Consider the following 72,089-nt stretch of genomic DNA (forward strand, 5'->3'; position numbering starts at 1 on the left):
AAAGACCTCAAAATTAATATGAATCAATAAGGTGATGCTGTTACAAAAATGAATACGTCACTCTGAGACAAATTAATAGGAGTGTCACATGTAGTGTAAGTCATAGGAGAAAATTATTCTGCTCTATTCAGCATTACTCTAGGTGAGGCTTCAGCACCATGTCCAGTTTTGGACACCACACTAAGAAAGACGCAGACAAACTAAACAGAAAGTCCAATGGAGAGCTACAAGAATGACCCGAGGTTTATAAAATAGGTTCTAGGAGGAAAAATTGAAAAAACTTTCTTTGTTCAGAAAAGAGAAGACTCGAGGGGGACATGGCAACAGTATTCCAATGTGTAAAATGTTGATGACAAGCATCTATTTCATAGATTTCATAGACATTAGGGCTGGAAGGGACCTTGGAAGATCATCGAGTCCAGCCCCCTGCCCAAAGGGCAGGAAGTCAGCTGGGGTCATAGGATCCCAGCAAGATAGGCATCCAGTTTGCTCTTGAAGGTGTTCAATATAGGTGCTTGAACCACCTCCGGTGGCAGGCTGTTCCAGACCTTGGGCACTCAGACAGTAAAGAAATTCTTCCTTATGTCCAGCCTGAAATGGTCTTGTAGTAGTTTATGACCGTTCGACTTAGTCGTCATCCCTTGGGGCGCTCTGGTGAACAAACTTTCCCCCAGATACTGGTGGTCACCCCTGATAAACTTATAGGTGGCCATCAGATCACCCCTGAGCCTGCGCTTTTCCAAGCTAAAGAGCCCCAGGGCTCTCAGCCTGTCATTGTAGGGTCTGCTTCCCTGACCTCTGATCATGCACGTGGCTCTTCTCTGGACTCTATCAAGCTGCTCCACATCCTTTTTGAATTGTGGAGCCCAAAACTGGACACAGTACTCCAGCTATGGCCTCACCAAGGCCAAGTACAAGGGGAGAATGACGTCCCGGGATTTGCTTGAGAAGCATCTATGGATGCAAGCGAGCGTTTTGGTCGCTTTACTAGCCGCAGCATCGCATTGCAGGCTCATGTTCATCTTGTGGTCAATGATGACCCCCAAGTCTCTTTCTTCCTTAGTGCTAGCCAACATAGCACTGCCGAGCCTATAAGGATGCTGCGGGTTTTTCTTCCCAAGGTGGAGAACCTTGCATTTATTGGTGTTGAACACCATCAGATTCTCATCCGCCCACTTGCTGAGCCTGTCCAGGTCAGCCTGGATCACCCGCCTGTCTTCCGGTGTGGATGCTTTGCCCCAAAGGTTGGTGTCATCGGCGAACTTGGCCAGTCCGCTTCTGACTCCAGTGTCCACATCATTCATGAAGATGTTGAACAGTATGGGTCCAAGGACAGAGCCTTGGGGGACCCCACTGGTCACAGGACACCATGATGAGTGATTTCCATCAATTACTACCCTCTGGGTCCGACCACGGAGCCAATTTTCCAGCCAGTGGATCGTGGTGGACCCAAGGCGACAATTGGCCAGTTTCTCCAAGAGGTGATCATGGGAAACCAGGTCAAAGGCTTTTTTGAAGTCAAAATATATGACATCAATCTCTTCTCCCTTGTCCAGGTGATAGGTCACCTGGTCGTAGAAGGAAATGAGATTGGTCAAGCAAGACCTACCTGCAACAAACCCGTGCTGGCTATCCCTTAAGATGTTGGCGTCGGCCAGTCCATTAAGGATGGCCTCTTTAATAAACTTTTCTAAGATCTTCCCCGGGATAGAAGTCAGGCTAATGGGCCTATAGTTTGCCGGATCCACTTTCCTCCCTTTCTTGATGATAGGCACCACATTGGCCTTCTTCCAGTCTTCGGGCACTACACCAGAGCACCAAGAGTTTTCAAAGATCCGTGCTAGAGGCTGGGCTATGATGCTCGCCAGTTCCTTGAGTACCCTGGGGTGAAGATTGTCAGGGCCGGCTGACTTGAAGGTATCCAGCTTCTCAAGATGTTCCTTCACGAGGTCAGCATTAATGGAGGGCAGGGGATCACCCTCACCTGGACTTCCCTGTCCCATAGTGGGCATGTGCGTCCCATGGGACTGATGAAAGACCGACGCAAAGTACCTATTTAATAGGTTGGCTTTTTCCTGGGCGTCAGTTGTCAGTTGCCCCATCTGGTTCAGCAGGGGTCCAATATTGCCCCTGCTTTTCCTCCGGCTCCCCACATATCTGAAAAAGGACTTTTTATTGTCCTTGATGCTCAAAACTAGTTGGAGTTCAGTTGCAGCCTTGGCTTTCCTGGTCTGCTCCCTACAGGACCGGACCAGTGCAGAATAATCCTCCTTGGAGGTGACTCCCATCCTCCATCCTTTGTAGGCCTTTCTTTTTAGCCTCAGGAGGTCTGCCAGGTCCCTGGAGAGCCAGGGGGGCTGCTGTGCCCTCTTGCTGTTTTTCCTCCAAGATGGAATAGACTTAGTTTGTGCATTGAGGATCGCTCCCTTGAGGAGCAACCACTCTTCTTGAACTCCCCTCTCCCCGTGGTCATGGTCCCTTAGGGCCTCACTGACAAGCCTCCTGAGCTTGTCAAAGTCGGCTTTCCTGAAGTCAAGGACTTCTGTGTTGCTGACTGACTTGCCAGCTTTTTGGCAGATGGTGAAGGTGATCAGCTCGCAGTCGCTGTCACCCAGCTTCCCATCGATCACTAGGTCGCCGACTAGGTCATCCCCAGTAGCCAGTACCAGGTCGAGCAGCGCTTTGCCTCTCGTTGGCCCATAGACTTCTTGAGTCAGGTAGAGGTCATCCACGCATGAGAAGAAGCTTTGCGACCGCTCAGATTTTGCTGAGCGATCCTCCCACAAGATGTCCGGGTAATTGAAGTCACCCATGACAACCATGGTCCTGGAGCATGCTGCCTCAGCCAGTTCCCGGGCAAACTCCTGGTCAAGCTCAGGACTTTGGGTGGGAGGTCTGTAGTAGACTCCCACCATTGTGTCCCCTGTGCCGTGTTCCCCAAGAATTTTAACCCAGAGGGTCTCCAGTTGTCCACCCTGGTCGCCAATATCGGCTTGCAGGGACATGTAGCTTTCCTTAACATAGAAAGCTACACCCCTGCCCCTTTTATCTACATGATCCCTCCTGTACAGGGTATAGCCATCTATACCTGTGGTCCAGTCATGGGTGAAGTCTGACCAGGTCTCCGTTATCCCTATGACATCATAATTATTTGCATTGAGCAGGAGGATGAGCTCCTCCTGCTTATTCCCCAAGCTCCTGGCATTTGTTTACAGGCAGGCAAGTGTCCCCTGGGCGGCTCCTTCCTTGCCCACAGATTTTACCAGGGCTGGGGCAGGGGTGGGCTCCCTTAAGTGCCTTGACCCGCTGGCTTTGCAAGGATTGCTCAGCAGGCCAGCAGTGGCAATAGTCCCCCCGACCCCCAGCGGGCTTAGTTTAAAGCCCGGTGGAGCAGGTCAGCCAGTCTGGCTGAGAAGAGCCTCCTCCCTAGGGGAAAGAGGTGGAGGCCATCTCTTCCCAGCAGCTCGCTGCCTCTCTCACCAAAGAGGGGACTGTGGTCATGAAAGCCAAAGCCTTCCCGATGACACCAGCGCTGCAGTCTTTGGTTGAACATGTGGATCCTCCTCTCCCTCCTCAGCCCATAGCCTGAGACTGGGAGGATCGATGAGAACACCACCTGTGCCCCCAGACCCTTTAGACCCGCTCCCAAATCCCTGTAGCACCTCATGACCCAGCTGGGAGCGCTCCGAGCCGTGTCATTGGTGCCCACATGAATAAGGAGCATGGGATAGTGGTCTGTGGGTTTGAGGAGCTTTGGGATCCTCTCTGCAATGTCCCGGATGCGGGCCCCCGTGAAGCAGCAGACTTCCCAGGCTAAGGGGTCGGGGTGGCAGATTGCCCCCTCAGTCCCCCTCAGGAGGGAGTCTCCCACAACAAACACCTTACGTTTTGTCTTGGGGAGAACAGGGGCGGTAGCTGCAGTTAATTTAATTTAATCCTTATTTAATGCTTAATCCTTCTGTTAAAGCAGGGAAATATACTAAAATGATTTCTTAATGTCTCTTCTAGCCCCACACTCCTAGATTCCTCTAACATGTTTAGTTGGCACTTTCTAGATTTTCCTGTTTTCTGCATGGGCTCAACGTGTTTTGGGACTTGCAACAACACCATTTTTAATCCCAGCCAGACGTTCATTGTCACTTCCTACTCTAACAGATTCCTGTCTTGAACATATAGGAAATTATTTTTTTCAAAAAGGCTATTACAAGCCTACATTTCCACCTTGGCATATCTTTGTTCTGTTGACAATAGTGACCTTGACATAATAGCTGTAAGCTGACACTTTCACAGATGTCTCAAGCCCCATCTCACTGGCATTGTATTGTATGGCTGATTCTTTGTTTCACGTCAGTTTTTAAGGATGTGATACTACCTTACTAGTTCCTCTTGATATAGGAAAGAATTGAAAGAATTGAGTCCATATTGATTCTCTGTTCTGAGTAGCTTGCAAGAACTTTGGTCAGTTAAATTTGACTGGTCTCTGTATTGATTTACTATGTTTAATGATGGGTCTTTGATATATTACTTTTACTGTTTGAAGATCAGATCATAGCACTTGGCAGGTCAACAGATGTCCACTGTATTGCACTTCAATCAATCACAATTTTGTCTTGTTTATATTCAATTCCAGCAGACAGAGAAGGTCATGGTCATGATCTGTTATGACATCCTGCACAATGTCTCCTTGTTCAACTACCAGATGTGTATCAGCTATGGTGGAAGGTCCTGTGAGCCCCACTGGTAAGTTTTGCTGGTGGCCTTAATTTCTATCTACTGCAGGTTTGATCCTAAATTGAATTCTCAGCCATGTGCATCTTTCTGCTTTTGTCCAAAATGTGGTGAGATAGCTGCTATCCTTACCCAATTGCACTTCCAAAATTCCCTCTTTGACCTAACATACAGTAGGTATTTTTGCTTTTGCCAGGAAATGTCTTTACTGTAGGCATTTGGTCATGAGTTCTTGTTAGCACTTGTTTTCAACTGTGTGGGTTCTGGTAAATAAGCAGCTTGTTCTCACCTGCCCCTGCCTCCCTCTCTTTCCCCTATTTGCTTTAGGGCTCCCACTATATTTTCTTTTTAAATGCAGTGGATTATCTATGAAACAGCTGCTGTACTTGATGATCCCCATCTAAGCCCACCCCCTTTCAGGTCCTACCACTGAGAAAGCCTAGTCATTCAAAATGCACCTTGCAGCATTACCAGAGTTTATCATCTGCTTGAGATAAGTTTGTGTCTCTCATGAAGCATTTGTCCCAAGCATAATGTTAAAGGAGCTGTGTATTTAATTTGTTTCATTAAAAACGATCTTTGTTATTTGTATAACATGTTGTTTCAGCCTGAATACTTTTCTGTAGTATTCTGCTCCTAACTCCCTAGAGAAACTGTGAGCTCTTCATCACTGGAGGTGTTCAAGAGGTTGGACCTCCACTGGTCAGGGATGATTGAGGCATAGCTATATCTATATTCTACTGTGGGAATTTCCCAAGCTTCTGGGCCTTGCTAGTTGCTGCACAGGGTTGTGAGTGATTCCCACTCCCATCCCACTGCTACATGTGTCTGGGGCTTTTTTTTAAACCTTCCTCAGACATACCAAATATTGACTGAAGCCAAGCCTGCAGATTTTAACTGGGGTGTACCAGTGCTCCTGCTGGGACTTGAAGACAGAGGTCTTGCCCCTCCACTTAAGGTCAGACCAATTGTCACATGTGGAGTCAGACAAAAATTTTTAGCCCATGGTCAGATTAGTATGCCTTCTTCCATGGGCAGGTTAGGGTGTTGTCCTGTGTTGCATCAGGGTTGACTGTGTAATTTTGCTAAGACGTTAGACAAGCAATATGTATAGGATGGTTTAGATACAGATGATCCTGCCTCAGGCAGGGGGGTTGGATGAGATAAGCTATGAAGCTACCTTCAACCCATACTTCTCTAATTCAGTGGTTTTTATTTCTTTCTCTTCCTTTCTGTGCCTGGAAGATGTGGCATACTGATTTCTCTTGTGACAATTATAGTATTATTGATCCCATAGGCAGCACATTTTCCATGATTGTGTTCTCTCCATAGCATCCACAGATCTTCCTTTGCCTTTTTTCTTACCAGTCTTCTTGACTTTCTATTTGTGCCTTTGTTTTTGCTTACATTTTGGAGTGTTTTTCCTTGTATTTACATGCTTTTCTTGAACAATTTGGTCTGCTCCAATTACTCCCTGCATTGAGATGTTAATTTGTTCGCTAGTGGTTACAGAGTTTGTGTTGGTTCTCTGAGCATTCACCTTAGGGTTTCTAAATTTTATCCCTATTACTGATCTCTCACAAAATGTTTATCTTTTAAGACTAGATAATCACAAGCCTGCCATTTTGTGGCATTTGGCCATTATGTTGATCAGTGGTCTCTTCAGGTTCTTGATCACAGTTGTTGAAAAAATTCCTTTCATATTTGATATTTCCAGAGGTCCTGGTTGTTGATATATCTCAGTGATGTCAGATCATGTAGCAGTCTCTGCCCATTACAGCTAATAGCCTGTTAGCTCTAATTTTGTTTTCCTTTCTTATCCAATCCTGTTGTGATTCCTCAGCTCTCCCATTACAACCAAAGGAATGTTCAGTTGTTGAACACACTCATCTCTTCTCACATCTATCCACTTGGGGAGAGTAGGCCACCTATTCACGGGAAAGAAAAAGGTCTGTGCAGTGTTCATTCTACAATATTCATATTTTCTGATATTAGATACTGACAGAAGCCAACTCACTTTTGAGACCAGATTCAGGGCCTTGTTACACATTGATTTTAGGTGGCTCCTGGAGCTCTTAACCCCTGGATTGTCCACATATTAACACCTGAAACTAGCTTTAAGTACGCTTTAGATGACTTAAAGTTATGCCACTCCAGGGCAGGTTTATCTCTGATCCATGTTACCCAGCTCATGTTCCATTAATGTACGGCCACTCCACACAGATGAACCTCCCAAGTTGCAGTCCTCCAGCATCCCAGAACACAACGTTTCCTCCCATCCCTCTCCCCCACCTTGTTCTGTGTGGACAGACTTTCTACCCTCTGAACTCTACTGCCCAGGGGGGAGGTTCTGGCACCAAGCCAACTCCCCTCCCACTTCTGGGGATGTGACATTCCCTATGTGCAATCCTATGCAAACAGCCTGAAGAGCACATGCCAACTAGCCAGGTTCCAAGGCACAGACAGGTCTGGAAGTGGGATCTGGGGACACACACACACACACACACACACACACACACACACATGGTAGAGGCCATGAGTTGGGGGTTCCTTCCCAGGGCAGGGGCAGTAGCCCCCAAAAGCACCTTCCCTCACTGCTCCAAGTCACCCCAGGAAGTACAATCAGCACCCTGACATCCCAGTCCCAATCCATCAAGACATAAGAACTTCTTGAATTTAATACCTCTATTTCTTTTTAATTTTTTTTTACTTTTTATTTTATCCTTCAGTGGCTGGCTGGCTTCATTTCACAACCCCTCCCCCAACCCCAGTTCCTTTCCCCCCATCCCATTACCTACCTCATCCCATTAATTCTCTGCCTCCCAGCTTCATGTTCCTGCCCCAACAAACCATCTGTGCAACATACCTCGCACCTCAAGTAGGGGCAGAAGCTTGTCCTGGCTCACCAGCCCTGTAGTAGCAATTCACAGCTGTAGGCCCTGCTCACCAGCCCTCTAGTGGCAAGGCACAGCTGTGTAGGTGGGGAACAGTCAGAGAAGGTTTTTAGCTTTAAGGTGTGACTGCTCCAAGCTAGCAGTAACACCAAACTCTAAGGACCTGGTTACACATTGCACTCTGAACTGCTCAAATGTTGCTTGGTGTTAGTGCTAGTTCGAGTTTGAAGCAGTCACACCTTAATGCTAAAAATCCTCGCTGACTGTCCCCTACTTGCACAGTAGGGCTATGCGAAAAGGCACCACTCCATTTCGCCTTGAGGTTCGACAGAACAGTGTTTCATCTTGAATTTCATTTTGAGTCGAAACAGCTGTTCCGTTCCATTGAAACAGAAAGGCTGTTTCAACACTGTTTCAAGTTTTGCTGAGGATGGGGAGTCAGACCAGTTGGGCTGGATGCCACAATCCTATATGCTACATCAAACCCCAGATTACATCAGTTTGTACTATTCTAAAGCAGAGCCTTCAGTCAAGTCAAAGTCACTCAGAGAAGATGTTGCAGTACAGAGTACCTGGAAATCAGTAATCCCTCCCTGTTTGCTGGTATGGTAGCTAGACAACCATAACAAGCCTGGAAGGGGGAAGTGCTGGCTGGAGACTGGGCATAGTGTGAGCATCTGAGAGGCTGGACCAGTTAAGAGAATTCACAGAACAGTCTCCAAGGAAGATCCAATGATACTAGCACTGCTTCCCTCACTTGGGAATGGATCTATTGCTATTACTGGGAAAAAAAAAACAGTTTTCCCCACCTGTAACTGCTTAGGCTGAAAGGCATGAATCAGTCTGTCAGAAGGAGCCCTCCCCATGAACCCTGCCTTAGCACATGCTCTTGCATGTCAGTCTCTTTGCCCACTTCCTGTTCCTCCCCAAATCATAGAAGGCTGCAATATAAACTAATAGCTAGGGACCTACTCAATTCATGATTTTGTGGAAATTACAAAATCAGGCATTGTCCACAAAATCCATGAGGAAGAAAACCAAAAATCTTACTAAAAATAAAATGCTGACTCCCCAGTGGGAGCCAGCAGTCCTCATGGCTACTGTAGCCTTAGCCACAATGCGAAGGAAGACTGATGAGAAGGGCAAGCAGTGGGGCCGCACAACAGATAGCCCTCTCAGTCAACCAGTGTCAAGGGGCAGGCTGCATGATGGTCAGCCCCTCAACCAATCAGTGTCAATGAATGGGGCCACTGGGGCCCCTTGTAGAGAGTCATGATGGGGCCCAACCATGATAAACCTACAAAAATGGCAGCCAGCCCCGCGATCTGCCTGTGAAATCAGGCACCTGCCTCCTCAATGTGGGTGGGTCCCTACTAATAGGATCCAATAGTGATAAAACATTATGGTACTAATTCAACAGCATAGTGATTCTCAGCCAGGGTGCCACGCTACCCTGAAGTGCCTTAAGATCCTTTAAAGGATTCCATGGGATGCCACACAATGTTAGCACTATTAGGTGTGTAAACACAATTCACAAGCTAAAACCAGAGATTCAAATAGGAATATATACTATTAAAAAAAAATCTGACCTGCTGTAGTGTTTGAGTTTGTTTTACAACAGAAAAATTGCTCTAGTATTTTTCTGCAATCAAAAAAAAAAATTACCAAGAGAAAACTAAGGGCAGGCATTTTCTGAGAGGCTGCTCAAGTCTATCCAGGGGTGCCTTGAGTCTAAAAGGACTGAGAACCACTGCTCTAACACCTCTCAAGCTAAACCTTGTCTTCCCAATGAAAGTCTACTATGTTTGCAATATGCTCCAAACATATACTGATAAGCCTCCACCTACCTGAAATGAATGTGGTAAATATCTGAAAGGACTAGACCAGCAAATGACCTCTCTGTAGGAAGGCAGAAAGCTGCATTGCAGGACAGGCTGTAGAACCATCTAGCTAGAAGGGAAAAACTAAGGAAGCAGGGGTGCTGCTGGCGGAGCTGCCTAGTAAAAAAGGAACTGGGGAAGCAGGCTGCTGGGAAGCTGAGTAGTAGTAGCTACATATGTACCAGGAAGCCAACAAGTCATGTGCAAAGTAGGCTGTGACTGGCAGAAAACATGCAGGTGACCTAACTGCTTTTCAGCAGTGGAATGAATTGAAGTCATTCCAAATTCTAGGCCCAATAAGCCCTAACCTTCCCTTGAACAGCTCCTAAATGGCTATTTGCTTTGAACCATAACTGCTTAAGTCATTGTACCTAGAACACTCCTTTTTTCCTGCTAGCCTAACAAAATATCTCTTTCCTTAGTCACGTGTCTGAATGCTTACTCAATGATACTAGGGCTAATGCTTACAGGGCCCACCAGCTGTTGCATCTTCAGCACTTGCCTCAGATGCTGCAGTCCAGGTACACTTGCTAACTTTGATTTATTTGTATTGGCCTGGTTTCCAGGGGCCATCACTGAACACTGGAATCCCACTAAACTACATGCTGTAGAAATACATAACTACATTATGGTCCTTAACCCAAAAGAGTTTCACAATCTAAGTATTTGACATGAGAATTCAGAAAAATGAAAAACAGACAGACTGAGGGAAGCATAAAGGAACAATGTATAATACAGAAGATTACCATACCCATAACTGAACTTCGTGTGTACAAAAAGCTTTAAGATGATTAGCAAGATGGAAGAAGCACTCCACTGACTGGCTTTCTGGCATACATACCAGCCTCTGGCTTCTTTACTATTCCTTCCATCCAGGAAGAGCACACACCAACTGCAGATGCATCCTCAGCTTGACAAAGGGTGTTTGTGCCCAAAAGCATGCAAAGAAGAATTTTTTTGAACTATTTGAGTTGGTCTAATGAAAAGATATCAGATTTACCCAAAAAATTTCATCCTCTTACGTCTCACACATATTGTAGAGACATGAAGTAATCGTTTTGTATTAATATAAAACAGAGTGAAGCCCTGATTTCAACAGGGGTGCTGATGACACTTTATTACCAAAAAACACAAATACTTTTTAAAAATATATATTTTAGAACCCTGCTCCCACAGAATAAACAATTTTATAAAAATACCTCCTTAATTTATTCATTGTTACATTTGATAGCATGCAAATTACGAGGTATCTTAAAAACTCTCATTCTTCAGGGATAAAGCAATCATTAAGGGACAGGAATTAGATAAACTATCCCCTGTGGATATAATTTCCTGTTATGGCAGGGGAATTTTTGCTCCTTCTTTTAAAGCATCTGGTTCTTATCACTGGCAGACACATCATCATGTATTAAATACACGACTGGTCTGATCCAGTACAGCAATTCTTGTGTTTCTAGTATGTAAATATAAAGTACTAACATTCTTATCACACCTATGTTACTGGCATCTACTTTTGATAGATGTAGCAAGACACAAGCTTTTAAGAAAACTATAATTACTCTTATGGAAGATTTACATCATCTGCAGAAGGTCATTAGCAAGTTCCTAATATGCCTGCAGTATTTTTGAAAGATTGAATAGGCCTTAAGCAAAGGTATTTCAAGATGAATAATCATTCATGGATGTTGAAAATTCCTGCCCATTAATATTGGCTATGCAACTGAAGCACCAGATACTGAGTAATTAATAACTGGTATACCTGCTGTAGTGACCTATTACACCATGAAATCAAGACCATATCAGTGTAAGATTAGATAGCTAGCACATAAAATAGAAGACCCAGTTCTAAACCTAATAGTGAAATGGATGAATGTACTCTTTATGTGGTGTCTTCAGCCACAGATGCCTGCAATAGCAAAGGGCAATAGTCCTCGAGGACTTTCAGGGCATAGCAGTTTTCTTTTATTAGATACAGGAGCAGTATTTTCAGGGGGATGAATGTTTCAATACAAAAGCTTCTTATATAGTTAGGAAGAGAGAAGGGTCAGATAGTTGTGAAGTGGGTAAAAAGCTGAATGGTAACAGATCCTAGAGGATGTAATTAATGTTGGACTTTTCCTTTAAAGGTAGCTTCTTCCTGAAAAACTATTGTGAAAAGTAAGGAATAGATGTTCTGCTGAAAAGCTCCAAGAACTAATACAATCAGGAAGGTCCAGATTTGATTTGATCACAGCCAAGTGTCTAAGGTGACAGAAAATATTATAGTGCCACAGTCAAGTTCAATACACCTTCAAAGGATGGCAGGACAATGTATTTTCACCTGGGCAAAGGAATGATAAGTAGGAAATTCATGTAGCAGTCTGCAAATGCCTTTCTTTTGGATAACTGAGCTGAGAAAGGGCAGAGGAAGAAGAAATTAATATGACTGGCTGAGGATTTGAAAGGGGAACTTAATACCTTAGCTGTAAGGTCCGATATAAATTCAGAACAAGAATTCCTCCCCTAGATAATGCATCTCAGAGAAAGTTAAAAAAAATGCATCTCCTACAGTCCTGCAGTCTTATGATTCTACCTCTCTTGGAAGGTACCGCCATCCCCACTGAAAAGCAATGAGTTGCTGTTAAAACCAATACACACACACAGTCCTGCAGGATTGGGGACATTTTTAGGCTCCAAAATTGTGTGTGTAAATATTCAGGAAGTTACCACTGAAACCAGGGATAGTCTGTCCTGTTTACCTACCAACTGAAGTGCTGGTCCAAATTCTAGACTGGAGCATAAGGCAGAACAAGTAGTTATGGTGTTCTAGGGGTAATTGTTCTCGCCTGTCCCTCCTGCTTCCTGTGACTGAGAGAAGGAAGTAGACTAAAGGACAGCTGAGGAGGAGGACAAAGAAAGATAAGGCCAGCTGCATATAGTCTTCCAAGGAGGAGAAGAGATAAAGAACATTTGTAATGTGGTCCACTGGAAGGGGGAAGGGGTAGAAAGCAGTGAGAGAAGGTGCTTGTATAGAGCAGCCAACAAAAGAAGGGGCAGGGCTGGAGCTGAGAAAATAAAAATCAGACAACTGACCACATTAGAAGGCCCCAGTGAAAGTGAAAAGCTGAGATTCATGCCTTACCTGTACTTCCAGCTAGATACCAGTGGTGTAACTGAGCCCAGACCAGTGCAGAAAAAACGCACACATCACAAGCCTATACCCAGGTGACCAACATTTAAACTGAGACTAAAACTAGCTGCAAAGTGCTGACCTCACAGCCAAGAATCTAAGGACATCACAATGGGCTGCAAATACCAGTATTGGAGATCAGTGGGCTGAAATGTCACAGCCACACAAAATGTTAAGGTTGAGCAACAGACATATGGTAAACAGGAGGAAGATATGAAAAAAGCTGTAAATGTAAAACAAAAGCAGCCTCAGAAGTCAATAAACTACCAGTTCTATATGACCAGGAACCAAGACAAAATACTGCTCACAGAGAGGGGCATTATCATCAAGTGAGGGAATGCTATTACATTCTTGCATGTCAAGGTACTGGAGCTGGAGAACTCTGAGTTCTTAGTCCTGACAGTATCACTCGTCAGAACTTTATTTTTGTTGTTTTGCTCAGATCCAAAAGACCATGTCTACCTTGTCTCCAGACTCTACTCATTGGTGCAGGCCTAGCAGTGCTCAGGGTCAGCTCCATGACATCTATTTCAAGGTTTAGTGTGCACAGAGTGGGCATGTGACCTTTGCTGCAGCACTCCCTTGTGGCTAAAACAGACATTACACAAACTGGTTTAAGTAATCAGAAACTGGTATCAGACTTAACTGATGTGGGTCAAACCAGTTTCTGAATGTCTGTTCCAGACCCCTTGCTCATTTAAGATAAAAGACCCTCCTCCCTCCCACCCCCCAGCATCCTGGCATGCTCTCTGGGTTGGGCTGGGCAGGGCTCTCTGCTCCACAGCAGAGCTGCCCTTTCCCTCTGCTCCCTGGCTGCAGCTCCAGCACAGACCCCCCTCACCACTCCCTGCTAAGCAGGAATTCCCCTCTACTCTCTGCCTTGCTAAGGAGGTGTCTGTGTATTAGCTAGAAGACCACATGCTGGCTACAGTCCTTGCTGAATCAACAGGCAGAATCAACAGGTAACTAGTAATGTCCCTCTGTTTTCTTAATGGGGTGAAAAACACTAAGTTAGGGGGTAATAAACATGGTTATCAATTTCCTGGTGGGATAACCAAAGTGTCCTGCTGGGGACTGGCCACACTTCCTCCCCCCTCCCCCCCTTAGCTCAGTGCTGTGGAAGGGATGGGAGGACTGCTCTAGCGCTCCCCAGCTTCTAGGATGTCTGTGGAGTTACAAACCAGTTCAGCCTAGCCAGGTTAAACTAACCTGCAAAGATTGAATCAATTCAAGCTCAGGCTTTTTGAATGTCTGTCCCTAGCCTAAGGCCACAGGTGCCGTAAACCTCTTTAACCACTAATTGTATATATCAAAAGACTTTAAAAGATGGTTTGTTAATGAGAAACTGAAAAAAAGAACATAAAACCTGCTTTATAACAAATACATAATCCAGCAAGTTTTGATAAAGTTTCTGATCACAAATCTTGCATTATGTGGTATGCAATCAGTCATGTTTTATTTTCCACCTTCCTTATTGTGTAATTAAGGCTTTTTGAAACAGAAGACCAACAATCATCACATCACAAAAAGCAAAGATTTGTGAACTCTTCTCCCACCCCGACTCTCCATTGCATGATTTTTCAGGCTAAGTATAGACAGTTAAAAAGCCTGAAGCTGAATCACAGATTCACGGAAGTTTAGGGCTCAAAGGGACCTTATGAGGTCATTGGGAATCAATTCGATCTAGGCAGCCTCTTCCAAGCTGCATAGGTTGAACTGATAACCAGCTGAACTGATGCTCAGTTTCCAATTGGGAAAGGCAGGGGGAGGCCTGCACTGACCCAGGCCACTAGGTGGGGGGCACTAGAGCATATCTCCCAGCCTGCTGGCCATTGCCCCCCCAGCCAGGTGTCCCTAAACCCCTGCTGTCTCCCACAGGGGGTTAAGGAGCCCCCTGTCCAGGTGCTGGCCCACCTTAGGGAAGCTCCCCCTCAGGGAGTTTTCCCCAGCCTGGGTTCCGCAGCCCACGCAGCCCTTTGGAGCTAAGGGGAATCCCTGTCCCCCTCCCCACCCCCTCCTTTTCCAGATGCTGACTACTTCAGCAGCTGCCCCAGGAAGGAAGGAAAAGGAGTTCTTCAGGCTGGGTGCCTGCCCATGCAGCCCAGCATGGGGGCACTGGGGAACCCCCATCCTGGGGTGCTTCCCCCCAGCCCAGCCCAGGGTCCTAGAGCCCCAGGGAGCTGAAGGGAATTCTTCACCTCCCCAACTCCTTGCCTTAGTTGCTGTGAGTTTTGGGGATAGCCCAGGCAGTGGAGGGAAATTCCTCTGCTCCCCTGTATTAGTTTTGCCTCAGACTCACACCAGCTAAAGCAAAATCAGCTGCAGAGGAACAAGAGAATTTTCCTCAGCTCCCTGAAGCTGCCTGAGACTCACAGGGGCTGAGGCAAGAAGCTCTGCAGTTTGGGAAGGGAAGAATTCCCCTCAGCTCCCTGGGGCTGCAGGACTCTGGGCTGGGGTGGGGGGAAGTCCCACAAGGCAGGGGCTCCCCAGTGCACCCATGCTGGGCTGCATGGGCAGTCACCCGACCCAAAGAACTTCTTCTCCCTCTTTCCTGCGGCAGCTGCTGAAGCAATCAGCAGCTGGGAAGGGGAAGGGGAAGGGGAAGGGGAGAGAGCTGCCAGGGCTGAAACCCCTCCACTACTGGGGCTTTCCCTCCCCCCCACCTGCTATGTAGGCCCTGACTAGGGGGGCTTGGGATCTGTTCCCCTGCCCCCCCTGTCCCTATGAGCTGATGGACACAGGCAAGAAGCAGGCTAAGGAGCAAATGAGCAACACAGTCCCTGGTCCACTAAAGCAGGCAGCATAGCCCAGGGCTGCAAAGCATCCTGGGATGCTTGGGGACTGTGAGCTAACTTGAACCAGGAAGGGGTCTGAGACAGAAGTTCCATAAACCAGTCTGGCCTAAATCAAATAAGTCTAATATTACACCCAACCAAATGCATCTTAAACCAGTTTTGGTCATTGTGAAAGCAGTTTATATTCACTGAACTTCTCTTACAGGTTTAGACCAGTTTCTGATCATTTAGACCAGTGTATGTGTAACTTCTGTCCTTAGCCTCAGGGTCCAACAGCAGACTATCTGCAGCAGCAAACTACATTTGAGTTAATTTGTGAATTTAGTCATATCTGTATGTTTATTATTTGATGATCTCCAGCTATCATTTCATTACATTACTAAGAGTCCTATCCATGTGAGGTAAGAAAATGGTTAAGGTTGAAGTTACAAGCCTTATAGATAATTTCCTCTATTGTATATCCCTCAGAATTAATCTATAACACAGGGTTACTTGTTGTATAATCAAAATCCTCAAAACTGCAGTATACAGAGAGAACAGAACCTTACATTGCTACTGAAATAAAGTTATATATTTTATAGTTTGGTATTCCTAAACTAACAATATGGGGTAAATTCAACTAAAAAAAAAAATTTAAAAAAACCCAGTTGAATTACTTTTAGATTATAACATCTTTCATAGCAAAGTAACATGAAAAAAATCAACATAGTCCATTACCCTCCTGAATTAATCACCTACAGAGATAGAATAAGTAATTAATCTTTCCAATAAATAGAACTATTGCAGTAAGTAGAACTAGATGGACCTTTTTTTAGGGAGGGGGGTGGAGGAAGAGAGAGAAGGAGAGAATATATGACAACTTATATTTATTTTCTGCTGACAAGAGCTTCCTTTGTTTTTACTGTGCTGCTTCAGTCCCCAGGGCCTGCCCTCTCCTTCTAGTCCCCTGCAATGCATGTTGTCGAAATTAGTCTGTTTAAAAGATAGGTTGAGCCATTCTCATACTGACTTATATAAAGCCATTTTTCTGTTTTATTAGTCACATTAGCATTCTATTGCCCTTTAAATGTCACAAGTTCAAGAGCACAGCTGTACATATCTTGGAAATATTTCTGTTTGGTACAATAAAACACGAGGATACAATTTCCTGGGATGCAGACAAGATGAGACAGAAGGGGAAAACACATGGGGGCATGGCAGGATTGGGTAATACTTAGAGGACTGTTTTCAGAAGAAGGGACAGGAGTCATTCACAAAACAGAGTTCTCCAAAAGCTTGTTTGGGTTGTCTCTATCTATAGATGTGAAGCAGCTTATGGACCTGCCATTGACTCCAGCTCAAGGAGAGGAAGAAAAATGACACTATCTACTTCAAGTGGCTTTTCTGACCCGATAGTTGCCTTTTCAAACTACATTTTACATTTTGACTACTCATTTATTAGCAATCATTTTTTTCTCAGCAGAAGCTAGCAAAAACTTTCCTGGCTATATTAGCCAGCTAAAATGGTCCAGGGTTATCGGAATGACATGGAAATTTTAGATTGGTGGAAACGTTCCGGATGTACTAATGAATTCTGAACTTCTAAGAACCTGATATATCACTCTTATCTAATGTAGAAGCTGTTTAGATGACAAGAAATGTGCCAAGGAGAAAAGACAGTGCAGGAAGAAGGAGGGCCAGGACAGAGGAGGGTAAAACAAGAACAAACTACTCTCCATTCTTTATATTGGGCATATATACACAAGACATTGACTGCACAGACTAGTTCGCTACCCAGTAAACATCTCGGTGTCTATATATGCGCCCCTATCAGGCTGGAGTAAACTAAACTAATTTACTTTGCAGCAGAATAGTACTTGCAATTACAAGAACCATTCTTCTGCAAAGTAAACTCCACAGTAGTACACATATAGATCCTGGAAGGGCTGACTAGAGTATGAGGGTGCTTCAGTGCAGGGGCTGCCTGCCAGTTAGCCCCATGCTGAAGCTCCCTCATGCCCCAGCCAGCCCCTCTGCAGCACGCTGAGCCAATGGGAGCAGTCCCAGGCTGGCAGGCTGATACCTGGGGTCCCCTGCCAGCCAGAGCTGCTCTAACCCAGCTCCATGTGCTTCCCATGAATAAACTGCAGATCTTATTGTTCCAGAGTTATTTGTTCCCGGGCACACATTCAAATGGCGCACCCAAGAGCAATAAACTCCAAAGCAATAAGTTTATTCACGTGCAGTAATAGCATGTGTAGATGTGTCCACTGTGAGCTTCTTATGTTGACAGAAATCACTGCTTTACAGCAATTCTGATCCTATTGAGTTTCTGTGCAGAAAACCTTTCATTTGATGGTAGACTGTTAGTTTCCCCATGAGGAAGGAAGGCATGAAAAAACTGTTTGCCATTCAGGAGTATGCACACAGTACAGCCATCAGGGTAGGCACATTTTCAAACTTGGCTGCTTCTGAGCCATCCAGTGATGTATGGTGTCTACAACCCTTACAATGTCATTGGAGAAGCTAAATGTTCATTAACATTTGCAAATTGACCATATGTGCACAAAACTAACCCCTACAAGGTACAGCATCCTGCAGCAGTATGGTGAGAAATCTGTCACTACTGCCAGGGCACTGGTCTGAATCAGCAGCAGGAGAGAAGCTAATTTCTCTGATGGTAGAGTGAAGCCCCCTGTTGAGAGGGATGCTGGTACCCAAATCACAGTCTGAATACTGATTAGAAGGATCTCTATGGACTTCAAAAAACTGAGTCAGGGCTATGGATGGCTTCAGGAGAGCATCCAATAGTAATAGAGGGATCTCCTTATATCTGCAAAGCACAAGATGGCATCAGAAGGGCAACTACAGAATATCCCTCTAGCCATGGTAAGAGTGAGCAGCACCTGACCATAGTGCCTCTGATCATCCATGAGTAATTATCTGGACACTATGTTCCTCAGCACAAATAAGCAATGTGTAATATCAGTATGCTTCTGCTATCATAGTACATGCCTCAGAAACCATGGGGGGGGGGTGAGGAAAAGACCCTGATGGGAGACAGATGCTAGTTCTGATCCAGAATTAACTTGGCATGCACAGAAGTCAGCCTGAGTAAACCCAGAGCAATTCTGAATGAAACCCAGGAACCCTCAGTTTTCTGCAGGTGCTCAATAGTTCTTTCCCTTTAGTCTGTCAGGCCTGCAACAGAAGTACTAAAGAAGGTAAACAACAAGCAAGTCAGAGGCCATACAACAATTTTGGTGAAAGTTGAATGGGTTTGTGGCATAGATACCATATAGTGATTATTCTTCACTTAGGGCATGTCTACACATCACCCTATGGTGATGTAGCAATGTGCTACATCACTGTATGGTGCACTACAGCAACATAGCAATCATGCGTGTATAGTGCACTCCCCAGGTATAGTGCGCCGCTATGGCAATGTTGCACTGAAATCTACCTGTGTATTGCTCACATGATGCAGTAACTGCACTTATTGCGCCGTGCTTGAGTACTTCCAAAAGGAAGTACTAAAGCACAGCACCGTAGTAACATCACCGTACAGAGATGAGTAGACGTGCCTTTACAGACAGACTGCATTTTTCTTGATAGCAATTTCAGACTCTGAACTTAAGGCACAAATCCCATGCCATTTATCTGAATTGTTCTAGTAAACTACTTGCAGGAATGTTCATAGGGTTCTGTTATTGTTTCTTCAGTCCTCTTTGTGCAACTTGCCCCCCCACCACACACACACACACACACACACACACACACACACACACTCTGCCCCCAAACCCTCAAACAACAGACTCAGATTCAAACCTCTCTTCCTGAGATTTTGGCAGTTCTCTACTGCTTATTCTACACATTAAAATTAGACAAGAAAGTGGTAAGAGAAATGACTTTTTTTCTCAGCATGGTGTTGAAGATGGTATTGTTCCACTAATCTATTTCAATATAATGTAAAAGCAAGATTTCAACTGCATCTTTGAAAGAAATTTTGAAAAATAGTCTTCTTTCACGTTAGACATATGCCCCCTTCAGTTCATCTAAAATTTGTGTTTGATTGTATCCACAATAGAGGATACTAGAAGAGAAAAAAGAACATGCCTTCAAAACAATTTCCTTTCTGCATTTTGTTGCCTTTAGTTTTAGATATTTGTATTTCACATAACAGCTGTCTCATTCATGACCTGGCTTCTCTTTCAGCAATATTAGTTTGCTGTATGCACAAACAATGTCTAAGTACAGCATTTATATTTCACTGCAAGATACAGCAAGAAGGAAAATAGGTTGGGAAAGAGCAAAGTCTCTTTTTAAAAACCAATTCTCTTCAATTGACCAATAAGGCAATTAAATATACATAAACAGTGCTTGTTGATTAAGTGATCCTGCTTCATCTGAAGATGTCAGAATTAACTAGTGATTCTGGCACTATGCCGCTGCAGGATTTGTGGGTATTAATTACAAATGCAAATATTTTCATAGATCTGAATATAAATATCAGAGACCAATGCAAAAGTCAACTTGAGGAACTATTCTCTACCTGCCTATAACCCTTCAGCAGTTTCAATGAGATTCGGTATTTTTCACTTCCCATCTTAAAATAACATATGTAGTGTTGCTGCATAACCTGTTCCTGTAAGAGGTTCATTGCAGAAATTGCAGCCAAGGACAAGGGGCCTCAAGCTGGGTTTAAACCTACCAATTCTAAGCAGTTTCATGGAAGATACCCAAATACCATATTTTCTGAGGGTGCTCACATAAAGCATAACCACAAATATGACATAAACCCATTTTTTGAAAGGCCCCAAAAAGGAGGAAAAAAAAAGATCTTACCTTGGAGTATGGTTAAGCAACTTAGGTCTCTGGGGCTAAGGTCCCAAGCTGGAGTCCTCTCTGCTGTGCTAAGGCTAGGGCTGTGCACCAGGGCCTAATCCAGCACGTGGTGTCATGTCAGCCAGTGGGGAGCTCCCCAGGGGTTCAGAGATTTACTAGTAGAGAAGCAATGGCAGCAGTAGCAGTTACTATGGCTCCCAGAGTCACAGCAGTTAAAGTTGTCGCTGCTCCCCTGCTGTCAAATCTCCAGACCCTTAAGGATCCTTATTTCTCCCATGTAATGTGCATTCATAATTCCCCCAGATGACTTGGGGAGGGAAGAGGGGGGAAAGGGAGGGGGGGAAGGGACTTGAAAGCTTTACGTGAGTAAATATGGTAATTTAGACCATATCTGAGTAAGTATCCCCCGTGCACCTCTTAGCCTACTCAATGGCCTGAAGACCCCATTCATCCTTTCCCCAGCATACCATCTCTACTGGACTTGTAAGGGCAGTGCTGAGCAGAGAAATCCTCCCCTGGCTGAATGGGAGGTTTTCACAGCTCCTGTTTGTTCCTTTGGCCCTTTTTACACAGCACAAATGAACTAGGGCAGGGATTAGCCTTTCACTCAGGATGTTTAAAATTTCCTTGACATCCTTCAGAGTAAAAGGTACAACAATGATATAAAATGTAAGATATAGGATATCAAAACACATTTGAAGGGTAATGGATTTACATTTTCAGCTTGAAAGCCATCACCAATATAACCACTTATCTCTAAAACCTCCACAATTCCTTGTGTGCAAAGGGGAAAAAAACAGAGGACAGAAATGCTTTTCTTCATGTACTTCTCCATTTTTGTTTAGAAAAAAAAAGGGTTTTAGCCACAATGTATTGTTGCAATAAGTGTTCTCCTTCACTTGATGTGTCCCCAAAGAGAGTTTTAAGCCATACACTAAGAGCTACTAGAATGAGAGCTGCTTCTGCAACCTGGGGAGCCTGCCCCTGGCCTTCTCTTGCTCTTTGGAATCCTCTCTCTTTCCTGCATATTATCTACATAGAAATAGGCAAAAGTACCAGATTTGTGCACATGGTCTTTCTTCTGTGCTATAGGTTACACCTATAGCACAGAAGAATGAATGGTATAGCTGTGCTATGCCATACACATACAATTACATATACAGTAAGTACAGGCCTGTCTGCACACAGATCTGTTTTCCACATGGAAAAAAGGCTGGGCAACTTCTACAGCAGTGGCCCCCACATTTCCTGTGAAGTGGCACCGAAGTTCAAGAGATCCAGGCAGCAAGGTGAAGGCAGGATAGGGGGTGGGATGTGCATCAGTGTCAATGGTCCCTGCAGAAATCTGAGCAGAAAGGCACCACCTAGATCAGGATCACCCAATCGGGATCACAATCACTTGGAAGCAGAGGGGAAAGGAAGGGATGCCAGGAGCACTGGAAACACTTGCAGGGAGTGCTGAAGACTGGGCCACAGAATGATGTACAATGAAATGCATCAACCACCATCCTGAATACAGAACAAGCAGCACAAATCCTTGTCAGGAAAAGTGCCCGTTTCCATTACCCTCCCACAGTCATGTTAAAATGCCACAGTTTACACAAGGCATGGTAATGGTGTCTGAGGGAGGCATTTGACTCTTTTGTTTTGTTTTTCAGCTCCCATTTGTCGCCCTAACAAACTCTCAGCTGGCCATGGAGCTGAATAAAAATATATCTCAGCAAAAATCCGTTTTTGCCTATAGCTAAAACCTCCCCCCCATCCTGACAGCAAAGAAATGTGTGCATCCTAATACAGAGCTGGATAAGGCCAGAAGGTATATTTTTCCTGGCATGGTACATTTTGCAAGTCTAAATCTATCCTATGTGATCAGAAACATTAATGCTAACAGGAGACAGCCCCAGAGAAAGAGGGAACAGCAATGAGGAAAACGGGGCGAGGGGGTGGGGGAGGAAATACAGAGGAAATTCTCAGCTATTAAAAACAGACTTGAATCAGATTGCTTTGTTTGGAGAAATGAGCAGCTGAAAGCTGATGCACCCTTTAAGCAGGCAAGCGCTGTCATCACTGACCTTAGTGGGTGATTTGTGCGTGCCTGTTGCAACACAGGCTCATATGCTGAACACTGGCAAGAGAAAGACTGTTCATCATCATCTGGTTGATTACTGGAATGAGATGAAGCTTTCCTCGCTTCCCCCACACCCACACACCCTGTTCTCAAGCCAGGAGGATTGGCTTCTGCCTCAGGAGCTGACTCTGGCTGGCGCTATAAGGTACTCGATATAGCTAGGTTTTCCGCACAGCTTTGTCCTCTCCTGGATGAAATGTCAGGCCTGATCATATATTTATTATGCTGCCCATATCTGGTTGGCTTACAAAATAGGCTGTTGGCTTTACTGACACCACATGGAGAGACTGCTTTATCGGACATAAGAGACCTGTATCTTTAAAGCTTATGATCCTGAGCCAGATCCTGGCCCGATTATTTTGTTTGCACTGCTCTGACAGCATAAAGCAACGAAAGAGCCAGCAGAAAGTGATCCCATAACATTTCTTTTGGAGGAACAGAGACCTTCAGATGATTTAGGACTATCATTGCATACAGCAAAAGAGGGGGATCTCTATCCCCCAGCAATTTTTGCCCCTTTGGGTCATGGTCAACATAAGTTGCAACAACTCTGAGGTTACTCTAACTTACGCTAGGAATGACCAGGACTTTGACTAATTCACAAGGTAAGGAGAGTAAAAGAAACTTTAAAACCTTATGTGAACTGCAGCAACCTCAAGTGGCAGTCATGGTCCCATGCCCCTGAGTGCATAGCAATGCAGAACCAGCCCTACAGCATTTCTTGCAATTGCTGCCTGATCTCATCATGCCTATATACTTGTCTCTTCCTGGGCACCATTTTGATAGAGTTAGCACTACATCAGCTTTTTTTTTTTTTTAAATATCAAGAATCCTTAACATACGAACGTTGTGAAGTTTTTTCCATGTAAGAAGATATAATAAAGGTAAAGGGGATGGGTTTGCTTTGAAAAACTGCTTTTTGCCCTGCTTAAAGAAACAAAGGTTTGGGAGCAGGTTTCAAATTGTATAATACTGACCCAAAGGATAATGCACCAAACTAGTAACATACATGTCCGGCAAGCAATCACAGCATGCAGAAAATAGTGTCCAAGCTGTATGAAGCCATTTTTTTTTTCTGCTGCTGGTTTTCAGAGGCAAAGAAAGGCAGGAAGGGATAGGTGAGCCTTTTATGATTAAAAGAAAAAAAATAGACTAGCAATTGGGGCTAAGCAATCAAATGAGAGAGAGAGAGAGAGAGAGAGAGAGAGAGAGAGAGAGAGGAAGTAATTTAAAATTATAAAATGGAGAAAATTCTATGAGGTTTGCTAATGGTCACCAGACTGCTGAAATATACAGATCATTTATTGCTGATGGGCTCTTACATATTATTAATAATACTACAATAGAGTAAGGTGCACATATTTGGAAAATCTAGATAATATAAAGTGAAAGAGAATTAAAATAAGCTCTTGCAGCTTTCCATCAGCTTTTGTCCCCCACTTATTTCATCCTTCCCACTTCCATGGCATGATTTTTTGTCCAAGGAAATCTAAACTGAGAACTTAAAGTAGTCCATATATTTAAATTTTTAAAACAATTGAGTTTTCAAGCAGTGAAGCCAAGCATATAAGCACTCCCGAAAACCACAGCCAATATATTCTTTCAATATTAAAACCATACTTTCAAAGCCTTGCACCTGGTTAAAACGTGAATCCCAAACCATGTTATACAGAGAGTTTTATCCTTTTCAGAATGGGAAAGGATTCTGAGAGAGTTTCTGCGTAAAAATCCCACAAGCCAAAGTCTATAGTGCAATTGTTTTGCCTAGAACTGTAGGTCTCTTGCTTTAAAGTACTTGTCAAATGTACAACAACAAAGATAGAAAACCCTAACCTTTCAACACCCACTCTCTTTTTCTGTACTGGTCCTAGGCTGACATTCTGGAATTCCGTTTCTAAGAGTCACATGTGAGCCTGTCCACCTGCACTCATCCCAATTCAAAATCAGACAAGCTAAATAGAATCATATCTGGTGAGTACTTGAGGTTTGACCCCAGTTGCTTAATCCTCTCAGACCCAAATCTGAAGAACATGAGCAACTCCCACTGAAATGAAGGTAAAGACCTTGAAGACACAGAGCCCCAGGGTGCTATTGACAGTAGCAGTAGTGTTTCAGTGGTAGCTTTCCTGACTCATTTCCCCAAAGTAGTGAGAAATAGGATTGTGCTCCTGGGGGGGGGGGGGGGGGGGGGGGGGGATGAAGAAATTAGTACAGTAATTCACATCTCTGAAAACTGGTTTTGAAATGCCACTCACCTTACACCAATGTAAGTGCCTGCACAAGAACCAAAGCAGTTAAGCTTTGAATTAAATGTAAAGCTGAGGACTAGATGCGTTTAAGTCGGCAGGCCTAGATGAGCTCCATCTGAGGGTAATGAAGGCACTGGCTGATGTCATTTCACAGCCACTGGCAAGAATATTTGAACACTTGTGGCATGTGAGCCAGGTCCCGGAGGACTGGAAAAGGGCCAATGTAGTCCCTAGTCTCAAGAATAAGAGGAAGGAGGATCCAAGCAACTACAGGCCAATCCATCTCACCTCCATCCTTGGTAAAGTCTTTGAAAAGATTATTAAGGCTCATATATGGGACAGCCCAGCAGGAAATATTATGCTGAGGGGAAACCAGCATGGGTTCATAGCAGGTAGATCATGCCTGACTAATCTAGTCTCTTTTTATGACCGGGTTACAAAACTCCTGGATGCAGGAATAGGGGTAGATATCATTTACTTAGACTTCAGGAAGGCCTTCAATATGGTATCCCACCCCATACTGGTGAGCAAATTAAGAAGCTGTAACTTGGATGATTACACAGTCGTTGGGTGGCAAATTGGCTAGCGGGTCGTACCCAGAGAGTGGTGGTGGATGGGTCGGTATCGACCTGGAAGGACGTGGGCAGTGGGGTCCCGCAGGGCTCGGTCCTTGGACCGATACTCTTCAATGTCTTCATCAGTGACTTGGATGAGGGAGTGAATTGTACTCTGTCCAAGTTTGCGGATGACACAAAACTGTGGGGAGAAGTGGACACACCGGAGGGCAGGGAACAACTACAGGCAGACCTGGACAGGTTGGACAAATGGGCAGAAAACAACAGAATGCAATTTAACAAGGAGAAATGCAAGGTCCTGCACCTGGGGAGGACAAATGTCCAGCACAGCTACTGCTTAGGAAATGACCTGCTCAGCAGCACGGAAGCAGAAAGGGATCTTGAAGTCCTAGTGGACTCTAAGATGAACATGAGTCATCAGTGTGACAAGGTCATCAGCAAAGCTAACTGCACTTTAACGTGCATCAGCAGATGCATGACAAACAGAGCCAAGGAGGTGATACTTCCCCTCTATTGGGAGCTGGTCAGACCACAGTTGGAATACTGTGTCCAGTTTTGGGCGCCGTACTTCAAGAGGGATGCGGATAACCTGGAGAGGGTCCAGAGAAGGGCCACTCGTATGGTTAAGGGCCTGCAGACCAAGCCCTATGAGGAGAGACTAGAGAACCTGGACCTTTTCAGCCTCCGCAAGAGAAGGTTGAGAGGCGACCTTGTGGCTGCCTATAAGTTCATCACGGGGGCACAGAAGGGAACTGGTGAGTATTTATTCACCAAGGCGCCCCAGGGGGTTACAAGAAATAATGGCCACAAGCTAGCAGAGAGCAGATTTAGACTAGACATTAGGAAGAACTTCTTCACAGTTAGAGTGGCCAAGGTCTGGAACAGGCTCCCAAGGGAGGTGGTGCTCTCCCCTACCCTGGGGGTCTTCAAGAGGAGGTTAGATGAGCATCTAGCTGGGGTCATCTAGACCCAGCACTCTTTCCTACCTATGCAGGGGGTCAGACTCGATGATCTATTGAGGTCCCTTCCGACCCTAACATCTATGAATCTATGAATCTCTTGAAGTTAGACTGGCTAGTGTGCAATTATCTGGTTCCCTTTCTCCGTTTTTAAAAAAGATGGGCACTTTTTGCCCCTTTACTGTCTTCCAAGTTTTTACCTGAGGTCCATCCATGAGCTCTCAAGGTTAATAGCCAATGGCTCTGCAGTTGTTTCAGTCAATCTCTCTCATCAGGCCCTGATGATTTGAAAAAAAAGAAACAGATCTACTTATCCTTCCATACCATAACTGGCACAATTGCAGCTCAGGGATGAGCAGCAGCCATTTGAAGTTGAATCTGAGAAAGAAAGAAATTATGCTGGTGGGCAGAAAGAAAGCATCTTCAAGAATTTTCAACCCTACTGTGGTCTCCTTTGGCAGAAGATGCATACTTATAGCTATTCATATTACTCCACAGGAGTGGACCTGCACTACTTCATGCCCTTCTCCCTCAGTAATATTAAAAAGTAATGCTTTCTGGCAGTTCGTTAGCCAAGAGACTCCATCCCCTTTTTAGCCAATAACGACCTACCCACCAGTTATTCGTGTCTTCATCCTCTTCGGGCTGGACCAGAGCAGTGCAACTTACCTAGACATGAAGACTTAAGCTCTCAACTCTAATGATTAGTACTGAATGCTGCAGTGCATCATCTCCTCAGCAACACTAGCTACTATGAGTACATCAGACCTGTTTTCCATTCCCTACATGTGCTTCCCATAAAACATGTAGTCAAGTTCAAGGCCTTGATCCCTCTGTTCCCAGCACTCATTGCCCTGTGTCCAACATCTAAAAGATGAAAAACTTCCAACCTAAAGTTCTAAGATGAAAACCATGGCCAGCTATGCTACTCTTCAGACACAATAGGCTCAATGGAAGTCTCACTCATAAGGATAAATGTTGTCACTGTGGACAAGAAGTCTCTCAAGAACCAGTCTAAGTCTCCCTCAAGAGTTAGGAACCATCACAGGCCTCACTATCTGTTTCAAGGGCAAGGCACATTTTACCAGTGCAGGCTCAGCCTAAAAACAAAAAAGCACATAGCAATGTATACATTTGAAAACAGAACCCCGACCTAAAAATGCTACCAAAAAAAAAAAAGCAATGTGATCCACTGCATAAAGAGCCATCTCCTTGAGGAGAGGAGGGGATTGCAAACAGGCAACATGGGATAGATAAGTCATACAGTACTCTGATGCTACAGTGATGAAGATGGTACAAAAACCTATGTTGAACAGAATACTCCATCCACTTACAATGCACCTAAACTCTTGTGACTCCAGTGGTGCACTATGTGGGCTAGTTAATGTATTGCTTTATAGGAGAAATAGTCTGTCAGTGAAGATAGCTCATAGGAGCGTGCAATGGCCAGAACTAAAACTGCTATAAGACAATGCACTGGTAGGAAAATGCTGTTTAAGGTTTTGTTGAACTAACTCAAATCAGTTCAAAAACCAAAATATTCCAATTACACTCCAACTTGAGTGGAAACGACATGAAATATTTTGTTTTGATTTTGCCAACAGGCAGGCAGTGCAGGAGGAAATCAGAAAATTAATTTTAAAAAATCATGTAGCAAAAACATTAGGTTTGTGGAAAATGCATTTTGTCAGATGAGTCCTACGGAACAATCCTAAACTGTAAAATATCCTAAAAACTTGATGAAGTTTCTCATAAACAGAATCTTGGCTTAAGAAACACATCTGCTTCTGACTTCAGATTTTGCTTGTTCCAAGATGCATACCCTGTAAACACAAAATACCTTCAAGCTGTCATATTCTGAACCCAACCCTCGGATAAAGGCATTTTGCCCTTTAAAACCTAATTTAGGAAATAATAAATATCTTTTCAGCAATTCTATCACTCCACCCACCCAAGTATCATTTGCCTTAGAAACTATACTGAATTTTCTGGGTATGACCTACCATCGTATCAAACAGTGCTCACCAAATGACAACAGTGATGTCAGCTTTGAAGAGGTGCTTCTAGAAATAACATGCAGAGATCTTGGAGAGTATAGATTTTGACTGCCTGCCTATAAACTACCCCCCTCCCCCCAACTCCGCCAACACAACCACTCTGAAAAACCTCAAAGCATGTGCTCAAGAAATTGAGAAAAACCATCACGTCCTTGGGGAAGCTGCTACAGATGCTCGGCAGCTGATTTAACTGCTATTTTTAGCTAGATGCTATAACAAAGCTCTGTTCCCCAAAAGAGATACTGCAACTTTTTTCCAAGGTAGCTAATGAGATTAAGGAGTGGTAAAGCTGAAAAGGTTACTGTTCCTGACCTTTCATACAGGCCTAACTGTCTTAATGAATTCACTGGCTGTGACAAGTCAGCTACAAACATTGGATTCCAGATTCCCTTCCAATCACAAGGGAAAAACATCTTCTCAGATTTATTGAAGAACTGACTAGTGGCACATAAAAAGAATGGAGTAACAAATCGCTCAATACAAATGGTAACCCAGCTAACTAAAGGACAAGCAGAGGTTTGTGCAACTACAAGGTAAGAAGCTATGAAAGTATGGGCAGGGGGGATCCACAGCCTTTAAAGAGGTCTCCATCTGGGAAAAACAGTTTGTTAATGAACACAGGAAGAAAAAAGTCCCTTTTCCATGATCACCTGGAAGGAAAATCTATTACATTTCCGTAATGACTCATTAGGCCAAATTGCATGCTCGGTAACATACTTACAATCTCCTTGGATTTAACTAATTTTTCAAGTGTATAGTTAAGGGCAGAATTTACCCCAATGTTTCTAAGAGCATATTGAAATGGAGAATGACTTTAACAGGTTTATGTGAACTTGTGCCCAAACGCTTTGCTGCATCTCTATAAAAGATGCAACACGAAGGAAACGGTTTTTTTCTGGTGAGCCACAACCTCACAATAAATTTTCCTTCCCCATATACGTTTTAAAAATGTATTATGTATCCAAAGTTCAACCCAACCCAAACACAATACCATTATAAAGGTATGGGGTAATGAAAGGAAATGTTCAATAGAAAAGTTTAGAAGAGTAGTACAGTGTCTTGAGAGTAAACAGTTTGGTAAATAGGCTTCTGGAAGGCTAATATTCTTTATGGGAGCATAATTAAAGTTTCAATCTGTGATCTCTGGTACATAATAGCAGCAGAGTGTATACCTGGAAACATAGAAATAGAGGGTATGTATCATGAGATGGTTTAACATTATCTCCTCACTCAGATGGTAACAACTTTTATGTGAGTGAGTGTGCTAACAGGTTATTTCATTAATGTCTTAATCATAGAAATGAAGGCTGGAAGGGATCTCGAAAGATCATCGAGTCCATCCCCCCTGCTCTGGGCAGAAATACTGCTGAGATGAAATGATCTCAGCAAGGTTTCTGTCCAGTCTCCTCTTGAAGACTTCCCTGGTTGGGGACTGCACCACCTCCTTGGGAAGTCTATTCCAGATTCTGGTCACCCTTACCATAAAGAAGTTCTTCCTTATATCCAACCTGAAATCATCTTCTAACAGCAGTTTATGGCTATTGCTCCTTGTCCTTCCCCTGGGGCACCACAGTGAACAGTTTTTCTCCCAGCTCCCAATATTCACCCCTTACATACTTATAGATGGCCACTAAGTCCCCACTCATTCTTCTCTTCCCCAAGCTGAACAGTCCCAGATCCCTTAGTCTTTCCTCACAAGGCTTGTCCTCCAGACCCTTAATCATTCTTGTGGCCCCTCTCTGGACACTTTCAAGTTTCTCCACATCTTTTTTGAAGTGCAGCGCCCAGATCCAGCCTTCTCTTGCCTTATGTTTTATAGACCATCAACAAAATGATAAAAAGCAAAGAATCAAGTTCAGATTAAATATGTGACTTTATATGATATGGATCAAGCTGAAGGACTCAGAATGGCAGGTGAAATTAACTCATGGGTTGCTTTAATCTATGGTGGTTGCTACAGGTCTGTGCTTATGTAATTATCCTTAGTGTGCACCTTATATTATACAGCTATTGTTAAAACATAGCCTTTGGGGAGTCCATGGTGTATCGCTCTAGCAAGAATGATAAAGGATTATAATCATAAAAAAGTCTTAACATCCTTAGTACTGTTGTTAAAACATCTACATTCATGTTTTCTTGCAGCAGTGAAACAGTTTTCAGCTCTGGGAGGGAAGACTGAATATCAAGGCCAATTGTTAGCAAGAGGTTCAGTAAAACAGTCAAGCTTTCCATTTTACAAGCTTGGAATCTAAAAGGCAACAACGTTTGAATAAAATAGAAGAACGAGGTAGCGGTGCTGAGCAGCTGGGAGGCCAGGATTCTCACATAGCATAGACTGGTAATGGAGCTAAGGATAAAGATATTACCTAAATATCTTCTAAGAAAAGTTTCTGACATTTGGCAAGTATGGGGACATGAAGAATGTAAATTCTTCAACTAACTGGAAGTCAACTTCTGGCAACAGGAAAGACCATGTTTTAATGGTTCCATGTGTTAGTGCTTAAAAGTGTGTCTGTGACTAGATTAATGAGAAATATGTTACCAGTGGAAACGTGACGCAGTTATTTGTTTATTTGTCATTATTCCAGTAAGCCTCATCTGTCTTCATTCCTACAACCACTGTCAAACTTATAGCTAGCATCATTGCTAGAAGCAAAGTAAGAGATTTTCTAACACCTTTCTTAAGCTATGTAGTCCTCTCTTTCTCCTCTGATTTCTCTTTTATGAGAAAAATACAAAAGGACAGTAGAAGAATTCAGGGTAGAATAAGTCTGTGAAAGAAAAAGAGCTTTTTTGTACTTTTCCTCACTAGTCCTCTCACCTTCATACAACAGCACAATAAACTTTGTTGTTGGTAATGCAGCAGCCACACTCAGTCCTCTAACAGGTAAATAGATCATATCTTTATGTTTCTGTGTTCCAGAGAGGACTGTGTACCTTACTGTCCAATTACAGACCTCTGAGCTTCATGTCAATGAAGATTTTCCATTAGCCAACAGCACCATTTCCTGCTTGAACATACAAAGATGAAAACTAAAACCAGAGACCGTGACAAGAGACTGTGCAAGAAGCAGATCAAGGATGGTACTTATTCACTTTCAGCTACACTTCTGCCCAGGCAAATCCATTTCAACTGCAGACAGGAATTAAGGCACTAGTTCAGGAAGATTAATTAAAGGGTCTCATACCTGAAGTCCAGTTCAGTTAGTAAATCAGATGCCATAGCTTTAGGCTCTGTAATATCATGCATCTCTGACTCTGCTGAAACCACAGATTATTAATTCATTAACACAAGCTCAGCCACATTTTTTTGTACTAAGTGCTAAGGTTCAGAGCAATAAATTCACATTTAATTAAATAAGTAAGGCACAAGATAAACTTTGTGCATGCCAAAGGAACACACACAACTATGAAGAGACTGGCATTCTTGTAAACCGCAACACACAATTCATCTATATACAATGAAGCCATATGCATTCTTTTCTAATTATTCATTTTGATACATAATGCACAGCTCCCAATTCCCTTATTCCTGTTCCCCTCTCCCCACCCAAAGGTCCCCCAGACCTTTCTATTTCTATAGTTCCAGCATTTCTGCTATATACATGCAAACCAGACTTCTAACTGCAAGTTATTTGATCAGCAAGAAAGACTGTGGTACACTAATTAAAATGCAGTTCTACCCAAAAAGGTGACTGAGAAGCATGTTATTGTGGCCCCTCTGGTGCCATATTAGAGGTTTGCTCAGAGGTTTACTCTAGCTGTCTGCCTTGGTGCTTTTTCACCCAGTGTTGTCATCAGTAATAAATAAACATTTGTGAGCCAAATTCAGTCTCTTTACTTACACCTATGCAGCCCCATTGCTTGTGCTCTGGCTGAACAGGGGGTTAAGAGCAATAAAAAAATCTGACCCTGCACTTGGCACATAGTTAAATGTCCTGATTGTGATGATGCACAAGCAGGGACCAGAACACAGCTTTGTTGTGTTGGCTCTTCAGGTTCCACAGGTAAACTGGTCAAAATCTTGATGAAAGCCAGGCCACTGGGAAAATTAATCAATCACCAGACTCCCATTGACTTCAACAGGGCCAGGAGTTCACCCTTTATTTTTCACTAAGCCTGTGGGAACAGCAGAATGTGTATTAAGTCATTGATTCTTTTCTTCTGTGGCCAGTGAACTTTTCCCCCTCTTTGCCCATCGCTGGGCATTTCCTTTAATGTTTCCTATCTGTATAGTTCTATAACTGCACAGAAACACTAATGTGTGCTACCTTTTTCACTGAAAGGGTGCAATGTATGCTATGTTTTATACTTTTGCTAACAAGGATGAATTCTGAGTTAAAATTGAATAGTATCACTGATGGACATTTTTTTAAAGCAAACAACCAAGCAAGAAAACCAAAGACTACAATATTCAGCTACCAGTCCATTAAAATGGTTAGCCTACATGGAACAAATATGCTTTTTTCACAGCCTACAAGCCTGAATCAAGAAAGCTGAGGAAGTTTAACATACACTTAACTATAAGCATGCATTTAAACATGGGTTTATCCTTTCATTGCACAGAATGGACTTGAGAGCTACTCCTCTGGAATAGAGATGAATTTCTAAATTAGTGCCTAGGTTTTTAGATACTAATTGCTACGCACTTGAATAAAAACTTTAGGTCACCCTGCGTAGAAGGTTGTGAAAGTAAACCCTGGCCCATGGACTAGTACAAAATTGAATTCTCCTTATAGCACAGCTCCACGCTCTGACAGTTTGGGTACTATAGTAACCCACTGCAACACCGGGTTCCTTAGTTTAGAATATGGCAGCAGTAAAAAGCAATATAATTGCATCCTGAAGATGATGCAATAGAAGCGATTTCCCCACTGACACTAAAAACAGCTCTCTTTCTTAGGTACGTTTTGCTTCCAATATTGCTCTCTGTCATAAATTAAATGTACAAGGTGGTATCGCTGCTCTGTAAACATATTACTTAAAGTACTTTTCGTTTACTTCAGACATAGGTGCTGAAACTTTCAAAAAGAGGCAGCAGATTGAAAAGCCTGGAAAAAGCAGCAGATGTGTGTTTTTTTTAAACTGATAATCACACAAAGCTAACCAAAATGGGACCATAGGCAAGAAGAAAAAGACATTTCTTGCATCTTCAATAGCTAATGCTGGAGCAGTACCTTTTCTGCTTCCTTGCTTTAAGCAGAAGCACAAAATGCAATCAAATATTTTGTTCTTTTGCGGTTGTTGGCTGGTATCAGGAAAGAATCTTCAATTACAGTCATTTGGACTTGTGATATTATAGCGCTGATAAAAGCAAAATAGTTTGAACACCAGAATGTTACTCTCAAAAATAGGAAAAAGAAAATGCTGGATATACAAAGCATTCAACAACCAGTCATTAAACAGGGAAGTGGTGTTCTGAGCAAATGATGTCTGCAGAGCCTTTGATTGTGCAGTGCTATTCAGTTGAGTCCCAACGTAACAAACCTGGAAGAATGAAATGTGATTTCTGCTGAATACCTCCTTCCTCCTCCTTTTAATGAGTGTCAGTATCTCTTCCTCTTGCCACCCCTCTGGTTGCTCTCAAAAATTTAAACAGATGTAGTACAATCTACTTCCATATAGAACATCCGATTTTGCTTTAACTGCTGGAATTTAAGAGCCTGTGAGCTTGATGGAAAATTTTGAAACACCAGCCAAGTGGCTTTATTTTCTGTTCCCAGTTTATGCTATTGAATCAGTAATGAGACATCAAAATGACTTGGCCCAGCTGCAGAACTGTCAACTCAGCATTATGACTAACAGGTAGAGCTTTCCTTGAAGGTGAACAACAAATGAATTTATGGCTGGTCTGCCCTCTTTGGACATAGGGTGCCCAAGTGAACATGTGTAATACTTCCTTGGTGAGTATGTCCTGCAACATACGTCTAAATAACTCACCTGACATGTTTTTGCCATGATGTCCATCTTTGGCACAACTATCCGCACCCCACTGTTGCAACACCTTTACTCACACCATGCAAGTGATATCTCAACTCATCACTGGAATGCAGACCCGGGCCTGTATGGAGTGAAGAGAAAAAAGCTAATCAGTTAAGAAGTGTTTTTAATTTTGTTGTATATTGTTTTCAATTTCTATGGTTATTATATGCTCTTTCCAGGTTAGATGCAAAGGAACAGACAATAAGGAGATAACAAATAAATTAGGTTAGTGTCTCAGGGAGAGGCAGAAGATGTTCCAAAACCCCTGTGTGAGCAGATGTAGTGCTCCCATTCCTAAACAACATTGTGGAGCTCAGCCTGTCTCTCCAACTTGGTTCACCAATGATAGGTCACCAGGATAAGAAGCCTTCCCATCTAATTTCAGACACCATAAACTTCATAGACATTAGAGACTGGAAGGGACCTCATGAGATCATTGAGTCCAGCCCCCCTACCATAGGCAGGAAGTCTGCTGAGGTCCAATGATCTCAGCAAGCTATGCATCCAAACGCCTTTTGAATGAGTCCAGACTAGGTGCTTGCACCACCTCTGGAGGGAGTCTGTTCCAGACCCTGGACACTCAGACTGTAAAGCAGTTTTTCCTTAAATCTAGTCTGAATCAGACTTCCAGAAGTTTGTGGCTGTTAGATCTAGTTATCCCTTGGGGAGCCCTGGTGAACAGCTCATCTCCCAGACCCTGATGCACCCCCTTATATACTTATAGGATGCCACCAAGTACCCCCTGAGCCTTCTCTTTGCCAGGCTGAAGAGTCCCATGTCCCTCAGCCTCTCCTCATAAGGCTTGCTCTCTTGGCCTTTGATCATGAGGGTGCTCTCCTCTGGACTCTCTCAAGCTTATCCATGTCCCAAAACTGGATTCAGTACTCCAGCTGTGGCCCCACTAAGGCCAAGTAGAGCAAGAGGATGACATCCCTGGTTTTGCTTGAGATTCATTGGTGGATGCATGCCAGAATTTGGTTTGCTTTGCCAGCTACAGCATTGCGCTGGTAGCTCATGTTCATCTTGTGGTCAATCAAGACCCCCAAGTCCCTTTCAGTCATGGTGCTAATGAGTGTAGCACTGCCAAGCCTATAAGTATGATGGTGGTTCTTCCTCCCAAGGTGGAGCACTCTACACTTCTCTGTGCTAAATGCCGTCAGGTTTTTGTCCGCCCACTTTGCGAGCCTGTCCAGGTCAGCCTGTATCCCCAGCCTGTCCTCTAGTGTGACCAGTCTGCAAACTTTGCCAGTCCACATCTGATGTTGAAGAGTACTGGCCTGAACACTGAGCCCGGAGGGACACCACTGGTCACCTTGCACCAAGTTGATACGCTCCCATCAACTAATACTCTTTGGGTCCGACCATGTTCTTCTTCTGCAGGGACTTCCACCTCATGGCTTCCCAAAACTTTCCAGAGCTAGAATCCCACCTGACCTTTGCCTGAGCCATGAGGAAACAGAATATAGAGCTTCACGTGAAGCAATTTGCTGACTATCTAAGTTAAATGGATCTTGGAACTCAGTGTACAGAAAGAACTGGGTTCCTGCCACTTAAAATAATGTTATAGAATTGTAAACCATGGTCTAAATCTTGGGCCATCTCCCATCCTGCAAAGGGTACCACCTTTGCAGCAAGATAAATCCTGAAGACCATCTGGCCCAGTGTTTAGATGAGGGAGGTGGGGCCACAGGCAGAGGAAATCTTCTTTGACTGAGGGTGAGGAGATGTTCTCAGGCTGGAGTCTCTACTTCCCTTAGAGCCATGAAGGTGTGTCTACTGTAAAGCTGCAGCAATTTTCACGGAGCTTCTGGAAGGGACTGAGAAGGTTGGGACTAGCCAGGGGTGAAACTGGAGTGGGAAGAAAGAATGGCAGTGCCCTCCAAGCTTCACCTACAGGCCAACCTCAGCCTTGTCTATGAATTTATTTGAATGGGAGCTGTGCAGTTAAATGCCCTAGTTGGCCTGGCAAACCTTAACCTTTTGTCTTTAAATCAGAATCTGGAAACTTTTAATGTAATGCTAAGAATGCCTATAATTACCTCATTTTTAAACTGTTTCCATTTAAATTTTGCACAAAAATCTAATGATGATCCAAAACAGTGTCAGGAGTGAATTCTTAACAATCTCTTCCTTTGCCTTAAGCCTACTTCAAGGTCAATTATTCTATTAAAGCTGTAGTTTTCTATATACCATATTCCTTTTAATTAGAATACTCCTAATTGGGAAGCTATTGCTAAACTCTGTTTTTCTTTCTTTTTACTTTTTTAAAACTCAGAAATAAGATTTAAATAAAAATAAAATGCAACTAATATCAGTTTTGCTCTGTATTCTGTTTCTTAAAATCTTTTCAGCACATTTTTATTTTAATGACCTGTTATCTTAATCAGAACAACCATTTATTTGGGATGGCTGCTATCTGCTTAAACTGGAACAATAAGCTATCTACTTAATACAATTAAAGGATTCTATTCTATTTTGATAGAGGCAGAAGACAAATAAAGATATGAGATGGGGATAAATAAAGATATGACATGAGGGGGATGGGCTAAGTAGTTAGAGCCAAATTTTTAAAGTATGTAGGTATCTTAGGTACTTAAATGCCCTTAAAAAGTGTCCTTAGCTCTCCTGAAAGAAGACCAAAAGAGTTCTTTTCATGCAAGCACCAAGAAGTTTAGGGGGACAAATTCTTTCAGTTCGTATCAGGGTAAATCTGAAGCGATTCTGATGAAGTCAGCAGAGTTACTATGGATTCAAACATTCATGGATGCAAGAACAAAATATGGCCTCTTTACCTAAACCTCTTGTCCCTACAGGCCTGGACTGGAAATTTAATGTAAGCATTCTGGTCTAGATCAAGGCTTCAGTTACAGCCTTACCATGCCAACTAGGAAATAGATGGAGAGATGAAAAGAAGTTTTCCCCTGACTTCCTGTGTCAGGTTATGGAAAGATGAATGCTTGGAGCCCTTTCAAAAGGGCAGCAGCTGGTATGTCCCAATTATTATCACACAATTCAAACATGGAACACAATTCAAACACAGCAAACTTGAGCCAACCTTAATCTTGCATGAAGGAGTTTTAAAGTTGAAGTGGGTTTGCAGCATTTGAATTGTTCTCGATTCATTCACACATAACAATTAGAATGGACCAAGTGCTGTTCTTTTGAAAGGTCTCCAACTGTTCACACCCTCAAAGTCTGTAGGGAAGAAGAAGGGAAAGCTAAGGCAGAATGAGTACTGGATGGCTATAGCAGCAGCAAGATAATATTAAGAGCACAGCTGGTGCTGGACTAGGGAAAGTGATCCACAGCACAGTACAAACATGGGATCAGTAAAACTGCACTGTGATGCACATTAGAATCAGCCAGAACCCCAGGAAGGAGTTCATGAATTGGTGACAAGCAGGACAGTGTGTGTGTCTACATAAGATACTTTACTGCACAGTAGACTAGTCTACTGCACAGTAAAGCATCACTATGTACCCATGGTCATGAGCTGCTGTGCAGTAGATTAGTCTACTGCATTGTTTTCTACTACCTGTAAATACAGGTAATAGATCTATCATACAGTAGCTACTGCACAGTAGCACACAGTTAGACACCTGACCAGCAACACATATTGCTCCTGGTCAGCCCTGGCAGCAGGGTTGGGAGAACAGGCCCCTTCCCCAGAAGCTGCCTACTGCTAGGGCTGTCTCTGATCATAGAGCTCAGGTGGGGATAATATGCCCTTGCCCCAGCAGCAGGCAGCTCCCAGCTCTATGATTGCATCCAGGGCTGAAAGATTGCTCCCTGCCCTCAACAGCTGCCTACTACCAGGGCAGGCTTTGATCATGGAGCCTGGGCTAAGACAATGTCCCCCTGCTCTGGCAGCAAGCACCTCCTGGTCCCTGCTCTGCGATCAGTGTGGGGGGTGGGGGATTGCTTCCTGCCCCTAGCAGCTGCCTGCTGCTGAGTTGGGCTTTGATTGCAAAGCCCAAGCTGGGACAATGTCCGCCTGCCCCAGCAGCAGGAAGCTCCTGGCTCCAGCTCCGTGCAGTATTTTACTGCACAGTAAGATTGCTGAGCATTAATTGCATGTGTAGACAGACCCAGTGTTGGTCAGATGCATAATCCAATTTAAGCCCTGTACAGGTAAATGGTCCACGACTGTGTTGCTGCAGCAGTTACAGAGACAGTGAGGTCAAATCCATCAGAACCCAAGGTTGAGAGGCTGACTTGGGAACCAGACTCAGAGGCAGCTGGGAGCCAGTAGACATATTCTGGTCAGCAGGCACCTAGTCCAGCAGAGGCCAAAAATCAGCATACACAAGTTTGCACCATAGAAATACTAGGGCTGACTCAGGTGGTTGCAAATCAAAGAAGCCATTACTTTGCATTACGATTGTACCAACAATGCAAGGGAAAAGCAGAATCAAGCAACAGGAAGCCTATTTGTGGGATACGTCCAATTTTGCCTCTTGCTGGTAAACCCTATGCAAGACAAGAGAATTAAACCCGCTTTCTCTTAAAATTGGGTCAAGGGAAAATGACAAGGGAAAATAAATGGCTAATCCAGTTTTTCACAGATTCAGATTTATGGGACTGTGGAAGCACCTAAGGTGGGGGATACGTCAGGTGCCATACTATCCACCCAGCATGGGGCCCCTCCCATCTACTTTTCTGCCACAACTTGGTGTTATTGAATGAAAAGGAGGGGTTCAGTGGAGATCCTCTTCCTGGGGGACCCCAGGGACGGTAGTACTCACTGTCTTGACAAGATGTTCCATGGGGCTCTGCCTCCCCTACACCCCATCCACTCGCCAACCGAATGGGTGCCACCTGCGTCATTCATCTGTGCCCTGTAGACTCCTTTTTCCAGGGGGGAACAGCATCGGTGGGTTCTGGTGGGATAGCCCAGCTGTCGCAACAGCTAACATCTCCGCCTCGAAAGCTGATGGGCTAGGCTCCAGTTTGCTAGTGTCCTCCTCACCTCCTCTGGGCAGGACGCCTCTAACAATCTTCACAAAGTAGACAGCTGGAGGGGGGGTGGAACTGCCTTCTCTCTCCCAGCCGTATACAGGGACTCAGTTTCCCCTTGCTCTGGATGCCGGCACTGAGCCAGCTGCAACACTCCTGCCCACCACAGGAGCCTCACCATGCCTGGCAAGCTTCACGCTGGCGTGCTCCCTCTCTTCCTCCCCGCCAGGTTCTGGTGGGGCTTTTAAATCTTCCCACGGCAGCTGCTTTGGCTGCCATGATTGGCTCTGCTTTTCCTCGCCGCGGGAACAGTTGATTCAACAGCTGTGCGGCCATGGCCGTGGCTCCTGCTCCAGCTGTGCTCCCGGTGGTAAGTTTCCCCGGCGGGAGGGGGGAAGTTGCTTGTGCGGCTTGGGGACCACGGGGACTGCCCCCTCCCCTTTGACAGCCTGTGGGAGCATCTCGCTGCCACAGACCTCCCCACTTAAGTTGCCTTGTGGCATCTGGACCCCTTGTATGGCTTCCCAAAGGGCTTGATATTTCTCCTTATGTGCGTGGTGTGCCTCCTCAGCTGAGCCTCCTGGGCTACCACATCTAGAGAGGAAATCCACTACAAAATTATCTTTGCCTGGGCAGCACGCTATTGTAAACTTAAAAGGTTGTAATGCCAGAGCCCAGCGAATAATAAGGTCATTTTCACTTTGTTTCCTGGTTAGCCATTGCAGTGGGGCATGATCTGTCACCACCAGGAATTCCCATCACATCAGATAATACTTAAAATATTCTATCACCCAGTGTATTGCCATCTCTATCCCCGCTAGTTTGCAGTTCTTTGGATTGAGCAGTCAAACCCACTGTTTGAAGCTCTCCCAGGACTGCCCTTAGGGCCTTGAGGTGTTGGTGCCAATCAGGAGTGAAGATGATGATGTCATCTATAGAGGCTGCTGCATACGACGTGTGTGGTGCAAGTAGAGTGTCCATAAGCCTCTGAAAGGTGGCCGTCGCACCATTCAGCCCAAAGGGCATCCATATAAATTCAAACAAGGCCCAAGTGGTCCTGAAAGTGGTCCTGGCGCTATCCACGGGTCACATCGGGATTTGCCAGTACTCCTTGGCAAGGTCGATGGTAGATATGTACCGGGCTTCTCTGATTCTCTCAATGAGGTGGGCAATGTGTGGCGTGGGGAAGGTGTCAAAAGTCACTAAAGCATTTAACTTTCTGAAGTCTATGCACAAGCGGGGAGACCTGTCTGGTTTGACCACCAGTACAATGGGGCTTTGAGATGGCTGGATAATTCCCTGTTTTCACATTTTTTTGATCTCCTGTTGTATTTCCTACTGCCATCATTGGGGTATCGGCCTCCATCTTTCCCTGACTAGCATACCAGGTGGCATTCTGATCTCGTGCTCAATTCCCCATACCCACCCTGGGGTTTCCTGGAACACTTCCCAGAAGGCCTCTATTACTTTCGTTGGTTCCTGTCATGGTTTGGTATCCAGATTTTCTCCTAATCGCACGAATCCTTCATTACGGATTCCCCTAATTTAGGCAGAGAGGTCCCAGTTCTTCCACTGCCTCTTCTTCCTGCGCTAGCCAGCCCTGTGGGGCCTTCCATTCCTTAAGGACGTTTACATGATAAATATGATGCTTGTGGCAGTGTCCCGGTTTGAGCACTTCATAACCCACCGGGCCTACTTGATGGACCACCCTAAATGGGCCTTGCCACATCACGAGGTGTTTACTCGCTGATGCAGGGAGTGAGCTCAAGACCATATCCCCTGGATGGAATGTTTGGTTTTTTGTTTTTCTATTATACTGGGTTTCCTGTTGTTCTTGTGCGCCTTACAGGTTTTGGCAAGCGATCTGCTGAGCCTTGTTGATCTGGTCCTGTAGTTCCTGCTGGTACATCTCCGCTGATATTCCTAACCCCACCGGTTGCTCCCATTCCTCCCAGATGAACTGTAACAGCGCCCTGGGGCTGTGGCCATATACTAGCTGGAATGGGGAGTACCGCGTCAACTCTTGGGGGGGATCCCTTAGGGTAAACAGTAACAGTGTTAATATGGTATCCCACTCTTCGGGGGTCTTCCTGCAAACACTGCCTGAGCAACCTCTTTATTGTCCCGTTTAATCTTTCGACTAAACCATTTATCTGGGGGTGATAAACTGATGTTTTTAAGCGGGTGATGCCGAGGATATTACAAAGAGCCTTCATCACCCCGGACATGAAATTTGTCCTCTGGTCAGTGAGTATCTCACGCGGTATGCCTACCCTAGCAATCCATTCGAGCAGCTCCTCCGCTACACGAGTTGCCATAATGGATCTGAGTGGGACTGCCTTTGGGAACCTTGTGGTGTAGTCCACTAAGACCAATACATATTGGTAGCCGCTGTGCAATTTTGGAAGGGGACCCACTATATCAAGCGTGACTCAGGAGAACAGCATCTCTATTGCTAACATCGGGCACAATGGTGCCCTCGGTAGTCTCCACTCCTGGGCAAGCTGCTCCCCATCTTTCCACGTCTTCCTGGAGATGTGGCCAAAAAAATTCTCGAACTAGCCTCTCCTGGGTCTTGGTATGTCCTAAATGACCCCCTAGTGGGGAGTCATGGGCCAATCTCCAAATACAGCGATGGAACAAGGACGGGACCACTAACTGCCGCCTTTCCGTTGTGCCCTCCTCACTCCATTGAACCCGATATAGTAGCCCCCTGACTACCTCAAAGCTGGAGTGACTCCGGGATGTTCCATCCCCGGGGTCCTCTGCCCTGAGCCATTGGAGCTCCGGATCTTCTCATTGAGCCTGGTGAAACTGCGTCATGCTGGCCACCTGTTTTAGGTCGATACTGCCTTGGGCCACTTCCCTCTGGTGAGGTAGGCTTTCGCCAGCCCAGCCCTCTCCCCTTCCGAGTCATTTCCTCTCCTCCTCAGTTGCTCGTATCCATTCCAGTACCATGTAGAACGGCCCCCATTCTCATCTGAGGATCATCTCGCAGGCTGGGGTTGAAGCCAATCTGACCCGCAGTTCCCCATGGAACTCCATCACCTTCAAGGGAAGGTAGCAGCTCTGGAAACACATCTTGCCACCCAATATGTAAGTCATCATCAAGGGTCCAGCTTCCTTTATTCCAGTCCATGGGGCTAGGTCTGCTCAGAGTAGGGACAGGGAGCATCCCATGTCTAAGGTTGCCCTTACTATCTTATCCCCAATCCAGGCTGTTATGACGGGGTGGTTCCATCCTCCCTCATGTGCTACGGACCCAAAGCTACAGTCCATGGGCTCTCCTCTCTCTGCCTCCTTTCCCCTTTCATGGGGTGGTGTGGATGTAGTCAGTCCGTGCCCCAGTTCACTCAGGCCCAAACCGCATTCCCTGGCAATATGCCTGGTTCATCCGCAACGGTAGTAAATGACACCCCTCAGTGTCCCCTTCTGTGTACCCATTCACTTTTCTTCTTCTCTGGCCATGCTCCTCATTGGAGCCTTGGAACCTTGCCCATGGCCATGCTCCTTTTCCGAGCTGGCAAAGGCCTCGGACAGGCGGAGGGCTTCCTCACTAGTTCGGGGTTGGCGTCTTCCTCCAGGTCCCAGAGGAATTGCTCCAATAAGGCCTGGCCAATAACCCCCTCCCGGTCAAACCGGCCTGCCAGTAGCCACTTATTAAGTGTGTACTGCAGGTATTGCAGCAAACTACGGGGCCGCTTGGGCTCTTTTGGTTTTAGTACTCGGACCACCTGTCTGTAGCTCTCTGAGGAAATCTTGAGTCTGTAGAGGATCACTGCCTTCACAGTATTATAATCTCAGGCATCCTCCCTTGACAGGACCCAATAAATGTCTTGCACCTGGTCAATCACCAGGGTGCCCAAATGATGGGCCCACTGACTGTGACCCAACCCTGTCTGGATGGTGGTACTCTCAAATGCCTCTATATAGGCCTCAGGATCATCTTCCCACATCATACATGGCATATTGAATAGGGCAGCATTACACTGCATCCATTCCTGCTGGTGTGCCCCCTGTAGCTGCTGTACCTCCTACACCTGCTCTATGGCTTGGATGGCATGCGTTAGTAGGTCCACATGGTGGATCACTGGTGACTGTATGTCTGCTTGCCCTGGGTCAGAATTTCTATCCTGTTAATGCCGTTTCAAAAAAAAAAAAAAAAAAAAAAGAAGAAGAAAAGAAAAAGTTTCTGGCCAATGCACCACTGTGGAAGTGCCTAAGGTAGGGGTTACATCGGGTGCTGTACTATCCGTCTGGTGTGGGGCCCCTCCCCTCTACTCACCTGCCATGACTTGGTGTTATTGAATGAAAAGGAGGGGTTCAGTGGAGACCCTCTTCCTGGGGGACCCCGGGGACAGTAGTACTCTCCGTCTTGATGCGATGTTCCTCAGGGCTCCACCTCCCCTACACCCCGTCCACTCACCAACCGAATGGGTGTCACCTGCGTTGTTCAGCTGTGCCCTGTAGACCCCTTTCTCCAGAGGGGACCGGCATTGGTGTGGGTTCTCGTGGGCTAGCCCAGCTGTCACAACTAGCGTCTCTGCCTCGAATGCTGACGGACTAGGCTCCTGTTTGCCTCTAACGATCTTTACAAAGTAGGCAGCTGGAGGGGGGTTGGAACTGCCTTCTCCCTCCCAGCTTTATACAGGGACTCAGTTTCCCCTTGCTCTGAATGCCAGCACTGAGCCAGCTGCAATGCTCCCTGCCACAGGAGCCTCACCATGCCTAGTGTGCTCCATGCTGGCGTGCTCCTTATCCTCCTCCCCGTCAGGTTCTGGTGGGACTTTTAAATCTTCCTGCAGTGGCTGCTCCAACTGCTATGATTGGCTCTGCTTTTCCCCGCCCTGGGAACAGCTGATTCAACAGCCGGCGTAACACCGGCTCGTGGTGTCGCGGCCACGGCTCCAGCTCCGGCTGTGCTCCCGGAGGTAAGTTTCCCCAGAGAGGGGCTTGCTTGTGTGGCTTGGGGCCTGCAGGGACTGCCCCCACCCCTTTGACAGCCTTTGGGGGCATCTCACTGCCACAGGGACTGAAGAAGTTTCAAGTCACTTTCATGTTATCTTCACCAACTCTGTTCTGAGCAACCACATTCTTCTCTCAGCATAAAGCAGGATTACATAACTGAGCTGGTGTTAGTTGCAGTACCCCTTGGTAGCAGAGAGACACCAAAAGCAAATGAGAAAGGGACAGTTTGTCTGAAACAAGTGAAAGGAGTGCTAACTTATGAGCCTCCCAAAAAGGATGGATTTAGATGCTGCATGGTTTAGTGACAATTATTCTGGAGCGTAACACTAGCTATCAAGAAACAGGGTAAAGTACCAATTTATTGCGCGTATTTCCAGCAAAATAAAAGAATTATAGTATTTCACAGTGCCTAGCTATCCATATGCATGAGAGAATGGTGCTATGCTCATCCAACGATGCCGGGCCAAACCTCAATGTTATTAATTTCATAAACGGCTCCAAGGAGATTAACACAGTGAAATGAAATAGGCTCTGCAGAGCCAGTCTGAAGCATCACATCAAAAGCTCTCTTTATGCAAATCTGAAAACTGGATTGACAAGATACTTTGTCTGCAAGTTCCACTTATTAACTTCTCTGTGCAACTGATTGGCATCATGCATTGTACAAAATCTGTCATGAGGTCTCAAGCTTCTCTATATAGGCTGTTTTGCAGCTTTATGTAGCTCTGCACGTAGATAAGTAAAGAATGATGCAAAGCAAATTAAGAAAGCCATGAGAGCATTGACACAGACCTGAGAGTCAGAAGCAAAATGGTGGATTAAGTCAGTCACAGAAGCCAATGGCACATTCTACTGGCCCTGCTGCATCAAATTAAACAAAACTGGGGTAGAAGCACTTCAGTATATGCAAAAGAAACACCAGTCTTTGAGCAGTTCCAAAAGTGCAGAATCAATTAGTGCTGGAAGGATTATGACCTGCTTCAGTGTGTGACTTATGCTTGTTTTTCAAGTGGAGGCCTAGTGGTTTCAGAAAATGGCACCAGGGGAATAAAAGTTTTAAAATACATATCAAAGAAAAAATATCAGATCAGATGGTTTTGTACTTTATTTAGTACAAGTATAAACAGGGATCTCTCTCTGTCTCTAAGAAAGACCATTTAAGGTTTTTCTATAGTGTTTATCCCTTTAGTATCCATGCATTCAAGTTTGTACTCTAAATTAAATGTTGTGAGCTCTCCTAGCTCCATGTGCTCCAGATATGAAAGCTGGGAGCACAAAATTCTTTTGAAAATGTTTCCATTAGGACATAATGCATCAATGAGATGCCACATCAATCCACTCACATTTAAGTTTGGAGAGCAAAGAACACAACTTGTTCAGATTTCTCCCTGAAAAATTTACCCAGGCTTAACACATGTAGAGTGCATCCAGATGAGCACACACGCTTCTTGCAGTGTCCCAAACCCATGCAGGGCAAGCAGAGGTGCAGGCTGAGGGACCTGGACCTGGGCTCCATGTCAGGTAAGCAGGGGACATGCAACACATTCAATTTAAGATGAGATACAAACCAGCCATGAAAATGTTCTACATTACATGTGGAACATTTTTTATGACTATTTTGCCATTATCTGGCACCAAGGGCCCTGGCACACATTACACTTAAGACATGATTAACCAGTTTGTCACATCTTAAGTAGTTACCCAGCCATACATGAATGCAATTAATGGAATGATAAAACAAGGAATAAGCCACAAAGTTATTACACAAAGCTTTATAGCTGGTTCTTATCATGCCATTAAACATGCTGTCGGGCTGAGTCTCCAGAGCACATGGGAGCCATGACTCTCATAAGCTCTTGAGTCTGAGTGCCAATCATCTGATTGCCACTCCCAGCTTTGGGTGCCCATTGGAGTCAAGGGCTCTGACTGCTCCCAAGCCTGGCTCCCGGGCCTGGGAGCACATTAGAGCCTTTCACTCCAGTGGGCCCCTGAAGCTGAGAGCAGCAGCAGATGGGGCCTCTCAGCCTTTGGGGCACAGCTGGAAACAAGGGCCTTTGAGGCACAGCTGGAGCCAACAGCTGATTTGGGCTGGAGCACATTGTGTGCCCCTGTGGTTAGGAGCCCCATCATTCTGATCTGGGCTCCCAACCATGGAGGCACACCATAGATAGCTCCCAGAGTCCCCTGCCCATGCCCATTGTTTCAGTCCTGCCTGGCCCAAAGCACAGTTTGGCCCTGCCAGGCTGCGAACTGACAGCCCCCCATGTCCACTGTACTAAGTATATGGGCTGGAATAAGGAACTGGCTTTTGAGTTGGGACTATGGCTAGAAATACTTCTTGTGACACCCCACACCATGCCTCTGTGACACTGGGGGACTCTCCTGGAGGTCCCTGACCAGAGTCTTGGCTGTGCCAGGCTGCCAACTGACAGTCCCCAGCCACTGTAGTAAGTATAAGGAACTGGGAACAAGGAACTGGGAATAAGGAATCAACTTCAGCCTAAGCTGCTCCCTTGCATTAGTTTTGCCTCAGACTTGCAGCAATTAAGGCAAAAGAAGCTGCAGAGGAGCAAGAGAATTTCTCTCTGCTCCCTGAAGCTGACTGAGGCTCACAGGGACTGAGGCAAGCAGCTCTGCCCTTCCAGAGGGGAAGAATTCCCCTCAGCTTCCTGGGGCTGCAGGACCCAGGACTGGGGTGGGAGGAAGCCCACCAAGGCAGGGGCTCCCCCGTGCCACCATGCTGGGCTGCATGGGCAGGCACCCAGCCCAGAGGGCTGCTTATCCCTCCCTCCTATGGCAGCCGCTGAAACAATCAGCAGCTGGGAAGGGGGAGCGGGGAGATGAGAGGGCTGATAGGGGCTGTAAAGCCCCCACCCTTTCCCTCCCCCCAAATGCTATGTAGACCCTGACTAGGGTGGTCTGGGGGTCTGTTCCCCTGCCTCCCTGTCCCTATGAGCTGATGGACACAGGCAAGAAGCAGGCTAAGGAGCAGAGGGGCAAGGCAATCTCTGCTCCACTGGAGCAGGCAGGGTAGCCCAGGGCTGCAAAGCATCCTGGGATGCTGGGGGACCGTGAGCTAACTTGAACCAGGAAAAGATCTAGGACAGAAGTTCCATAAACCAGTTTGACCTAAATCAGATAAGTCTGATACTACATCCAACCAAGTTGATCTTAAACCTGTTTTGGTCACTTTGAAAGCAGCTTATATGCACTGAACTTCTGTTCCATAAGAGGTTTAAACCAGTTTCCGATCACTTAAATTGGTTTAATGTGTAACTTCTGTCCATAGCCTAAAACTGAAACATAAGTAAGTATCCATTCAGATAAGGTCAAACTGCCAGTTCATGCTGCTTTTAATGATAGCCTCTGTGATATGTTATGTTCTCCATTACAGGAACTTGACTATGGCCACCCATTCATTTCACACCGTGCATAGAACAGGTAATCAGAAATAACTTTCTCCATGAATTCCTCTGGGCCACATTCAAACAAAGGAAAAACTTGTAACCTAGTGCCAGGCCCCAAGCCATCTAGTCTCCCTGGCTAGGGACAGACATTCATAAAGCCTGAGCCTGAATTGATTCAGTCTTTGCAGGTTAGTCTAACTTGCAAAGTTTAAACCAATTTGGAGGTGGATAGACATTCCCTTTTCATTCCAGAAATTCAGGCACATGTCTGCAGTGGTTCAGGTTAGAAGCAGCAAGGGGGGGGGGGGGCGGGGGGAGGGAACATTAGAGCAGCCTTCCTTTCCCATTGCATGGTGCTGAGCTGAGGGGGACATGGCAAGGCCCCAGCAGGATGCTCTGTTTAGGGAGGGGTTCCCCCCACCAGCAGCTGAGCAGGAAGTTGATAACACAGTGTTTATCACCCCTACCTCAATGTTTATCAGCCCATTAAGAAAACAAAAGCTTCTCTCATTAGTTCAAGCTCTTCTTAAACAACTTTTTCCAAGGAAGGAAAGGAGTGACGTTAGCAGCTACCTCTTGATTAGCTCCAAAAAGCCCTAAGCTGATACTGCTATCTGCCTTTGTCCAGTCTCTCACAGCATGGACCATAGCCAGCATGTGGTCTGCTAGCTAATGCTGAGAGTGGTCTGTCTAAGGCTTGAACAGGGACTGGTGAGGGGGAGGGAGGGAGCAGGAGGAAGCCAAGCAGACCCCACTGTACCTGAAGTCTCTGCTAGAGCTGCAGCCATGGAGCAGAGGGGAGGGGCCAGCCCAGCTCTCTGGAGCAGAGAGCCAACCCAGCCCAGAGAGCATATCAGGATGAAGGGGGCTCTGATTTAACTTAAACCAGGAAGGGGTCTGAGATGGACATGGCATAAACTGGTTTGACCCAAATCCATTAAGTCTGATACTACATTCAACTAGATTTATCTCAACCAGTTTCAGCCATTTTCAAACTGGTTCATGTGCACTGAACATCTGTTCTGTTACAGGTTTAAACCATTTTCTGATTACCTAAACCAGTTTGTGTGTAATGTCTGTCCCTAGCCCCTTAAACTTGCTTTCTGTTGGCAGCATGTTCTGTAGGTAGGCATGTTACTTTTAAATACAGTTATACTTGCTCATCATCTAAAAAACAACCTAGATCACTCATTTGTTATACTTCTTGACAAGCCTTTAAGATATATTTCATTCCTCATGATATCCCCATACTCACTCTTCTCACAGTCCACTGATTCTATTCTCCTTGAAATCATAAACCTGGATGAATTCTTATGCAAGTGACATGGTGTGCCAAAGATTACAGGTTCAGATGCAAATACACAGAGTAGTGCTGAATTCTAACTTTCCAAATCAAAGAGTGAACTTCCCTGGAATGCAGAGTTCTCCTTACAATTAGAGTCACAATATTGTCTCTGCAAATCAGAAATGCATTTACTATGACAACTTTAAAAATAAAAATAGCAGTATGTTACCCAGCATTCAGATCAACAAAGCATCTCTGTGTTATATGCTTTTATTTTCTGAATGTTGTCTGCAAACGAGATGTTAAGGGTCACAGTTGCTTACATCTGTGATTCCCCAGGATTTTTCATCAAGATAACTAGCTTCTGTTTGCTGCAATCTATCTTGATTTCTCCCAGTGTTGTGTCCAGTCCCAAAAAAATGAAGTGTCTGTATAAGTTAAGTTCTCAGGATGACATGAGCAGAGTGAAACCATCATTCGGTATCATTTATAGAGGTCCATATCCTAAATCAGGGGAGCAAAATCTGTTTTAGGTAAAACTTCATTGCTCCTATTAAGGTAAATAGAGAGCTGAAGGGCTATGAAAAAATACCTTACATATTTTTAGTTATTTCCAGGAAATTTCCCAAAAACTTTTAAGCCACCATGGAGATGTTTTGCTAGTACAAAACAGCCACCAGAACTCCTATGCAGCCACATAGAATTTGGCCATTTGAAATACAGAAGCTAAATTAGTAGAATATAGTTTCCTGAAAGGGAATTTGGCCAGTAATTTTTATAATGGTGAGTGGTGTCTTAAGATCTTTCCAGAAGAGGCCACCTATTTGACTCAGCACTACAATCTGAAAGCTCATCAGGATGAGTGCAATGAATAAGTTAGACAAAGTTCTTTGGGTAAATCTGATATCTTTCATTAAATAAGTTATGAGCCCTTGTGAAGATAAAGGGCAAGATTTTCAGCCCCCTTTGTTCTGCTCAGACAAACAGACCAGAGAACAAACAGTCATCAGGGAGCGTCTCTGACATAAGAGTTTCCCTGTTGGTGCACCACACCACAGCCAAAGGCTGCCCCTGCCCCAGTCCCAATCACAACCCCATCATCATAGGTAACACGTGAGGGAGGGGAAGAGATGAAAAGGAGATAAGGTGGAGTTCTTTTCTGCTGCATCTAATGCTCATCTGGTCTAAGGTGTGTTAAGCAGTACAGGCAGTCCTCAACTTACAACATTTCAAGTTATTTTTTGAACTTACAACTTTTATAAATTGACACCCTCTTTCAACTTTATGACATCAGTTTTGACTTTACAACGCTTGATCCGATGCAACACCATGCCAGCAAACAAGTTCGCTGCATCGCTCATCTCCCTGGAGAACATCTGTCCAAACTTCCTTGGACACTTTCTTTAAGAAAGCAGGCAAGACTCCAGAAAAACCTGCAGCCAAGACTCCTGAGAAGCCTCCAGCCAAGAACCCTTTAAAAAGTTCAACCAAGAGCCTTTCAAAAAGTCCAGCAAACTCACCTCAAAAAAGTCCTTCCAAATCAATATGATTGCTATGTACAATATAAATACATTAATGTAGCTATATTACTCATCTATAATTGATCAAGTACAAAATTCTGAAGTATTTTTAGTGAAAATAGGGTATCGGGCCTTGGTTCAGGAACAAATCCCCTATTTATAACATTGTTTCTCGTGAGAAAATTAGTTCCAAGTTACAACATTTCGACTTAAGACGCGGTTTTCAGGAACCAGTTGTGTCATAAGTCCGAGGACTGCCTGTAACTTAAATGACTAATATAACTTAAGTGGTGGAAATCAGAGCAACATCTTGTCTGTTCTAACTCTTGCCAAGGCCAGTACAGACAACATATGAAAGTAAAAGAACTATAACCAGCTCCACCCTGTACTCCCTTACCCATCAGGCAGGCAGTGGATAGAATTTGGCCCAGACCACCATGAAAACCAAATTCCACCTCTGCACTTCCACTGACTTCAGCATAGTTACTCCAGCAATGAGTTTGGTCCTATACTTTCAATTACATTTGAAACTTCTGCATGGACTCACTATAGCAGCCAATTTGCAAAAGTACCTGTATTGCTTGCTACCCTAAGAGGGTGGAATCCAATATAAGTATTCTCAAATCAGCTTCCACAGTTTAGAGGCTGTAGGAACCTTAACAATTATCATTGAAATAAAACACAACTTTGTACATCAATAGCCTGGTGGTTAAGCCCAGTAAGGAAAGGACAGGACATATGTCTACATTCAAGAACAGATTTTCACACTCCCATTAACAAACCTCCAGCCTCAGCATGGAAAGTGCAGGATGCAAGAAGAGGGGGGACTGAAGGGGGAGGCACCCTCCCCCCCAACTCTAGTCTTTAGGTAGTGTGTAGTAGGGTTCATACCCCACTCACCTACACAACATTATGTTACTGCTGTTTTCTCTCCTACTTTTCTTCTACTCCTCCAGTTTGCATTTCTCCTTAACAGACCTGTTTTGTTTCAGACACATGAAAGACTATTTAAGTGAGTTTTTAGATGTCTACTTTCCTTGAAGATGAAAATAGCAAGAAATATTCAGATAATGAAAAGAATGTAGGCACTGAGACTGGAGAGGAAGGAAGTTTTGTTGCAAAAACCTGAACAGAAGAGAAGGTGGTAAAACAATTTATGTTCAGCAGCTTGGCCCCAAAGAGTAACTTCTGTGTTTGTTGGGGGAAAAAAAGGACTATGTTTGGTCAAGTTAGTTGAGCTGACCAGTTTTACTTTTGCTGCTGGCTTCAGCCAAGAACCCACCATTCAGAGCCCTTGCCTCAGCTGCAGCCAAGCTAGTAAATAATACCCGGAGGCCACCCAGACTTGTAAGCAATGCAAAACAAATACAAAAAGTTAAACAAATAAGTTAGCACTTAGATGTCTTCCAGTGGTTCTTCCAGGCTTCACCTTCTGGTTGCCTCTTATCTTTCAGAGGCTTTGCAGAGCTTGCAGGCTTGTGCAACAAAGTAAATGATCAAGCAAACAAACAAACAGAGAAGAGCCCTGCTCCGGGCTCTCCCAGTGGCTGCTTAGTAGGGGTGTGTGATGTAGGCCCCATTTGATTTGAATTTGGCCCAGATTAGGGACGGTGATTTGATTGATTGATTCGGATCACTGTCCCCAATTTGATTCAGCCAAATCTAAATCCAAAGATTCAATGCTAAGTCAGAGAATCAGCGATTTGGCCATAGACACAGCTTTAAATGTTTTTTTCTACATACCTTGAGGTACCAGCATGGCTCATGAACTCTGCAATGCTGGGGCAGATGGAGCATCCCACAGGAGTGTGGGGGGCCCCCTGCATGCTTGGCGGCGAATCCAGAAGTGGACCGGAAGTACTTCCAGTCCACTTCTGGGTCCACCAGGGACTGCATGGGGGGGGCGCAACCCCCCCCAGATTGGCAAATGGCCATGGGGGGGCCCCTGGTGCCCCCCTGAGACCCCAGAGGCACCAGTCACCAAGAGCTGGGAGGGTGCAGTGGGGGAGCCCTGAGTGCTCTCCAGCAGACCTGGAAGTGAACCGGAAGTGCTTCTGGTCCACTTCCGGGTCTGCTGCCGAGTGCGCTAGAGAGAACCCTGCTCTCCTCTGGGATACTCCATGTGCCCCAGCCTCACAACATTCATGAGCTACCTGCTACCTAGAGGTATGTAGAAAAAATATTTAAAGCTGTATCTATGTCCTAATCTCCGAATCTTTCCGAATCTCTCTGAATCAATACAGAGGGTTCTGATTCAATTTGGAGGAATTAAGGGGTCCTCTGATTCGATTTGTATTCAGAGATTCAGCCACCAAATCAGGGCAAATCTCCGCTGAATCGAATCAGGGACTGAAGCTTCACACAGCCCTACTGCTTAACCCCTGGTAACTCCAGGCAGCCTGCTCCCTGGCCAGGTGCAGCCCCTTGAGGCTCTTTTCAGTGTCTTTTATCCTTCCCACTTTGGGCTCATGTGGCTAACCCTCTTTCATGCCCCACACCTGTGTCAGCTCCTTTGCTGAGGGACTCACTATGTCTCAGTCTCTGGCTAGTTTTCCCGGTCTGGGGTGGGTGTGTAGAGGTGCTTCCAGTGTGTGGGGATGTTCAGACTCCCCCAAACCCCTAGCAACAGGAGCTAATTTGCTCCGTTGATTCCATGGCTGACCAAAATTACTTCATAAGTGTATATCATTGACTTTTGCTGCTAGATGGTCATCATTTGTAATTACAAGTCTAATGCTTAGGTGCCAGGATCTGCTTCTTGTGGCTATTTATATTGATAAATTATTTAAATCTAAAAAAATAAAAAGAAATTAGCTATTGACCACTCATCAATTACTCTTACAAAAAATGTAAACCCAGCAGAGCTGTAAATTGGAGAGTACCCAATTTATTTATAAGTAGACTGGCATTAAAACAACAGCTTGTGGGTTCCCCATGGTTGCAGGGAGTGTAATCAAACTGAAATCTCCATACAAATTCACAAACCCATTCCTGCTGTTGACAGCATACTCTAATCCATCAAGGAAGATCCGCCATTGCATTTAATATGACTACTGTCACAGGGGCTGTGGGTGATAGAGCAATCTAGAGCATGTAGCACAACACTCCCCATCCTGCCCCCTTGCATCCTGAGCCTTCCATGCCAAGGCGTGACATTTTTTAATGGGAGTATGGAAATCCATTCCTGAATGTAAGCCAGACGTGCCTTTTTCTTTTTTCCCTTTCCTTGCATCATTACTGAGCTACAATGTAGCCCAACATTCCCTGTTGATGTAAGAAATGTTTTGCCCCAGATGATGAAAAATTGTACGTTGTTACGTGCATAGATAAACTATTTCCACTCGTGTACACAAATGCAAATGAAAAAGGATACTTAAGGGTGTAGTGTTAGGTGATCTAACAAGTCAGCTACAAATTATCTACTTTTAAAAGCTAGATATTACAAGAAATAAGCAGCTGATCTTCAGTTGGCTTAAAATGAAAATTTCTTCACTGACCAACCAGGAGCTAAGCAGATGATCATTAGCTGAAGATCTACCCATTGCCTCTGTCAGCCTGCCCACCCAACTACTCCCGCATCCTTTTATCCTTCACCCCACCTCCTCCCACCTTCCTGGGGCTTGATTCTGCAAGCTCAAACTACAGTGGACTATGACTAGCTACACTATAGTCAATGGGAATTGCTTATAGACTGTGAATGAAAATTAGGTGCATGTGCATGTGTGTGCACCCACCCATCCCCCTCCACTGCAATGCTACTCCCGATCAAGCAGTGGGGAACTACATTGGATTTTGATACTTTAAGCTTCAGAAGCAAAAACAACAAAAGGCTTTTAGAACAGGTGGAAGCAGAGGCTTTAGAAAGCTCCCAGTTTGTTGTATTTATTAGTATTAACATTAGTGGAAAATGCCTGTATCCCCACATAGAAATTTTACTTTTTATTGCACACACAATGAGGGCTTGATATAGCATCCGGGTGAATTAGTTATTCATCAGAGGAGGATTTTCCAATCAAAACCTTTTGTTCAGCTCTTTTCTAAAATGAGCATAATGGGCTGCTCTTCCTTCCAATGCACCCCACCCCCCATTTCCTCCCAACTTTTGGCAGAGCTGCCTGAAACGCTAATGTGGAGAGCGTTCTATTGCTCTGAAGATGACAACATCTGGGAAAACCTAAAAGGGAGGGGTGGGGGGGAAGGGGAGAGGATAAGAAATATCTAGTTACAGCAGCTGCATCCCATTCAGCTGGCTTGTCAAAGTACATCCTGATTGGAATAAATTGCATTGAAGCCTTCTGAACACTAAAGAGGAAACAAGGTGTTTACAGCATCGCACCTTGTTGGATCAGATCCAAACCATGACATATGTCATACAAAGTTGCCTTGATGGAGCTAAGCACAGGTTTCTTTCCAAGAGTCAAATTCAGTGCATTAGCATTAAGATTTGGATCATCATTTTGAATGACAGCATCATTACATTAGCACATAATCAAAATAACCTTGTGTCCCAGAGAGAGGCAAGCTCAACTCACTTGCTTAAATGTTTATGAACTCTCTGACTTCTTGCTCATTAGCAACCTAATCCAAACTCTGGGAGGTAAATTAAAAGATTCCCACTGACGTCAGTGGATCTAGGGTCAGGCTTTAGTTATGGACTCTTTCTTGTTTTCCCTATGTTACAGCATGGGGCCTGTTTCCATCCTTTTGGAAACAAATTCAATTTTGGAAACCAATCCAATGTAGCACAGCAAGGAACCAGAGATGCTTTGTTCACCAGGATGCCTCTTGGGGTAACAAGGAGCAATGGTCACAAACTGACAAAGAGCAGATTTAGGCTCCACATCATGAAGAACTTCTTCCTGGTAAGGGTGGCCAGAATTTGGAATGGGCTTCCAAGGGAGGTGGTGCTCTCCCCTACCTTGGGGGTCTTCAAGAGAAGGTTAGATAGGCATCTGGCTGGGGTCATCTGACCCCAGCACTCTTTCCTGCCCAGGCAGGGGGTCAGACTCAATGATCTGTTGAGGTCCCTTCCAAACCTAGCATTTATGGATCTATGAATCTATTAATTTATTTTTTCTCATCTGTGCAAGCTGAGAGTAGAGCACAGCAAGAAGTAAGTTCTCCTTCCCTTCCATAGATGATCAGTGTATTCCATTCTCTCTATGTAGGTGTCAGTCACTACAGTAGGTTGCAAAGACCGGGAAAGCCAGACCAATTGTCTTAGATACATGGATGTACCTTAGCACTGAATACAGTGGGGGGGAGAAGCCTACCAGCAAAAGCAACTAATTCACTTCATAAATTAAAGTTTCCAATTTTCCTCAACTCTAAGGAGGATCAATGTTATAGAAAGAGTAACTACCCTGCAACCTTGTCAAAGACCAGTCTTGTATAATGGTAGAGTTTGGGGGACAGGCACTACTACTTTTAAGGTTGAGAAAGGTTGACAGCAACACTGAATCAAAACACTATTGAATGCTGAGACCATGCACAATCAAGATTTGCAGTGATGGTCTCTTCTTAGCATAAGTGAAATTTAAAATGATGGACTAACAGTACTACTGGTGGCCATAACTTGAGATTGTTTCCTAACATGCTTTGCCACTACAATGTAGAAAAGCAACTCTTGTGCTTATCCTGTCCCAAGCCTTTCCCAATAAGAAAAATAGATTAAACCTTGGTGGGTCTGTGGTTAGCAGTCACTCCAAATCCAGGTATTGTTAGTGGGAAATATCCAGTCAGGAAGGATTTCTCCAAAGAATTCCCCAAGACAGTTAATCACAACAAACTGAGTAGTGATCAGAGACCATAGAAATCTATGTACATAGAATCAGTCTCCACAGAAATCATCCCTGTACAAATACACAAAGGCCATGAATGATCAGCAAAGACTGTTCATATAAGAGTACTGCTTTAAAATAATTAAATAGTTATTTGTGCAATGGTGACCTAGGCAGCCTATGCAAAGTAAACAACAGCCACACTAAATGGCCATTTGTACTGAGAAAGACTGGAAAAGTAATACAATTTCAAGTTGATACGGGGGTGGGGAAAAAGAAGAGCTTAAGACAGAGAATAAGGTTACAATTTCTCAAAACATTGCTGCAGTGCAGTTCCAAAGCACAGGACTTGCGCAAAATTGAGGATCAGACAAGAAACCTGAATTAGCAGAAATTAACGGCTAGATCCTATTCCACCTTTTAGATTCCCAAGTAGCTTTTGATGCCAGCAGGGAGCACTGGTTAATACATCTAATGCATCAAAAGGATATTTTAGCCTTCATTGTCTTAGAAAGCAGCAAGGGGGAGTACCTATGCACCCACCTTCCACAATAGTAGTTTTCAGGAATGCAAGCACTGCAGACGAGGATTGCACTTAGATGCCTAAATCCACTGGGCTGCCTACCAGGGCAAATAGGATTTGCCCAAGTTTTTAAAGTATACTATGCAGGACCAACCCGCTCCCATCCCCTCAGCATGGCATCATGGAACTTTTGCTTATTCTCTCAGTGACGCTAGACCATATCTGATAGACTACATCTAAAGAAATCAAAGCATTAGCCTTAGAAACTCATTGAAGAAACCAAATTTCAGCTTTTGTTTTGAGTTAGCACATTATCACTAATATTAGCAACTTTACCAAAGAATACTTGAGCCAGCTTAGAAGCCAGCCTAGCTAGTGTGGAGAAGTAACAGCCAGTCCACCACATACTTGTTCACTACTTCTTTATAGAGCATCTTGCCCAAAAACACTTAGTCCAAAGAGGCCCAAATACCAGGTGGGAGGTTCTCAAGTTTCTCATTACACTTCAGTTATCAGGTCCAGGGTTTCACACAACCTTCCTCAACAACAAGTAGAGAGAGCCAGCTATACCACCCCTCCTCTCCCAACACACACAATCTGTCTCTCTCGTGGTTTTGGGGCCCTATCATGAGCAACTAAGGTTTACTGCCCTAGACTCTTGCTATCTCCCTAGACTGTGCCCTACCACTTCCCCATGCTTTCTGCTGCTTGCTAAGAATGCCTGGCCATAAGACTTCATTGTTGGTTATTTCTCCTGGCTTTTTCTCTCTGTTTCCTTCTTAAAGCCTTCTTTCCCCTTGAACTTTTCTCCTGCCCTGAAATCTTCCCTTTATTACAGCAGTTCCCTGCCCCTAGGGGAAGCCCCCTTGCCAGGGCCTTCTCAGCAGGAACTCATCTTTCATTGAGCTTGACTCACTCCTCAGGTACAAATGCTACAGTAATTGCTCCCTGGCTCCTGTTGACTCTTTCAGGATTATTGTGAGGTTGATGTGCCCCATCACACAAAGCCAGGAAAAATTAATTAGAACAATTAACAGATGCATAAAGGAAACTGTTGAATAACATGGTGAGGGTTGCCTTTTTGGCTATATAACCATGTTTTGACACTGAGTGATACTTTACTGGAAGTCAGAAGCATAGGTCTTATGAAGGAACTAGGATGAGGTCAAATTCATCCTCACTGGTGACTTTAGCAAGGATTTAAACTTATATATTAAATGAGCACACCTACTCACAGATTACAGTAGACCCCTGAACAGAAAGCTTTCAAGACAGGATACTCATCATTGCTTATGCATGCTATTACCTATGGAACAAAATCGACCTTGCCTTTAGTTGCTTTCCACCTCAGGAAGAAATGTCATCCTCCATTCAGCCTATTTTATTACTCTACATCCAGGGACACCACAAACAGCCAGGATAGACATGAGTCAAGTCACTGCAGTACTGGAAAGCATTCGTATATACCTCTGATGAGGGTAGTATAAAAACCTGTATCAAATAGATTAGAAAAATCAAGACTTCATAGTGCCATCTAGTAGCCAAATATCCTCACTACTTACATTATTTATTTCACTCTGTCTTATAGTACCATCATATCATATATGTTTCTGTGTTTGGCTTCAAGCACGCAATCCTTTTTCACTTTGTATATTCCGATCTAAGACAGTATGAAGATCTGTTAGGATGAAAATACCAATGAACTTTTTTGGCTTCCTCAGAGTCCAAAAGACTGTTGTTAAGCAGGTAAAGTTCTGTCACCAGGTCTTTTAGTTTGTAGCTCAATTACCTTAGAAGGGTAAGTATTCTCACTTTTTTCACCACATCAAATGGAAGATTACAGCAATTATTTCGCTGTCTTCCCCTATTCCATTCTCCCTCAGACCAGTTTTAGGATCCAGGATCCCCACCTCTTTCTTGACCCTGGGCATTCTTAAGAGTACAAATGGGTCCCCTGACCCCTAGTCTTTTGCTTCACCTTTGTCAAAGGGTTGCTTGCTTCATTTATAGATAGGCAGCTGAACAAATGTACCGAACCGTATGCATTTAAGCAGAAAATGACACTGATTGTCACTAAATATAATGAGTGCCGTATGTATGTTTCATTGGAACCACAAGCTCAAATTAGCCTGTCAGAATTTCACTGTACCCTGATGCCAGCCTGTCAAATGACACAATTAGCTCAAGAGAATAAAGAAAAGGCTTGTCAAAGCCATCAAGGCTTTCCTCTTGCTCAAGTCCCATCCCTTTGCTCACTGCCTTTATTAAATCTAAATGCATTTTGTGCTTGTACTTAGGTAGATGCTGCCTGTGCATTTCCCCCACCATCACCACTACCACTTTCATACTTAAAGACCCGTCAACTCTGTGAAGAGGGAAGGGAAATAATTTCCTTGCAGGCCCCTTATGTCTCATTTTCTAAGGGCAAAAGGGATATTCAGTTGTAGCTGAAATCTTATCAAAGGCTGAACTCTAGTGCTATGTAAGGAAAATGAGAGAACACCAGAAAAATACCCGATTTAGAACCAAACTGAAGAGAACAGATTTAGAATCTAATAAATTATAATAATAGATCTGTTTATAATGAGTTTCCTTCCTCGCCAAGGCTTCCAGAAATAATATTTCTTTTGTCACAGATGCAGAGTTCTCAGAGAGCAACAGAGCAATAGGAAATCAAGCTCAGAACTGGTGTGTGCTGCCTCAAGGGGACAGCAGTGCCTTGCACACACAGCAGGCTCACTAATCCCAATCACATTGCAAACTGGTTGGTGACCCTGAAGTTGAACCTGGATATAGAAAGAAGCCAGTCAACTGAGATGTCTCCATAGCAGCAGCACTTTCTACCATCCCTACAAGGAATCCTTTTTGACCCTTTCCCAAATCTCTACAACCCTTGACCCCTATCCTAACCACTTACCACCTTCTCTTTGACACTCTGGACAGTGTCTCTAGGTAAGAGCCCTTCCTAAAATGTAGGAAAAAAAAAATGAGCTATGTTTTAATCTCAAGGGTTATTTTTTCCTGCTATCAATATTTTACTGTTTTTCTCCCTCTGAGCCTATCAATATCTGTAGTGAATAATCAGTTCTATTACATCTTCTTTTTCCAAGCCAAAAAGCTCATTATAGGGCTAGTGGTCCCTCAAAATAGAGATCTGGACTCAGGTCAGACAAGCATCTTTTGCACAGCCCACATCATAGATGGCAGTCTGCCTTCACACAAAACATATGGATTATTCAACAAAACAGAGTAGATGTGATATTTACATCACAATGGAATATCAAGATGGTACTAGCCATTTTGTGCATTCCCCTTACTTCTTCACTGGCTGCTGGGAGACAATGTGGGAATTTTTTTTTCTTCCATGGAGAGGAAGTCCTAGAAGTCCTGGGCTAAGTACAGCCAGTCAAAAAGTCTGAGACTCAATCAGTTCAATCTTCACAGGTTAATCTAAGCAGCATAGTTGAATCAATAACCATGGAAACAGGCATTTACTTTTGATTCCAAAAATGCAGCCACATGCCTGCAGTGGCTCAGGCCAGAAGCTTGGGGCTGCTAGAGCATGCCTCCCTGATCAGCTGAGGCAGACAGCTTGAGCCAAGGTTAGCCCACCCACCATACAAGGGGGCAAGGGGGGAGGTTATGGGAAAGGTGCAAAGCATCCCAGGATGGTGGAGGACTATGAGTTAACTTGAATCTGGAGCTCTGGGGATGTGGGACAGAAGTTCAATAAACTGATTTAACTTAAATCAGTGAAGTCTGATAGTACATCCAGCTTGGTTTATCTTAAGCCAGTTTCAGCCACTTTGAAAGTGGTTTATGTTCACTGATCTTCTGTTGTGTTATATATTTGAACTGGTTTCCGATCAGTTATACTGGTTTATATGTAATTTTGTCCCTAGCCCTGGAGACTGCAATCCCTACGTTGCTGGGTGTGAACCAAAGAAAACAATGGGCATTTATACACATGGTCTGGGAGTGGGGGGTGGGGAGCAGAGAGGGGAACACACACTTTAATTAAAGTGGCTTTGAGACCCACTCTAATTAAAGTGCCCAGAGCCTGTCATGTATCAGCATCTCTGTGCTTAATTAAAGCACCCCTGCCCCCATTTTTAAGCATGGATACCCTGATACATGAGATGCTGGAGGCTGTGGAGGCAGTAATTATCATTCTCCAGCAGATTCGATTAATTGAGTCTGCTGCAATGTGCTGTAATTACAGCACATTGAGTAGCCTTGCTGCTCATGTATAGGTGCCCAATATGATCTGCCTCTAACCCTCTCATGAGCCACTCTCTCAAGCACTTTTTCTAGAGACATGTACTTATATTGGACTTGAGTCTAATAAAAGCTTCCCTCAAGAATATTTGTGCACCTGGAACTTGGTGTTAGTGCAGAACAGTAGAATTTACATCATGCATCCTTTTTCCTCCCTTGAGGAAAGTTACAAGAGTCTTACCCAAGAGTTGTGAAACAAAAAACTTCAGATGCACAAAGTAAGAAAAAAGGGCATAACTAATGCAATAACACTTAAATATTAATTAGACAGGAACAGAACATGGAAACATTTAAAATAAATGTTCTTGGTGGTATTATTAAATGTTAACTTTTATGCATATGAAATCTTTTTGTAGCCTGTTAACATAGCATCTTTTTGTGGCTTAGGAAATGCATAATTAATATATTTTTTTCTATCCATTGATGTTTAATAATTAAATAGCTTGACTAACATTTAGATGGTAAAAGAACAAAAGTCCTTTGAAAAAGCCTAGCATCTCTTGAGGAATATTACTGAGATGAGTCAATTTTATTAGGACTCTTTTATAATAATTCATTTTAAAATAGGAAGCACCAGTCTCTAGGTCCTTCTTCATTGCAACAGGGGGAATTATTTTATTAATTTCTATATATATCATTTTGAAGTATTTTTCTTCCTGGAATGACCAAGACTAGGTGTATGAAATAGATGGATAAATATAGAAACACTCTTTTGTGAAACAGGTGGATATAATTTGGGGGGGGGGGGGAAGGGGGGGCGTGCCATTATGCTTGCATTTGGTATCAAGCTAGAATCAGATTTTTAGTCACAAATAAATAAAACTTATTTAGTACATTCACCACAGACCATCAAACTCCTTATGGACTTGAATAATCATAGGAAAGTAGGATTGGAAGGACCTCACAAGATCATTTATTCCAGCCCTCTGCTCAAGGCAGAATCATCCCTAATTAAACCATGCCAGCCAGGTGTCTGTCAAGCATGCTCTTGAAGTAATAATTTAAAAAAGCATAATTATTCCTATTTTGTAGGTGGAGAAACTGAATCAGAGAGAGATTATGTGACCTGCCAAGGTTGCCCAGCTGGTCAGCAGCAGAGCTGGGAAGAGTACCCAGTCATCAGGCCTCTGTGGCTGGATGCTTGTTATTTAAGATCTTGGGCACTCTGGAGATGAAGGGTAAAGAAATCTATTCTACCTTTGAAAGGCAAGCACCAGGGTTAGGGACAGACATTACACATAAACCAGTTTAAGCGCTCATAAATTAGTTTAAACCTGTAACAGAACAGATGTTCAGTGCACATAAACTAGTTTCAAAATGGCTGGAACTGGTTTAAGATAAATCTGGTTGAATGCAGTATCAGACTTAACTGATCTGGGTCAAACCAGTTTATGCAATGTCTGTCCCAGCACCCTTCCTGGTTTAAATTAAACCAGAGTCCCCCAGCATTTCAGATGCTTTGCAGGCCTGGGCTAGGCTGGGCTGTGCTGTCTGCTCCGAAGAGCAGGGTTGGCTCTACCCCTCTTCTCCCTAGCTGGAGCTCCAGAGGAGACTGCAGACACAGCAGGGTCTTTCCTGGCTTCCCCCTACCACACCCTCTCTCCACTCACTAGTCAATCAGGGATCCCCTCCCCTCCCATCTCCCACAGACCCTAGGCATGTGGTATGCTAGCTAATGCTGAGAGGTGTCTGTGTCTGTGTCTCCAATTTCGCTGGACAGGCAGACAGAAGTGTCCACTTAGGGCTTTTTGGAGCTAATCAACAGGTCAGCTCATAATGTCCCTCTGTTCCTTCCTTGGAAAAAGCTGTTTAAAAAGAGTTTGAACTAATGAGAGAGGCTTTTGTTTTCTTGATGGGCTGCTAAATGCTGCATTTGCAGCTCCCTGCTGGCTCCCTCACCTGTCAGGTTTTCAGACAGTATGAAGAAGCAGGGAAAGGGAGACTGAAAAGCTCTGTATCATCAATAGACACATGCACTGCACCCTGATCCCCCCCCCCCCACCCCACCCCACCCTTTGCCTCAGAGTGCTAGCCGGAGGCCAGGATCTGGCAACACCCCTACCCCTTGAGCAGTGAGCAGGGAAAAGCCTGGGGCTGTGCAGGCAGGGTGGGGGTTTAAATTCCTCTCTAATCAGAGCATAGTGCCAGGATCTGGCCATGCCCCGCTCAGTTCAGCATTGTGAAAGGGAAGGGAGGGCTGCTCTAGTGCCCACCCTCACCCTCCAGCTTCTAGTCTGAGCTAGCACAGGCATGTGCCTGCATTTTCTCAGTCCAGAAGGAATGTCTGTGCACTTGCAAATCAGTTCAACCTAGGCAGGTGAGACTAACAGGCAAAGATTGAATCAATTCAGGCTCAGGCTTTTTGAATGTCTGTCCCTAGGCCAGTTGTGTAGTCAAATACTGCTGCTGTTTTTATCCCTAAGTTAAACAGTACATTGTTACAGTATCATGTAATCCATTTAAATAGGTGGGGTATATGTAGATGCATGTGTATGTCGCATACATGCCATTATACAATGAGTATATAAGGTATTGTAATATACACACACATCTATATATATAATTGTATGTATAAAATAGCAATCTTAATACTATCACCATCAGAACATTGCCTTTTTGGTTCATAAAATACACTAATACAACAGAGTTATGCTGAGTCCCTTCCCTATGGGATTTATAGTACATCTGAGAAACAAGTAGAACAGGATACATACTAGCCAATGCAAGGTGTAGAGGTATTATTAGTCATCTTACTGTGGTGCCTAATTAAGGATCAGGATCCCATTGTGCTAGGTTCTTTACAAACACAAAGCACAAGTATAGTCCCTATCCCCAGGTGTTTACTACAAAAAAAAGACAAGGGAGGGATACATACAGATGGCAGCGCCCAAGAACATAATGAGACAGTATTAGTCATTGTGAAAGGCAGTAGTATCAGCCCATCAACTGCCTAACCAGTGTTCAGTTCTTCTGTAGACCTCACAGCAAAGGAGAATTTTAAGGAGGTATTTGAAGAAAATGAAAATGAGGTCCCTGTGCAGAAGTTTGCAGGACTTTCTTCCAAAGCATCAGGGGCAGCATGGGAGAACACACAAATGTGCTTGCTGGAATATTTAACAAGTGGGTAAAGGATGTTGTCATAAGAAACCAGTCAGAGACTGACTTCTTGATACTGAGTAAGAGATGATTAAGGAGTGGGTGATAGTAGGCCTTTTAAGTGGAAACAAGAAGCTGGTGTTTCATAGACTAGAGAAAATGAAGCCAAAGGAAGGCTGCAAAGGGAGGGGTGATACAGTCATGGTGACGGTCCTGGAAAATAAGCTACACAGCAGTATTCTGGATGCTGTGCTATACATAAGGTAGAACAGATGGATTATCGGAAGTGATTTCATGGAAGACACCTGGTGAAGAAAATTGAGAAGCCTTTTCCTTCATAAAGGCTGAAATAAAGGAAGGGAAAAGGGAAATGGTCCTGCACCCAGTAGGGCAGCTTTAGGTACAAGGTGAGTGAGTGAGTGAGTAGAAAATGAGATATAGAACTGAAATGAAGTTCTTGCTTGAAGATTATTTCTTCCATGTCAAATTTGATTTCTCCCATTGGCTTATTTTGTTAAGTGTCATAGCATCAGCATTTCATAGAAACCCAGTAAAAAATAATCTGGGCTTTAACAAATGCAGCAGAATGTTAGCAATGCAGAGATACTGCTGCTTTACAATACTCATTTTTCAGAAGGAAAAGCCAGGCTGATAACTGAATAATGTAATCAGTGGTGATTCATCCCCTTAAAGTTTGGTAAATAAGCATAAAATATATATTACGGGCAACATTCCTTCCAAGTAATGATGCTTTCTGCTTAGAAGTAGCCTGGACGTTGTGTGTTAATGATAATTTCCTATATACTATGCTATTCTCAAAGCTCAAAAGAGAAAACGCTGTGCCTCGGGGAATATGAGAGGGTGGGAATGGGGCTTAGAACTATATATAAATATAATAATTTTGCTTACTGCTGTGTTAATGAAGAAAATGGAATTTTGTAACCCATTTACAGAATAAATATGAAGTTGCTAAAAAAAAAACAAAACCCCAAACCCTGAGGCTACAATCCAACAAAGCATTTAAGCATTTGTTTAACACTCCTAAGCATGTGACTAGTCACATTACAATCAATGCACATTCGTTGCAGACAGGGCCTCAGAGACTGAAGGTGCCCAATATTCCAGTCCCTTTCCTCTATATGTATAGATATATATAGAAATATAGATATAGATATCTATATCTATACTGATATATAGATATAGAGATATAGGCATATATAGATATCTCTATAGCTATCTAGCTATATCTATATTTATTCTATATTTATTCTTTTTATATCTATAATATATCTAGATAGATAGATAGATAGATAGATAGATAGATAGATAGATAGATAGATAGATAGATAGATAGATAGATAGATATCTCTCTCTCTCTCTCTCTATCAGTGGTTAACAAGTATGAAACAAAACAGTGTTATTGATCAGCCCCTAAACTGTTACCTCATCACCCTGCTATATTCTTACCTTTTGGCAATCAGCTCTGTGAAGAGGCCAATTTTGAAACCGTCCAGATCAAATTTCATCATAAATTTCAATCATCCTAAATTTCAGGTTGTTATAAGGCTAGAATTTAGCATCTTTTCTCTGCCTCCCCCCCGCTACCCCTCCCCCAAACACACACGTTCCCACCCCCTTTGCTATGATTTGGGCTGCACTGCCACCTACTGGCTGTTTTGGAAGAAACTTAATAAGCTCTGAAAGTGAGTATAAAAGGAGGTGACAGTGTATAGAATTCAAACATGATTAAATGGATTGGTTATAAAATGTTTTGCTGAATCACAGACTGACCTCAGAAATGGGTGTTGTCGTTTCGTGATAATTAGTGGAATAAAGAGTGCAAGATACGTACTTGTATAAAAATGAACAGGATGTCAACCATGTAACATTCAACATCTGCTCAGCATGATCTGATAAAATCATTTATCCACAGAAGTATATTTAATAGCTAACTTATTACAAATCAGTGAGCATATCATCTGTATCATTTCTAGTGCAATTTGTAAATACCATTTCTTCACTGAAAATTGCAGTCCTCAACCTCATACTAAAAGTTTTACATTTAAATTGAATACTGAAAACATAAGAAATATTTGTAATATGATTAGGTAAATTTCTCCCTAATGTTCCTTGCTTAAGTTTCTCACATTTACATACAAGTAATTTCCAGAAAGAATCTAAAAAAAAAAAAAGGTAAGGAAATGGTTAAAAAAAAAAACCCAAGAAAAACATGAAGGAAAATATTTTACATAACATAAGAAACAACTGCAAATAAAATATGGATACAGAGGGACAGACAATAGGATTTACCATAAGCCAGAATCAAACACATTCATCTTGGATAATTTCTTACTCTTCAAATAGTCCCATTGAAATCAATGAGAGAAATGAAGAAAAAAGGAAAAAATCACAAGTAGAACTGCAGGGTATTTTTATTTTATATTTATTTTTCATAAACACCCATCAATCAATACAACAGCTAGTGAACCATCTTCACCAAGGGACATCTATAACTGAAGTTTTAAAATTAAAGTTTTACCCTCAGAAATAGAGATCAGGTTTGACAAGCTAGGCATTCTCAGACTTTGAGGAAGTCACATTATATGACATCTGCCCATATAAGCTAAGTACTAGCATGAGAGAGACAATAAATGAAATCATGGGAGTTATTTTGCTAATGTTAAAGGTAAGTCTCAGAGCCAGATAAATGCAAAACAGCTGTATTCAGATGTCTGAGCAGACTACAACTGACATGAATACTGACAAAATTAATTAAAATGCTGCACCTTCCCTCAAAACAAACCTGACTTTTGGGTCCTCAAGTAAACACTTCTACCTGAGGTTTCTCTCTGGCATGTTGGATAGTGCTAGGGAGTGATACCATGAGGCCCCCTGTCTGATTTTTCCTGTGCTCTGCACACCCCGCATACCAAAAAAGGTCCCATGATAGGCCACTGTTGGAACAGTTGGGTACATCCAGCTCAGCTCTAAAGAATGCACCTAAGATGCAGGCAGCTACCTAAGAGATTATGGGCAATTCAGCAGACAGAGCGGGCAGGAGCAGGCGACATGTTCTTATGACAGTATTCCTCAGTTCCATCCCATGTGGGGCACACACGTCCTTTGAGAACTGCGTCTGAGCAGCCCCGAAGCAGCTGCTAAACCATATTCAGTGTCAGCACTGAGGCTGATTGAAACTCAGAATTAGCGTTTGGGGGGAAACTGTAACAGTTCAGTACTTTGTTCTCATTGCAATTGAAGAGAAAGCAAATCTTTGCAAATTTTCCAATGAAATGGAAAAAATGGGGGGGGGAAGTTTCTAAAACAATGTGAAAATCCACACTAAAAAGAAATATATACATAGATATTAAATAAACATTAATAAATAGAAAATTTGAAGTGAATGTCACATTATTTAATGACATGTCCATACATTACTAATATAGTGAACTTAATGTTTTTAAAAATCATAAAAAGCAGCTGTTATGAAGTTTAATGAAAAAAAATCTTAGTTGTTCCAAGTATTTCCTTTTTGTAATAAAACAGTTTGATACTTTCATTCCAGCATGAGCAAGAAACTCTGTGATCCAGAAAAGAAGGTGAGCTGTTTCAAGTAGTACTAAGTTGCAATGACCCTTTTGATTATTAGCTCTACACATTATAGGCTACTAATGACATGTCATAAAATAATAAATATAAAACCCTAAATTTTCCAAAATGAATATCTTTCTCAAGCCCTCAAAAATTGGTAAGAAATTATTCCCCAGAGGACTATTCATCAAAATCAATTCATTTTCCCTGAACATTTGGATTTCAATAAAGCCCAGCATATTTCCTTTGAAAAAATATTTTCATTAATATTTTCTTAGAACTGCTCATCAATACACATTTTTTTTTTAACAGGAAAAAAGGAATGGGACCCCACTCCCCTAAAAATATACCCTACCCTTTGATGCCATATATCAAAGTATAGCCCTCTGAAAGAAAAAAAGGTATGAGTAGGACAAGGAGCTACCCACAACCCCACCCTCCCCACAGGGGGCCTCTCCCGGGAGAGCCCCCCCTCCACCCCCCCATGCCACTACTGCATCCCAAGCATGCTCCTACTGCATGTGTCATGGGTGGTGCCTGACCCACTATGCCCTGCTGATGATGATGCCCATGGTACCTTGAGTGCACCTGGCATGGGACCCTGAGCTTCAATGGCATGGGGGGCAAGCCTGGGATGCCCTGCAATTTCTGCCACTGCCCAGAGGGCTACCTGTGACTGTGCTACATGTCCCTGCCCTCTACACCCGAGGAGGATATCATGGCCAGCATCAACACATTCCTCAGTGTGTGAAAGGCCGATGTCTGCCTAGCTGCAGGGGAACAGCTGCTCAGTAAAGTTTAGCACGGTCTCCCACCTCCCTGCATGCAGTAGCAGGGAAACTCGGGGCCAGGGGAGTGTGGGCAGGCTGGGCAGGGAGGGAGGGCAGGGGCAGGGGTGGGGAGACTCCTCCTCTCAATGCGGGCCTTACCATGTGGCCAGGGCTGGTATGGCTGGTAGCTCCACTCAGTCCCAGCTGTTGGTGACGACGTGTAGCTCTGGGAGGTGTCCTTGAATGACAAGATGTGACAGGCAGGTGTCCAGGCAGAAGCCCCTCCCCCTCCCTCCCTCCCTTCAGGGAAAAGCTGGTTCTGCTGGGGGCCAGTGGTGTCATGGCCAGCTACACCTCCTTGTTGGAGCTGGGGCTGCAGAGCTGGCACTGGGCTGGGCTCCCCAAGCTGCTGGTAGAAGGTGCAGCTGGGGAGCTCAGTGGGACAGGCTGCTAGATACCCAAGGGGCTCTCCCCCATTGACGTGTCACTGTGAGTGCCAGCCCAGGGCAGGGCCTCAGGCAGACCACCCTTGCTGCTGTAGACAGCATGGCTGTGGCCTGAATCCCAGCTCATGAGGATGTCCATCAGTTGCTGTATAAAGGACATGGACTTACGGGCACTGCCCAACTGATGATTGTGGTCAGTGATGGCAACCCACTGTGCCAGCAAGGCCTTGACCTTTATGTGGCACTGCCACACTGACCAGTTGTGCCCACACTTTCCTATCCAGGCTGATAGCCCCTTGTATACATGGGCATTGCAGGGCCAAGCAGCAGTGCCAGGTTGCAGGCAGGCTGGGGCAGCTGGCCTGCAGCCTGACCAGGAGGACAAAGGGCCTAGAGTGCCCTCTGGCTCCCTGCTGGTGTGCTCCAGGGTTCAAAATGCCTGCAGGCAGGAGAGGATCCCAGCTCAGAGCCCTGTGGCTAGCCAGCCCCCTAGTAGCAGGGCTGACCCAGGAGCAAATTTGCTCCCTGGTCACATCTACACGTGTTACTGTGCAGTAACTAATCACAAGTAAATGTGATACCTCACTATTAGGGGTTTTTACTGTGCAGTAAGCATGCACATGTGTAGACATGTGCACAGTTAAGCATGTCATGTAGACATGCCCACTGCTCTATAGCACTTCTCTCCCAGATCCCCTCCTGATTAAAATTAACTCAGTCTCCCAGCATCCCAGGATGCTTTCCACCTCCCTCTCACAGGGTGGGTGGGCTAGCCTTCGCCCACACTGTCTGCTCCAGCTGAGTAGGACTGGCCCCCGTCCCTGGGCTGTCACAGAGCTGAGGCAGCAAAGCGTATTCTGCAGTCCTGGTCCCGCCTGCACCTGTCAGCTCGCTGGGGCAGGGGAATAGAGTGCCTCCCTGCCCCTCCCCAGCCACCATCCTAATCTCTGGTGTGCACAGGTGACATGTAGGGGAGGCATGGGGGAGCACATGTCCCCCCTGAAAGCAGTGGTGCTCCCACAACAGCGAGCCCTCCGGCTGGTAGGAGGGCATGGAGAATGCTAGTGCCCCCCCTGAAATTGGCTCTGCTGGAAGCATGGGACCCACCCCCAGATCACTAGCTGGCCACTGCGGGACTCCCCCAGTCATACCCTACTGGTGCCCCACCAGACTTGGGAGGCACCAGTCACCTATGCTGGTGTGTGAGGGTTTCTCCACAGGCCCATGCCAGTCATTGACCCAGGAGGAACAATCCCTGCATCCCAGGACCACTTGGCACCAGATTGCACTGAGGGGTGGGAGTGGGGAATTCTCTCTCTGCACTGGCATCAGGACTCAGGGGACACTGGCCAGAGTGGGGGAACCCCCCACTGAGGCACAAGTATCCCTCCATGTCAACTAATACAGGGTTGGCTCCAGGCTGGAGGAACTGCACCCTGCCCCCTTCCCCACCCCCCCCACACACACACCTGTGGGAGCAAGGCTAGCTAGTACCAGACCATGCTGAAGGGTGGGAGGGGGAATTCCCCCTCTGTACTGGGTTCAGGGCTTGGGGAACCCTGCCAGGGCAGGGGCAATCTCCCCTGAGACATGGGGATTTGGGCCGGCCCAGGGCTAGAGGGACTTATCGCCTCATTCATTTGGGGGGAAGCTGACATGGCACCAGAGCATGCTAGGGGTCAAAGGTGGAAATTCCCCCTTTGCACTGGTGGCAGGGCTTGGGGGACCCTACCCAGGGTGGGAAACCCCTGCTAAGGCACAGGGATTCCCCTATGTGGGCTGATGCCTTTTCTGGCTGGACCCTGGGCTAAAGGGACTGTTCCACCCTTGTGCGGGGGACAGCAGAGGATGGGGGGCATGTGCTGGGTAGTCCATCAGGGATAAGCCCCACTCCACTGCATCATGGTCCCCTGGGCAGTGGTGAGCAGGCTGGGAGGTATGCTCTAGCGCCCCCTGGCTTCTGGTCTGGGCCACTGAAAGAATCTGGCTACATTTCCGGATTCAAAAGTGCATGTCAATTCACTTCATTATCGGTTCAATCTACACAGCTTAGGGAAACCTGTGAAGATTGGATTGATTCAGCCTCGGGTTTTTTGACAGTCTGTACTTAGCTTTAAAGCTGAATTCAAAAGCAACAGTAAATGTCACTATTTTGATGCAAGATGGTGCTAACGTCAGTGAACCTGATAGGAGATGGTTAACATCCAGTCAAGGATCTTGTTCAGATCCTAAAAAAACACATTGGGCATTTATAGATGTGCTTTGAGAGGTGGCAGGGATGGAGGGACACTTTAATTAGAGCAGCTTTGAGAGCCATTCTAAAGTACCCAGAGCATCACCTGTATCAGCATCCCTGTACTGAAAAATGGCAGTGAGGGAGCTTTAATTAAAGTTTGTCGAATAAGCTTTAGTTAAAGTGCCCCTCCTACCATTTTTCAGCACAGGGACACTGATACACATGACATTGGAGTCTGCTGGAGCATGGTAATTACCACACTGCAGTAGACTCAGTTAATCGGGTCTCTTCCGACGTGTTGTAGTTACAGTGCAATGGAGCAGCCTCTCTGCATGTGTATAGATGCCCATGGGTAAAAAAAAATCACTGAAGCTGAAGTTCATCCAAAAGGATTCTGAATTTTAGTAGGAAGCTTTCTGGGACACTGGGTTGAGATCCTTGTTTTCAGTGAAACCCAGAAAGAGGTAATTTTCACATAGATGCACTATGGAATTTTGCATAGCTCATTATGCAAACTCCAGGCTCTCTACAAGATCTGAAGTCAAGCCTCAATTAAGACTAACAATTTCTGGGCCCAAGTAACACTTTAGAAACCCCAGATTCTTTGTTCTTGTTCTTCGACCCTCCTCTTTTCCTCCATTATCCCTCCCTTCCATAGATGCATATATAGTATCTTCAGGCTTGTAATATGGAAACAACTCTTTATTATATACAGAAACTTAGATACTATTTACAGTAAAGAGGGTCTTGTTGTTAGCCTGTTCCTGTTCTGCCTCCGAGAAGTTTCTGATGACCCAGACTGTCTCCTGGGATGTCACACTGTGTGAACTCTCTGCGTATCCAGGAGTAGTTTCGCTCCGTCATAGTATTGACCTCTCCCAGCCATCTTAAAGAATGACTAACTAGGATTAGGGAAATCTCAATGTCCACCCATACAGATATTTGGGGGAGGGAGGGTTAAATCAGGCCAAAAAATGGCAGGCCCGATCTGAA

Source organism: Alligator mississippiensis, chromosome 1 (assembly GCF_030867095.1).
Source record: "Alligator mississippiensis isolate rAllMis1 chromosome 1, rAllMis1, whole genome shotgun sequence".
NCBI classification, from domain to species: domain Eukaryota; kingdom Metazoa; phylum Chordata; order Crocodylia; family Alligatoridae; genus Alligator; species Alligator mississippiensis.